Source organism: Episyrphus balteatus, chromosome 4 (assembly GCF_945859705.1).
Source record: "Episyrphus balteatus chromosome 4, idEpiBalt1.1, whole genome shotgun sequence".
Lineage (NCBI taxonomy): Eukaryota > Metazoa > Arthropoda > Insecta > Diptera > Syrphidae > Episyrphus > Episyrphus balteatus.
The window spans coordinates 81,509,434-81,570,381 of record NC_079137.1 but is presented as its reverse complement, the minus strand read 5'-3'; the positions used below and the strand labels follow the sequence as shown (position 1 = coordinate 81,570,381).

General features: G+C 32.8%; 6 protein-coding genes across 10 annotated transcripts in view; 4 read left to right on the top strand and 2 right to left on the bottom strand.

The window, feature by feature from the left end:
• Positions 1-216: 216 nt before the first annotated feature.
• LOC129917933 (interaptin) lies at positions 217-20,743 on the top strand. Of its 3 annotated transcripts, XM_055998173.1 has the most exons (6): positions 217-734; positions 5,684-6,149; positions 6,215-7,608; positions 10,726-11,406; positions 11,466-12,050; positions 12,116-12,401. In XM_055998173.1, exons 1-6 carry the CDS (start codon positions 725-727, stop codon positions 12,229-12,231), a joined length of 3,252 nt encoding a protein of 1,083 aa, XP_055854148.1. In that variant the 5' UTR covers positions 217-724; the 3' UTR covers positions 12,232-12,401. The 3 variants fall into 3 exon arrangements, with proteins under 3 accessions (XP_055854148.1, XP_055854147.1, XP_055854146.1); XM_055998172.1 differs by lacking the exons at positions 10,726-11,406; positions 11,466-12,050; positions 12,116-12,401 and adding an exon at positions 18,898-20,743 and having other exon boundaries at positions 221-498; positions 561-734; XM_055998171.1 differs by lacking the exons at positions 10,726-11,406; positions 11,466-12,050; positions 12,116-12,401 and adding an exon at positions 18,898-20,743 and having other exon boundaries at positions 221-734.
• Positions 20,744-24,241: 3,498 nt separating this feature from the next.
• LOC129919025 (probable proline--tRNA ligase, mitochondrial) lies at positions 24,242-28,399 on the top strand. The gene is made up of 8 exons (XM_055999829.1): positions 24,242-24,479; positions 24,561-24,738; positions 24,804-24,877; positions 24,933-25,013; positions 26,994-27,174; positions 27,228-27,412; positions 27,470-27,685; positions 28,023-28,399. The coding sequence occupies exons 1-8, from the start codon at positions 24,387-24,389 to the stop codon at positions 28,374-28,376; spliced, it is 1,362 nt and encodes a 453-aa protein (XP_055855804.1). The 5' UTR covers positions 24,242-24,386; the 3' UTR covers positions 28,377-28,399.
• Positions 28,318-30,118, bottom strand: LOC129919026 (pachytene checkpoint protein 2 homolog). Its single transcript, XM_055999830.1, has 7 exons — positions 29,975-30,118; positions 29,745-29,910; positions 29,605-29,676; positions 29,265-29,545; positions 29,140-29,203; positions 28,958-29,081; positions 28,318-28,889 (listed from the first exon to the last, which is right to left on the bottom strand). The coding sequence occupies exons 1-7, from the start codon at positions 30,034-30,036 to the stop codon at positions 28,414-28,416; spliced, it is 1,245 nt and encodes a 414-aa protein (XP_055855805.1). The 5' UTR covers positions 30,037-30,118; the 3' UTR covers positions 28,318-28,413.
• A 6,171-nt stretch (positions 30,119-36,289) lies between these two features.
• Positions 36,290-37,649, top strand: LOC129919599 (60S ribosomal protein L27a). Its single transcript, XM_056000539.1, has 5 exons — positions 36,290-36,332; positions 36,603-36,669; positions 36,732-36,982; positions 37,220-37,355; positions 37,556-37,649. The coding sequence occupies exons 1-4, from the start codon at positions 36,330-36,332 to the stop codon at positions 37,346-37,348; spliced, it is 450 nt and encodes a 149-aa protein (XP_055856514.1). The 5' UTR covers positions 36,290-36,329; the 3' UTR covers positions 37,349-37,355; positions 37,556-37,649.
• A 4,147-nt stretch (positions 37,650-41,796) lies between these two features.
• Positions 41,797-43,027, bottom strand: LOC129918730 (uncharacterized). Of its 3 annotated transcripts, none has more exons than XM_055999430.1 (4): positions 42,893-43,027; positions 42,551-42,840; positions 42,310-42,500; positions 41,797-42,255 (listed from the first exon to the last, which is right to left on the bottom strand). In XM_055999430.1, the coding sequence occupies exons 2-4, from the start codon at positions 42,695-42,697 to the stop codon at positions 41,850-41,852; spliced, it is 744 nt and encodes a 247-aa protein (XP_055855405.1). In that variant the 5' UTR covers positions 42,698-42,840; positions 42,893-43,027; the 3' UTR covers positions 41,797-41,849. The 3 variants fall into 3 exon arrangements, with proteins under 3 accessions (XP_055855405.1, XP_055855406.1, XP_055855404.1); XM_055999431.1 differs by having other exon boundaries at positions 42,551-42,818; positions 42,893-43,026; XM_055999429.1 differs by having other exon boundaries at positions 42,551-43,026.
• Positions 43,028-60,354: 17,327 nt separating this feature from the next.
• LOC129919450 (uncharacterized) overlaps positions 60,355-60,948 on the top strand; it is a 7,218-nt gene continuing 6,624 nt past the window's right edge. The window contains exon 1 of the mRNA XM_056000323.1: positions 60,355-60,948. This exon is cut by the window's right edge and continues 809 nt beyond it. The gene's annotated coding sequence lies outside the window, so the exon portion shown is untranslated.

The window sequence follows — 60,948 nt, the reverse complement described above, 5'->3', positions numbered from 1 at the left end:
ACAACAAAAAAAAGCAATAATTTACACGAAATGGTGGCGCTAGTAGTAACCTAGCGTTGTATGAAGAAAAAAAAGTAGTAACTCATTACCTCTCACTTTCAGATCATCTCCTTTTCTTATATAATTCCTGTTGCTAAAAGAGTCAAACACTAATCCGGAATAATATATCTGACTCTTTCTATCGTACGATACCAAGGCAACGAATGTGAGCTGTAAAATTTTCGCCGCCATACTGATTTCAACCCGAGACGAGTTCGGTTGTGTTTCGCGCGATATTTTCTGTGTGTCTCCTCAGCTCCCAGCTACATACTACTTTTTTTTTTCTTCTCTTTTTGTATGCGGTGTAGTGTATACGATATAAAGCCATTGCAACAAAGTAGTGTGAGTGTATTATAAGAAAAAAAAGTTGCACTCGTCGTTCTTCGTTGAAAAAGAAAAAAAAGAAAGAAAAGATGAAATTTTCTTTTGAGAAAAAACTAATAAATAAATTATTTTGATGTATGTTTTTCATTGCCATTGTGATTGATTAAAGTTAAATTAACTTTGAAAATAAATTTTAGTTTAAAAAGTGCCGAATTGATGTCAGCAAATTAAGGTCGAAGTGGTGCCGATTTGCCTACTAAAAACATATCTGCATACTTATCACTACACTTTTTGGCAGAAGTTTCTTTTTAATAAAAATTAATCTTATTTGAAGATTTTAATAATTTGAAAAGAAAGCATAATGAGCAAAGGTAAGCAATTTATAATAATATTGAAATAAAGCAAAAATATTCTCTTTTTTTTTTGAGACGAAAAATTAGTGGAATGAAAATTTTACATACAACAAAATTGAATAGATTTTTCCCACATGTGTGCGGTGTGTGACGGTGGTGGCCGTTTTTTCTGTTGAATATTTTCAGGCATAGATGGCGTTCGAGTTGGGTTTGTGTCTTGATTAATGATTGTGTGTTTGCTGGTTGTTATATTAACTGAAAAGCTTTTTTATGATGCGGTTCAAGTTGGGTCAGAACCAGTGCTGCCAATATTGTGTTGATCACTTGGCTCATTTTCAGGGTCACAGGTCACAGTCGTGTTTTATTGGGACTTGTTTAATCAGTTAACAATTGTTTGGCACAAGTCAGCACGTGTATGAAATACATAAAGCTTTATTAGGAGAATTTAAAAAAGCTTTTTAAAACCAGATATTAAAAAAAGCTTGTTTTAAAAAAGCTTTTTCTTTAGATTTTAAAATTCACAGAAAGCTTTGTTGTATTTGGATTAATATAGTCGTGTTTTGATGAGAATTATGAAAAGTAAAGTAAAAGCTTTTCAGGTGATCAACAACAATAGGTTTGTTCCAGACTTTTTGTGCACTAAATTATGATGTCTTTCAAATTATTGAGAGTTGGGAGAGAATATTCTCAGTAGGAAAACAAAGAAAGACTGCCAAAATGTCTTAAACAAGTTGAACACCATTATACAACACAATACATATTTTATGCTTAATTCGATAAACATTAACAGTTTTTCAATGCAAAAGCCACGTAAACGCGATTCAATTTAATTATTTATTTATTTGTTTGACATACATCAAGTTTTAATTTGACAGAACTCATATTTCTGCCGGAAGAAGTTCTTAGGACTAAATTTGTCAGGGTTGGGAAATTTCTTACTCTCTCGTGAGCGCTCTCTTCTACACAAATTTTTGAAGTTGGGAACTCTGACTCTGACAACAAATAACCAAATATGACTGAATTCGGAAGTTCCAACTTACAAACTTCGAGCCATCTTGAGAGTTTTTATTCTCAAATTGTGATTTTGCTTTTCTTCACTCAAAGTTGACAGTTTCAACTTTCGTTTCTCAACTCTCCAGTTGGTAAACTTTTGGTTTTTTCAACTTCCGAAAATCGTAGAAGTTGAGGGAGCAAACTAAGAGTTTTCTGTCAAATTCAAATATTTAACTCATTTTTTTGAATCTTCTGTCAAAAATTATTCTAGATTTGAATTGAATTGAATTTTTCGGTGTGAATAAAAATTAATTTAGAATAAAATGTTTCGCAAAAAGTATTATTGGGAAAAACATCCATCGTCTGCTTCCGGAAGCGAAAATGAAGAAGAAGAATTGTTAAGGATTGAAAGAAGACAATGTAAAAAGTGTGCGCGGGTGGAGCTTGAAAAATGGGACGAGCGTGATTTTAAAAACGCAAGTAAAGTAGGCCATGTTTTAAATTTCAGATCTCCAGTTGAGATTTAAAATAGTCATGAAAAACAAAGGTCAACTTGAGAGTTTGCGGCAAGTTGACAAAGAGTGAAGAAAATGGCTCTTGATAAGTTACGGGGGATAATTTTAGCTTACCTCTTTAGTTAAAAGTGAGTTTTACAAAAGCTCGAGAGTAATTGGTAATTAGCTTCGAATGGTTTTTTAAAAAATCTAGCTTTTTTTTTTAGACTCAGGAAGATAAATTGGAACTGAAAAATTAGATGGAAATGCATAATAAAAGAGCTTTATAGAGAAAAGCTTTACTTTTGATAGTATACATACAAATTTTTGACACATTTACCACTTAACCACGTTTACCAGGTTTACTAAGAGTTAACACCGTTTCTTGAATACCGCTAGTATTTTATTTTCCCTTTTATGCATATAAATCTTTATTCAATGTTCAAATTTGGGAAATTCTACTGCGGATAGCTCTAAAAAAAAACATCTAATAGCTGTGTTTTGGTGACAATTATGTATATAAAATAAAACAATTTTTTCTTGAAAACGGTCCGAAGCTAATCTAATTTTTAAGCACTTTTTGCGGATGGATGTTTCCTACTTTCAAATTGTTCCACATCACAACTCATTTTTGACTTCTGATCTTGTTAAAATTCAAATGACTGAACCTCAAAAGTCACGAAATCATGGAATGTTTAACAAAAGCTTTTAAAAAGCTTTCGAGTTTTTTTGCGCCTACAACACAATCAAAAAAGCCTTTTTTCTTTTTTTTTAAACCTGTTGTGAATTATGAAAAGTAAATTCAATCTGAAGTCTAATAGAGACTCGGCTAAATATGAAATCTAAAATAAAGGCTTTTCAGAAAATAAAACATATTCAGGTGGCACACTGTATCAAACTGTTAAACTATTTTAGGCTCCGAAAAAGGTTAGCAAAACGGCAGCACTAAAAATGAATGCATTTTTTCTTGCGAGATGTAATTTTGATGTGTCCATTAAACAAATCAGTAAACACCTGAATTAACGACGACAAATAATAAATTACCATATAAGAAAACACGAATCTACCTAGAATTAACTAAAAACCAAAAATTGCACAGGCACATTTTGTAGCGATTCTCTAAAAATTCCGGATTGACCAGTAGTAGTTGGAAATGAAATCCTTACACAAAAAAAAAATCTGTTAGCAAAAGAAAAATTAGAAGGAAGATCGGGTAAAACAATTTTGGGATCTTTACCATGAGATAATACCAAATTTAGCCCATGTAGACAAAAGATTGAAATTCGCAAAAGAACATATTGGTATTCTTATGGATCAAAGTTTGCATTATTCAAAGGTGTACCTAGTATGTTTGAAAATCTGTGTAAATTCCTTTCAAAAAAAAATAAAACAAGTATCGATTCTTCGGGAAAAAGCAGCGATTTTTTTTTTCATTGGAATTCGTTTAAGGAAAAAGTAGCGACTTCAAGTCGACTGCAGATCGTATTTTTGGTTGTTTGTAATTCGGCATTAAACTTTGTGTCGGAAGGAATTAATTGGGCATATTCATAGTCGTTTTTAGACCCCAGTTTATCTTTGACTGGGGTTTATCCAATGTTATTTGAATAGGATAAACGCCAGTCTTTCTTAGAAGCAGCTTAGTGAGTTTCTATGAATAAGGCCCAATGCAAACATTTTCTTTTGCGAATTTATTATCGGCAGTAAAGTAATGGTTTCAAAAACGTAATTAGGAAGCCAAGTTAAAAAAAAAAAATAAGTTGGAAATCTTGCGCTTACAGTTTTTATTGTAACGGTAAATATGTAGAACTAGCTAACATGGGCAGTTAAAAAAGATAAAAAGCTGTATTTGGTTTGCCAAATGATGCCATTAAAGTCACCTGGGATAACATTTAACCAGAACTGTTGAAATACTTGACGATTCCTTAGTCGTATTTCTGTCACCATACCTACTTTGGATAGTTTATTGATTAATCTCCTACACTTCTGAATTGCATGAGTAAGAATTATGAAAGCTAATAAAAGCTTTCCACAAAAAACTTTGTGCTGAGCAACACAACACAGAAAAAAACAAACTTTTCTTTAAAGAGCTGAAAATAATTTGCTTTGCAGATACATGGTTAACTCAGAAAGTGGATGATTTGCGTATATGCATGTTAAAACAAATTTTTGAGGCCTAGCTTGACCAATTTCTGGCCTCTGAAATAGGGATGACGGTTGTTAGTACAAAAAACTATTTGCCGTTTTTTTCGTTCGGTTAAACCGGCCAGCTTTAAATCGATTGTTGAAAAAAAAAACGATTTTCGGTTTTTTCTTCAGATTTGAAAACCAAAAACACAAAAAAAATAATCGGAAGATTGCAAAAAATGAAAAACTGCAATTCCTTAGAATTTTGTGAGTATGTAATATTTTCACACTATGACGTTTGGGTTAGGTATTTACGATTTTTTATTCTTCCGGTTTTAACGTTTTTTTTTGTTTCAGAAAAAAAAAAAATAAAAAAACCGGCTTGATTGCCAAATTAGATTCAAATTTGAGTCAAATCAACAAAAAAAAAATCAAAAACCGGTTTTTTAGCTCGGTGTAAAACTGGCCGGTTTAACCAAACGGAAATATAACGAGAAATCCAAAAACCGGGGGGTACATTCTATAAAAAACGAAAGACAGATACAGAACAAATTCTTTCGTTTTTCAAGTTGTATGAATCAAACCTTTCGCACACACGAAAACGTTTATCCGTTTTCGCCATACAGAATCTCACCCCGGTTATTGTACTATCAACCGCCATCCCTACATCCATCCCTGACTTCTGTAAAATTAACAGTAAAACTTGCGAATGTTATTCATGTCTAAGTTATTTATTCTTAAATTTTCACTGTAAATTATAGAGGTTTTATTCTTTTCCTCATAGATATAGCCTTTTATATTCCTCTTCCAAATAAATTTGTTTTTTAAACTAGCTCAACTAGTTCATCATCATATTAAAGCGAACTCCACGAACCTACAATTCTGAAAGCAGTGGCCACTTCTTTCATTTGATATTCAGAAAATCAATAGAATACTTTTAATTTCTCGCCCTGTGTTTTTTAAATAACAGAGTTTGGTTCCAAGTACCTACATATTTTGAAAATCGTTTTTAAAATTAATTTTCTTTCATATTCGAAAATGTTTTAGAAATAAAGTTTTTCAGGAATACGATTTATGCGCATTTGCAAAACGATTCATACATCAGGTAGACTTACTATTATACTGGAAAAAATGTAGATATGTAATCTTCATGAGATAAAAAAAAAACCTTGATGCTTTGTGTGTATGTGTGTGAATTCAGTTTTCGTGACAAAGGACTATTGCCTTACTCAATATACAAGAAAGCTTTACCAAAAAGCTTTCTGAAAACTTAACTTTTCATTTAAATATTTATTTTTTTGTTTTATGTTGTTAATAAATAATCTTTTATTTCTCATTTCTAAATTTTTTTTCTAGACGAACTTGATTTCGATCCCAGCATCCCTGAGGACGAACGAAGATTTTACCTAAAAGCTTATCCCAATGTTAATCATGTACGTGAGCGTAAAGTTCATTGTACAATATGCAAAATGCATATTGGCACTGCTCCATCCAACGAGAGTATTATTCGCATGCACCCAATTCTGCGAGTGACTCATTGTAAAAAATGTCATGAATTCTACAACAGTGGGGAGTTCAGCAAAGGCGAAGATGGCAGCGAATTGTATTGCCGTTGGTGTGGACAAGGTGGCGAAGTCTACTGCTGTTCAAATTGCCCATATGTATTCTGCAAGTCTTGTATTATCTCGAATTTATCGCGCGGAGTAGTAGCCGATATCGAACAAAATGAAAACTGGAGCTGTTTTAATTGTGCACCGAAAATGTTGTGGCCTCTTAGAGCACAACATTGGGCTTTAATTAAATTTATTGATAAGCAAAAGAAGTGAGTTTAGATTATATCAAATTTCCTTTTCTTCACAATATAAAGCTTTTCCAAATTCCTTTCAGGGCAATTCTGAGTTCTAACCTAACTGATTCAGAAATAAAGATTCAAATGACAAAAGACCGTAGCTTATGCTGTAAAATTAAAAAAGTCGGTGGCGGCTATGGAACAGATTCATCAGACTCAAGTGACATTTCACTGTCGCGTCTGAAAAAGAAGGCTGGCGATAAGCGAAGCCGAAAATCACTATCGAAAGAAGATCTCACTGGTGGAGCTTCTCCCGCGCAAGCTAAAAAATTAAAAAACAATGACAATGACGTTGTTTGCACTCCAGACGTTTTGAGCATGCTAGAACCGGAATGTACATTAACAGTGCCAGCAAAGTCTCCCGCAAACGCACAGCCTTCAACTCCGACTCCAAAAATAATGTCTATCCAGGCGGCTCCTCCAAAGAGACCCACTCCTACTCCCCCATTAATTTTACGAAATGTTCAGCAACCGCTTTTGCGACCCGCACCACCTACTCAAGTCTTGAAAAAAACTGTCGTTGGACCACGAATGCCTGCGGGTGGTCAAAGTTCAGATTTCACTACTCCGGTGTACCACACTATCAATGGCTACCGCATTGATTTGAATTCTGCGGCACAGCAAGAAACAGTACGATTGCCTAATGGCAAACTAATTCAAGTGAAACGACAAGGAACTGGACCCCAACAAGTGACAACTGTTCAAAATGCTCCAAATCAACATTCCACGCCAACCAGAGTAATTCATAACATAGCAACTCCATCTGTTTCACCCATTACAAGTGGTCCATCTCAACAAGTTGTACACTCGAGTGGCGGGCATATAATTCGCGCACAGTTGCAAGCTCCTCGTCCAGTTGTTATGCCAACTATGCAAAATAATAGCCTGGGTTCTCAATACCAACAGCAGCTACAACAACAACAACAGCAACAACAACCAACACAGCCTCATTACCAGCAAATAACAATACGCCAGCCACAAATAGCCACAATTCGTTATCAAGGCAATACAGCTCCGCAAATGTCAAATATGATTCCAAACGGAACTATGCAGATTTTGAATGGCACTCAAGTGACAACTACTGGTAGCGGACAACAATTGCCTTCTATTCGACCAGTACCAACTTTCATTAAGCAATTGTTCCCAAATACTCCATTGGGTCAATCGCGTACTCAATTGCAAAATCAAATATTTAATGCAATGGAAATTTGTCAACATTTAATGGGCAAATTGCAGACACTTACCAATTCGAATGCTTATAAGACAGCTAAAAGTATGACCGATGTAAAGGAATTGTATATTCACCTTTCATACTTGCTAACATATGCAATTGGAAGATTTAAGGGCTTGCAAGATAATTGTTTAGCTGATATGAGAGATCTTGGATTTACAAATGATGCGAATAGTTTGGAAAATGGTCAACTTGCTGCAGGTATGTTTAATATTAAAATATGTAAATCTATGTTTAAAGAATATATTTATTTACAATTAGATAAATGACTTGGCTATGGCAAAATATGTAAATAGGTTTTTTTAAATTCCCTATATTTGTTAAATGATCCAAAATCCTGAAAAAAACATATTCCCAATATATCTTTCCTTCAATAATGACGGTTGCACTGAAAATCTATTCCTTTAATCTGAACCTACGCAATAAAATTTATGTTCACTATACGTAAGGTTATAAACTAATGAGGTACAATGTCGTTATTGACAGTGCAATTGACTAGGCACACAGAGGTTCTAAGAAGCCCGGGTTCGGAACTAGCCTGTACCACAGTTTAAACGAAATTTATTCGAATGTAGTCCTATTGACTGAAACTGAAGTCGGCTTTCGCAGATGATTTCAAAGTAATACTTCTATTAAAACCAACTTATTGAGCTTTCTGTTGAGGTCTAGTCGCGGACCTGTGGTTAAAATTCACGTTTAATAAACGCATCATTCATATGTATTTTTTGTATCTAAGTCCTAACCTGGACAGTAATTGAACTTCTAACGCATTTGATGCTCTGTCCGATTCCATTCAAAGGCTTGTTTTATCCTCGCACTAAAATCGTCACTACGGGCGATTTCAATGTAAGCAATTGGATATTTTGTCCAGACAACACCTGAAAGAAGATATGCTAAAATCTTTGCTGAGTTAAATCAACTTACTTAGTTTGTTAACGAGTAAACTGGAATTTCGACCGTTGTTGGCTGAGTTAGAAACACTCTCAACTTGGTTTTTATTTTACATCTGACCCTGTAAAATTTATTGTGTGTTTGTTATAACCTCTAGTTAACTCAGATCACTGTGTGATAACTAAGATAACTGTTTGACAATTTGAGAAATCTAACAGAGCCGGTCTCAATGATTTGTTCAAGAACTTCAACTGGTCAATATGCTTCCTCGATAGTGACGTTGATTCCAGTACAAATATGATCAAAATATAATAATGTTGTACCTGGGCGAAACGCATTTTGAACTACAGGTCATAAAAACTTTATTAAATTGAATATTATTCATCAAGTCCACAAAACATAAACAATGAATTTATTTTCATTATTTTAGTTTTCTTTCTTATTACAAATATAATCCTTTCCGGAATGAGAAATTTTATCCCGAATAAGGTTAAAATTAAAACTATCATACCGAAAGAGAATGCATGGCCTGATTTGAGCTGTAAAGAGGCAAGTTTCCGATGTTACCTAGTCAACCATACTGAGGAAAAGCAAGCTAGAAAAGCCGGCAACGCCCATATTCGATGAACCAAATTTTTGCATGATCAAAAGAAAAATGTTTGCGGTCGGTCCCAATGCTCGTTTACAATGACACGCTCGGTTGAGAAAGCTTGCAAGGTATTTCGCTGCTAACTCTATACCGCCAACATGAATTAATGGGACGACTATTCTGTCGTACTCATACAGTAGCAAGAGTTCTCAAAGATCTTAACACAAATAAATCTGCTGGTCCGGATAGTATCCCCCTATCGTTCTGAAGAGGTGCTTTTCGACGCTGGCAAGTAGAAAACGAATTGATAGAAAACAGCATTTTTTCAGGCTCTCCCTTAAAAAAGCGAATCTTTTTTACCCTCAAACTACCCACCGATCGGACTTACATACTCCCTTCTTTCCAAAGTCATAGAAACGTTGCTTATTTTTTAACTCTCAGAATGAAATCTTCTTAATGACCGGGAGTACGGCTTTCGGAGCAACAGGTCCACTGATGATCTGGTAGTTAATCTCATCGAGCAGTGGAACAAATTTGATGTCTATCTCACGAGCAGTGGAACAAATCTACATACATCGTTTTAGTAAAAGTAAGATTATTCCACTTGATATTTCAAAGACATTTGATAGAGTTTGGCATCAAGAACTTTTTTGAAAAATGCGTGTTTTGGAGTCGATGAACCTCTTTTAAGTAGAATTAAAAATGACCTACAAGGCGTATTTTATGAATTCAAGTCTGAAACCCACAAAATAAATGCATAATCGTTTTAGAATCCAAACCCATGTCTTTTGGATGTATAATTCAACTGCAAAACATAATGAGCTCATTAAATTCCGATCTCGACAACATTGTTCAATGGGTAACCAAATATTTTTAGTCCGCTTAGAGTATACATATTAAAAAAAAAAACAATAAAGCTTAAGATTTCTGCCCCAAATGCTTGATAAAGGACATGCTAAAAAATCGAATTCCTCTTAAGCCAAGACTTTCCACCCATCAGGCATACTTTCCTTTGACTATATTTATATATAGATGAGATGAATATTTTCCAAATCCTCTCTAAAGTAATTGAAAAGAATCTTGAGCAGCGGGTTGAAAAAGTCTCTTCTCTGGGACTAACCTTACTCGTAGTACCTCTCTTATTAAACCTTTCCTTACTTCTTCTGTTAAATATGTTTAAGAATTATATTAAAACACCGCGAATCAAGCCTTATTATAAAGTTAACTATCCTTTATTTATCGTGGTTAATAGAATTTCAATATTATAAAATTAATATTGTATTTCGTATTTAAAGTAGTATAGAATAACGTGTGAATGTTCCTCACCTAGGCAATTAAGATATCATTCACATGGAACCTCGTACGTTAGTTTAATTAACAAAAAAAAATAATTTGAATATGAAGTACATTGTGTTAAAATAAAGAAAAAAAAAATAGTGTTAAAAATTAACAAAAAAAAGTGAAACAACTCTCCGAAGAAGCAGAAAAACCGCCAACCCCAGTAAGTACACTCAAAAAAATTGGAATTTTATGCTGAATTCGAAGGGAATGTTTCCATACGGTCCGCATCGTTTAGTCTAAAAGTATCTTTCATAATGGACCGACTGACCGTTTACTTAAAATTTGTTTAAATATTGTATTGTCTCAATTCCGCGCTATATTGGGACTTAAACTTTTCAAATGTCCAAACTGATGTTCCTTGGTCCACGTGAATGATACCTTATGCTAAATTGATGTTATCAGTAAAAAAAACTTCTTAGTAAGCACCCCGATTCCTCTCGAATTAAGCATAAACACAAATAAAATTATGGTATAAATGTATATTTCTTTTATTTTAGGAATGGACATGGTTCGCAATGGAATGATAACAGATTTCTCCCAAGTTGATTTGGAAAGTTTTCACTCTTTGATTGTACAAAATATGAATCTTATGAAAACTGCAGTAGCAGCAGATTCTTCAACAAATAGTGAAGTTGCAGAAACACCGGGTGTTAGTTCAAAAAAATTGACCCATTTAAATCATAATCGAATGATTCTTGCACAAAATGGTAATCCTGTTAGAACAGAATTAGACGCTACTTCTGAGGCTAATGATGACGATCCAGAATGCCTTTTAGTTGCATTAGATAATGAGCAAAGTCCTGAACAAATTATTCTCGAATCAGAAGATGAAGAAGAACCAGAAGAAGATTGCCTTTTGGTTGAATTAGCTGATAGAATATCTGACAAATATACACCGCCTGCATCACCAACCGTGGAAGAGAAATTCAATGAACAAGAAGAAGAAAAAGTTTTACATTCAGGACTTTTGACTCAATACGGAATTGGTGATGATGAAGAATACGAGAGTGACACGAAGAATGACTATAGGCTGTTAAGTGTCAATTTTACAAAAGAACAAGACTTGAGGCTAATTAAAATTTTAAAAGACTTCCCTCTGTTATGGTATCCGAAAAAAACAAACACTAAACAGCCTGTTATGAATGTATTATGGAAGAAAGTTAATAGACTTATGCCAAGTAAGAACAAAATATAGTTATATAAATTGTCTTTATTTTTGATTTTTAAATCTTTTCAGAGGGACTTAATAATCGTGAACGCTGGCGAACTATGAAAAAGAGTTATAAGAAAAGTCAGAATCTCTATCGATATGCAGATGAATTGGAATTCCTTAAAGATCTTAAAAGCTTACCTAAAAAGAACGTCCAAGCCAAAGACGTCAAAATATCAATAAAAGGCAAAAAGTTCAATATCAACAAAAGTGCTTTGGAAGCGATGAACACAAAAGCAGTCAAAGACATTAAAATATCAACAAAAGACAAAAAGTTCAACATCAATAAAAGTGCTTTGGAAGTGACAAAAGCACCTAAATTAGAAAAAAGTTCAAAAGTTAAGAGAGAAGAATACAGAAATGTAAAATCAAAATCCAGAAGCTTTATAGAAGATGTTAAACCACAAACAAAAGTTGAAACAAAATTAAACAAAACGACAGTTGATCCAAGGACAACAGATCCATTCCAAGATTATGATTTCATTGTTAAGTTGATTGAAGTTGTTGAGAAATATCCGACATTGTGGCATCCGCAATCGGACGCTGTTATAAGGCGATTGCCTCAACCAAAAGTTTGGGATGAAGTTTATAAAGAAATTAATAACCCCAAATGTAAGACAGACATTTTCTTTTTTCTATGATGGATATTGATAACATTTATTTTTTTTTTTTTTCAGATACTGTAAAAGATTTAAAATTAAAATGGAAAATATTGAGATGTTGCTTTTCCCGACATAATGTCTCTGCTGCTCCATTTAGAGATATGTTGCATTTCTTAAAGAAGAAAAAGTGAATGTTAATTTTTTTTATAGTTTACATACAGTTTACAAAAAAATGAATGTTAATTTTTTTTAATAGTTTTAAACTAAACATAAGGATTTTCATATAAATTATATTTCATTTTTTTTTTAATTTTTTAATTTTTTTATTTTTCGTTTTATAAAACATTACATTGAATGCATAAATATATATATATTTGAAGGACAAAAAACGTGTTTCTAACTAACAGCTTGTGTTGTTCTTATTACCGTCACATTTTTTTAGGTTAGTTATGTTTAAAAAAGAAAGTTCTAATCTATTATAAAAATATATTCAAGTCAATTGGAACTTTAATAAACTTCGAGATGACATTATTGTAATATTTGTAAGTCTTATGTATGTATTTGGAACTATGGGCCAAATCAACAACACAACAGTGCATTATATTTTTTCAGTTTATTCTAACTTTGCTAAGGAACATGTGGTTCAAAAATCTACTTTTACCCCATGGATTTTTTTATGTTCTTTTCAAAAAAATTGTATATCATGTATTAGCAAAATTTTAACTTTGCTGTATGAAGTCGACTTTTTTGATACCGATTGTAAAAAATCGGTCAGCAAAATTTCGACACAAAATGACTGATACAAAAGGCCGAGGTAGACTACTTAATATATTTTTTAGAAAATATAGATAGTTATATTAAATATATTAAATTGTGTAAAGTTTTTTTTTAACCAAATTATTCTGGTCGACTTTTTTGGAATCAATCATCTTTCGAAGTCAAAATATTAAGTTTAAATTTACTTCTCTGTCGATAGTAAACACCTATGAAAAACATTTACCATAACAATAGACGGGCGAGTTTTTTGTTGGTAAGGTTATCTTTATATGAGAAATTCCTGCTTGATCCTGTGTCCTATAACACTTACCTACTTATTAGTACCTACCTGAAAAAAAAAACAAATTTGTATTTCTTAATAAAACGTTGGAAAAAAATTTGTTTTCTTGCTTTTTTTTTTAACCAAATGCTCTCTTTTTGGTTCTCTTTTTACTTGCGATATAGGTACTATATATCAAGTTATGCATTCGTACAAAAAAAAAAGTTGAGATAACATTTTTCCATGACATTACGATGGTAGACAATGCCAAAAAAGTGGGTCCCGGAAGTCCGTCTGTCTGTCTGTCTGTCAGTCTGTCTGTCTGTCTGTCTGTCTGTATAAGAACCTACAGCCTAAACGGATGGACCGATTAATGTCAAACTTGGTATGTAGCGTTATTTGGCGACTCTCCAGAGGGGTTTTTGGAATTAATTTTTTTGGACCAAAAATAACGGTACTTGTCATATACCGATTTTAGTAAAATTGAAATATCTCGAAAACGGCTCCAACGATTTTGTTTAAAAAATTCAAATGTTAGTTTTGAGCTAAGGTCTATATTTCAATGAAAAAATTTTTTTTCGAAAATCATTATTAACGGTACCTGCCATAGAACCGTTTTTTTTAAATTCGAATATCTCCGAAACTTCTTATTCGATTTCAACGAAACTTTTTGTGAAGAAGCATTTATATAATTTAAATATAAACCAACAATAAAATTTTCAAAAAAATAATTTTTGGATTTTTAAAAAAATTTTGAAAATTTTTTTTTTTAAAATCAATTTTTCGAAAACGGGACATTGAAATTTTTTTAAATTTTGTTTTTAGATGTTGATTAGTGATTTCTACAAAATGGCATACCAATTTTATTTTCAAACTTTTTTTCCCAAAAATTATTTATAAAAAATGGTTTTTTTAAAAAACGGCTCTAACGATTTTGAAAATTTTTTTCCTAAAAATGCACGTTAATATATCAATCAAAACTGCATACTTTTTAAATTCGAATATCTCCGAAACTTCTTATTCGATTTCAACGAAACTTTTTGTGAAGAAGCATTTATATAATTTAAATATAAACCAACAATAAAATTTTCAAAAAAATAATTTTTGGATTTTTAAAAAAATTTTGAAAATTTTTTTTTTTAAAATCAATTTTTCGAAAACGGGACATTGAAATTTTTTTAAATTTTGTTTTTAGATGTTGATTAGTGATTTCTACAAAATGGCATACCAATTTTATTTTCAAACTTTTTTTCCCAAAAATTATTTATAAAAAATGGTTTTTTTAAAAAACGGCTCTAACGATTTTGAAAATTTTTTTCCTAAAAATGCACGTTAATATATCAATCAAAACTGCATACTTGTTTTGGAGGGCAATTCAATTTCAGATTTTATTTTATTTTTTTTTTAAACGAATTTTATTTTTTTTCTAAATTTCTATATAAAAAGTCTTAAAAATTTAAGCAACTTTAACTCCAAAAGCAAGTTCGTGCGACCCAGTCGTGCATTTTATTTATTCTTCGAAGTTCTCTTTTTTTAAATGTTCGAGAACAAAATGTTCTCTTTTCAAAAAGGTCCCAGATAGAAACCCTAGCCATTATGCCAAGAACTTTTGTATCTGTTATTGCGGCTGGAGTTGCAGATTAGATTCCTGGTCAAATTAATAGACCTAAGGTAGTTATCTGGACCCTTCATCCTCATTTTGTCAATCAATGTTGTAGATTATACGATCGAGCATTCTGAAGTGTCTACTTACGAGTATGACATGAAAATTTGTAGAATAATTTCTAAACACAACCATGTTTTTAAATTGGAAAAACTATCACAAAATCAATTTGAATGTTTTCACTTTTGTACTTTTTCACTTTTCAAGTCAATGAAGTTAAGGTGTCATTTGCGATATTGAGCAGAACATACATTTTAGTGGGATATATTAAATTAAGACTAAGATCGAGTTGTTGATCTTTTCATTTCATGGAACTTCACTATCATTAACGTTTTCCATTGTTCACGCTCTAGATTACGTTGCCTCCAGTGGCTTAAACAAAGAGCTCTGGCATCCGATATAACTTGTCCTTTGAAGCGAAGATCAACTTCTCTTTGACGTATCAAACCTGGGGACTGGGATTCAAAGACTTCTTTGGCAAGTGCGTTTTCTTCCATTTCAATAACGCTCAGGGGTTTCGTCGAAATACAAACACATTTTGCTACATTTCATGGAGCTCTTTATTGTATATTTAGCTCCATTTGCCCATTCGCAAATTGGTGCATTCGCACACGACCCAATATTTCTAGAAAGAAATAATTTGGAAGCGGGTCGCATATCTCATTACTGTATTTCAAAATTCTGTATAATGCTGTATGATACATGACTAAAATTCTGTATTTCAAAATACTGTAAATTCAAAATCATGTAACTGAAAGTACTGTATTAGTAAAATACTGTATTTTATAATGCTGTGGAAGTCGTTTTAAAAAATTGCCTTAATATTCGTAGAAGTTTTGAATGATCATATAATTTTATGGAGTTGGTGATTAATTAAAGCAATGAATGTAAAATGGATAAAAAAGACAAGCAGAAAAAGAAGATGAAGTGAAGTCTATAAGAAGAACATTTGAGTGTCCTATAGTCGGAGTAAAATTGACATGATACCTTGTCTTGAAAAAATTGTCTTTTTAAAATTCTGTAATTTAAAATGCTGTAAAAAGTCTGAAAAATCGTTTTGAAAATGTAAAAATTGCACATTTCAGCAGCATTTTAAAATACAGAATTTTGAAATGCCGTATTTTGACCAACCAGAATTTTGAAATGCAGAATTTTGAATTACAGTATTTTGGTGTATTTTTTGTACATACAGAATTTAAAATACAGTATTTTGAATACAGTATTCTGACCCGTACAGCATTTCGACGCCAACCCAATACATTTTCTATCGAAAGAATTCAACTTTTACTCGGACTTTACCATATTTTCTAGTTCTTTGTCCTTACGTTATTTTCAAATCTAGCTGTGGAACGTTGTCTGTAAGTAAGCTTTTTGGATAAGTATACTGAGATATATAATTTTTGAGTGACTTGAGTACGTTCGACCTTCAGGTGAGATAAGACATAAAAGGCCTGCAGTATTAAGCATCATTACTCTCAGTTCACCAGATCGTTTATAAATACCACTTTAACCCTCTAATGCCTCACCCCGCCTCAAGGCGGTCTTAATTAAACAAGTGCCAAAGGTAGCGGTTTCTTGTTTTTTCAATAATCTGTTAGGCTTTACCTCTAGATTACATATTGTTTTGTGCATTGCTTTTTATTGCAAGTTCTTTGCGCTTGTTGTTCGCGATTTACATTCAATTGAAATTAAAAAAGTGGTATTTTTTGTAAAATAAATATTTTTTTAAAAACCTCGTTTTTCAAATTAAAAAAAAAAATCTAATATTGGTAAATTTCTATTGGAAAAATTACGAGTAAGTAAATAAATTATTTTTTGTTGATTTGTGAAAAAAAGTGATGTGCTGTTTCGTTCTTTGTGTCGTTCATGAGTGTTTTTTTGGAGCCCGCCTAGAGGCGGCCTCAGGTAGTTAAGTGTAATTTTTTTCTTCTCCCCAGTACATACTGATTCCAAGTTTCTCATGTAGATATGTCGAGAAAATCTTTGAGGAATCTTTTTAAGACGAAGGATGATAAAGCTGACCTTGTTGAATATTTTTCGAGTAGTGAAGATACGGATGGTGAAGATTTTGATGAAGATGATAATTTTGATGATCCAGATTTTATGTGTTCGGAAGACGAGTTTTTGATTGACGATTGCTTACAAAACAATCTAAATTCAACTGAATTATTGATGGATCCTGAAGTTGCAAGTCTGAATTTTAGCTCTTTTGCATCGTTGCCTTCCACGTCTGCTGCTGCACTTGCTACATTGCAATCAAATTCCAGTAGTGTTGTATCTGATGGTGTTACTCCACGTTCCAGGAAACGAAAACGCAATTCAAATTGCTTCGAATTGGAACAGGAAGAAGATGGTCCAGATCCAGATATTTCTACAACTGGTCAATTTATTGGGCCCTTTAATTGCATGCGAAATGATGCTCAGGAGTTCCGGTCTATTATGTGGAAGAAGAAAAACTTGCAAGTGCATGTAAATGAAATCATTTTTCGGGGTGAAAAAGAGTTGCCAAATGACGTCAAAGCTCTGAAAACACCATTTGATTTTTTTCAATACTTCTTGACTGATGATTTCTATCAACACCTCGTTGACCAAATGAATTTATATGCTTGTCAACAGAAAATCGAAGCTCGGTTTGTTACTAACAAACAAGAGATTCGTCAGTTCATCGGCATCATGATGTTTATGTCTGTGTACCGATATCCAAATGTTCGTTCTTATTGGGGAAGACATTCATTCGAACCAATCCGAAATGCAATGACTCGAATGAGGTTCGAACAAATACGTCAGTTTCTCCATTTCAACGACAATTCTACCATGGTGCATAAGGGCCAGCCTGGATACGACAAATTACACCGAATAAGACCATTGATAAATCATTTCAATGAACGTTTTGGGTCTATTCCTATGTTACATCGGCTTTGTGTTGATGAACAAATGTGTGCAACAAAAATGGGAGGTAACCCTACACGTCAATATATGCCAGCCAAACCACATAAATGGGGAACTAAGCTGTTCGTTTTATGTGATAGTATGGGATTTTCGTATGCTTGCGAGATTTACTCAGGTGCAGGAGATAATGTGGTGCCTGTAAATGCACCAGATCTTGGAGCATCTTCAAATGTCGTCGTGCGCTTGTCAAAACATATTCCAGATGACGTAAATCATATTGTATATTTTGACAATTTTTACACGTCAATAGGGCTTCTTACATACCTAAGAAGTCGAGGAATTTATAGTTTGGGAACAGTTCGATCAAATCGAGTTCCAAATATAAAATTATCCACCGAAGCGGACCTGGCGAAGCGCAAAGTTGACATATGGGAGGTGTCGATCTAATGGATGGTCTTCTAGGTCGATATCACATTCGTATGAAAACAAGGAAATGGACAAATCGAATTTTTTTTCATCTATTGGATGTGGCGATGGTAAATGCTTATATCCTTTATCATAGGTCAAACAAGGAAGTCACCATTGAACTTCCAAATTTTCGATCAGAAGTAGCTGAGACTTTGTGCATAATTTCAACCGATTCCAAGAAACCTAGAGGCCGGCCAGTGTCATCACCAATACCACCACCTTCGAAATCAAAAAAGTCTTACTTTCCGACTTCAGAAGTTCGATATGATAATGTTGGCCACTGGTGCATATTTCAGGACCGCAATGGTAAGAAAACTTGCAAGCAACCGGGATGTAAATCGGAGACGCAAGCATATTGCACAAAATGTAAAATAAACCTCTGTAATTCTACCTCAAAGTCTTGCTTTATGACTTTTCATCAACGTTAGGTTTATTCTTGATTTTCTTTATTTTTCAGCATTTAAATAAAATATTTTGAATAACCCATTATGTTACACCTGTGTTATTTTTTTTTCATGATAAGACCTGAGCCCGCCTACAGGCGGTCTCCTTATTTTTACCTGTAAAAGGTGAATACTTTTATGTAATGAAAAACTGATTTCAGATTCGTGTTTATCACATGCATTTTAGTATATGCTGAATTTTTGAATCAAATACAAAAATAAGGCATTAGAGGGTTAACATGCCGCCATGACCTAGTCATTTTAGGCTACTTAATAATAGGAAACAATTAACAGTAGTTATGAATATAACAATAATACTTTGAAATTAACCATGAATGTTTATTTTTTCTTTTATTAGAAAAACAAGCCAGCGATGCTGAAGAAGATGAAATTACAATTGTCGAACCCAAAACAGATACAATCAATCTAGATTCTGATAATGAAGATGATCTACCATCGCCACCGCCTAAAAAGCCCAACGGAAACGGCCCAATGCAATCGGCTGTTAGAAATAATAATTCTCATATTGCGTCGCAACAACCTGCCAATCAGGTTAATCAGTCAAATATGAGCATGGCTGAACAACATGTCACTCCAACAACAACAACCAATGAAGATGATGAAATCACAGCTGAATATGATTTCTCAAAGGTTGCAAGTCTGCTAGCTGGTATGTTGGAAGTCGAACTTACCGAAGGCGGTACTGAGTGTGTCCAACAGCCGAAAAAACCACGCAAAAAGACCACACACAAACCGAATCCAACATTAGTTAAACAAAAGGAAATGCAAGAACGTGAACGTTTGGAAAACATCAAAAAGAATTGTATCAAATTGAAGATGGAAGTTGAAATTCCATTGAATAGAGTGGAGGAGATCTATCAGTATGCCAAGCCGATGTTGGAAGAACTTAAACTGGAAAAATTGAAAGCGGAAGAAATGGAAGTTTCGAAAAAAGAAAACGAAATGAAGAAGAAGGAACTCGAAGAATTGGGAGATGAGAAAATAGAAGGGGAATCAACAAAAGCAAATGATATTACTCCAGAAACTTGTTCAGAAAAGGAAAACGAGACAGATGATAAGGATGAATCTGAGGAAGTGGTTGTTGTGCTTGTTGAAGAGTCCGATAACCCAAAGGAAGATGAAGAAGCCGAAAAAGCAACACCAACAGAGGCAGACAAAGGCGAAGGGGATGTGTCTGTTGAGCTAATCGATCAGGACGAAACTCCAGAAAGTGATCGAGATGCAGTTGAGGAGGAGGAGGATTCAGTGCACCCAGTTGAGTCGGCTAAGGTAGATGAAAAGAGTAAAGAAGAAGAAGAAGATGTCGATAAATCAAAGGAAGATGAAGAAGTAAATGAAATCGAGGATGAAGAGAAAGAAAAAGAGAAAGAAGAAGAGAAAGATGAAGAGATGGATGAAGATAAAGAGGAAGATGAAAGTGTAGAAAAAGAGGAAGATGAAGAAAAGGAGGAAGATAAAGAGAAAGAGGATGAAGAAATAATTGAAAACGAAGATGAAGATAAAACAAAAGAAGATGAAGAAGAAAATGAGAACGAAGATGAAGTTATTCACATGAAAGAACCCCAGTTATTCGCCGATGATATCGACGACGAAGAACTGGAACTTTCAATAAATAACGAACTAAATAAGAGCTCCGAACTGCCATTAAACACAACCGAAGGTGACCCAATGGATATTGACATTGATCCACCTAAAATCGATGACAGTGATAAAGATATGATGGAAGTACTTCAAGTCTCACAAAACGAAGATGACAAAGAAGTCGATGAAAAAAATCTCGATACAAGTAGTCTCTCGCACAATTACAAAGAAATTCTTGGACGGACAGAAGTCGTTTGAAAAAAAAAATAGTATACAGAGAAAACGTTTAAAATTAAATTATAATAAATAAAAAAAAATTATACATACTTAAGTAATTATTTTTCATAAAATTATTTATTATTTTTAAAAAAGCATACATTTATTATGTTTGTTTTGTTTTTTTTTTTAAATATATTAAATTTTATTTTTAAATTTTGATTAGTTAAGAAACGGATAGGTTTCCGTTTATTCTAGAATGTTAATTATTTTAAATCTAATATCTATTGTGTAAATAGGAAAAAAAACATAATCGTTAAATAAATCTTCAGTTATTTTTGTATATTAAATATAGGTTAGTGATGATCTTAAAAAGAACTAAATTTGCAGCATTAATTATATGAAATGCCTGAGAAAAAAAAAAAATAATAAAATAAATGTGCAAACAAAAAAATAGAAATGTTTTAAATTGTTTTTGTTTTAAAAAAAAATTTCTATTGAATATAAATGAGGTTTCCACGTTGGAAACGAAAAAAAAAATGATGCTCAAAATGCGAATTTATCAAATACTTTTTTTTCTAATAATTGCTTTTGATAAAAAAAATACAATAAATGCTTAACTAAATTGGCCACTTTTTGCTAAAGTTAAAAGGTTAAAATATATATTGGATAGTTTTTCATTCTGGAAAAAAAAGACAAAATAAGTTTGAAAATTTTTCACTTTTGTACTTTAACCCCTTACCGCATGATTTTTTTTTTTTTTAATACTACGTTTCCACCTACCCTAAATCCGAGATTTAGCTAAATAGATTTAGCAAAAATCTCGAGATTTATTCTAAATCTCGGATTGAAAGTAGGTGAAAATCTTAGATTTAGGGTAGCTGAACCCAAATCTGAGATTTAGCGAAGTAGATTTAAAATAAATCGCGAGATTTATTCTAAATCTACTTAGCTAAATCTCGGATTTAGCGTAGGTGGAAACATAGTATAAATAAAAAGACACGTGTTTCAGGAATTTTCAATTTTTTGAGTTAAAGCCTGGTACGCTGCTCGCGCTAAATTTTAGCTCCCATACAAATTATCGAAAAATTTTAGCCGAGCTTAAATCTATCCCATACAAATTAGACTTGTATGGGAATTTTATCTTGGCTAAAATTTAGCGCGAGCAGCGTACCAGAGTTAAAGTCGGAAAATTTTGGGTTTTCCGGTTTGGATCATATTTGGCACATTGAGGTACAAAAAATGAGGTTTCCACGTTGGAAACGAAAAAAAAATGATGCTCAAAATGCGAATTTATCAGAAACGGTTTCTAGTTTAAAAATACTTCTTTTTCTAATAATTGCTTTGGATAAAAAAAATACAATAAATGCTTAACTAAATTGGCCACTTTTTGCTAAAGTTAAAAGGTTAAAATATATTGGATAGTTTTTCATTCTGAAAAAAAAGACAAAATAAGTTTGAAAATTTTTCACTTTTGTACTTTAAAGGCGAATCAACACAACATAACACGGTTCATATAATCATATGACAACTCATCATGGGCAGTCCATCATGAAACAGGTAATCACAAGTTTCCATTGGATCAAATTTATTTTTAGTTCACTGTATTTGAATGCCTTTTTGTAGTAAGGGAAATTTTCTGACGGTTTTTATTTTTCTTAAAAAATATTTTTTTTTTTTTTTGAAATGTTCCCTATGATGAGCTGTCTTTTGATGGGTCATGATTAAGGTTGGGCACTTTAGTTCATTTGAGTGATCGATCACTTTAGTTCAAATCACACTAATGAACTAGTTCTGAACTAGTTCATTTTAGTTAAATTTATTTTAATCACTCCGGTTTTGTTAGAATTAAAAACAAAACTGGTATGTACAAACTGTATCCAAATTTATGTAAAATTGACGCATTCTACATAATAAAACAAATACAACCTAAAAATAACAGATATGTACATATTTTATTTTCTATAAAAATTCTTAATTTCGTTCATATACTTGTCGAGCTTTCTGGTTCCTGACAAAAGTCTAGAAGAAGTACGTTTTGCTTTCATTAAATGGAAATCATAGTAATGCAAGGACCAAAAAGCTACTTGTTTTTTGTTCTTGCTTCGAAATAAGAGTTTCTGCACCCCTTCTTTAAACGTCTTTTGGGTTAAAATGGGCGCTGTCGTCGTATAAGACAAGGAGACAAGGACCAAATTTGAAAATTCCCTATTCAGATGGGACTTCCTTTCACCCAAAAAATATATTAAAAAAATGATAATGTAAGGTGAGCGCAAGCTGTTTCGTAATGTCATATTACGACTACTTTAGGTTGCTGTTTAGTTTGTTGAAACAAATCTTTTTCGCTATTCGCGAACTAAATTGAACTAGGTAAGTGAACTAAGTTCTGTAGTTCACCAAGATGAACTAGTTCATTGAACTAGTTCGTTCGCGAACTACACAAGCCTAGTAATGATTATGTCCTATGATTAGCTGTGACGTGGTTAGTTGAGTTCAAAGCCTTTTAAGGGTGAGTAGTTAAGGTTTCAGTCTTATAGTGAATTTCACCCATTTCACTCGCACTCGCTCGTATCATTCGTTTTCGTTTAGCCTTCATAAGCAGCCCTCTCGATGTATCCGTTCCGAAGAAGTGCCTAAACGATAGTCCTTTCCGATCGGAACCTAGATTTGGTTCCAGGTATCCACTTCGGAATAGAATCAAAGTGAATCTTATTTATTTGATACATGTGTGATATGTCTAACGGAACGAATTCCTCTACAGATGTATTCATTCAAATCAAAATTTAAAAAAATGGTTCGAACATGTTTATTTGGATCTTTGGTTTTTTTTTTTACCGCTGTCTATCTCTTCAACTTGCCCTGGGTTCGAACCCCAAAGACAGCCCAATACTTTTTTTCAAAAATTATTTAAACTTGCGAGCAAAAAGAAAGTATTGGGCTGTATTGGTATTCGAACCCTGAACCTCTGGTACAAAAGACAAGTTCAACGGAGATCTCACAGCTGAAACGGACCAAGTAAAATAAAAAAAAAATCCAAGTCTAGTGCCAAAATTTGCGCAAAGTTTGACTCTACTAAGGTCTGTCATTAGTTTGATCCAAAAGTGTATCAATTCAAATTGTCATTTGTTCGAAAAAAATATTCACCATAAGATTCAACGGTAGCGTATTTTCTTTAAGTCTTTAGATCTGCAAATTCACTTTTTGTGACTTGGTTCACTTCAGCTCCATATGTAAATCTGTCTCAAGTTGGACTTAGCGTGAAGAGGAAATTGCAATCTATACCACACTGTTAACATACTTAGGCTATAATCGAAAACTGCCGTGATATCGGAAACTGTAACCACTTACATCTGTACATACTTCCTCGAACGTTGAGAAACATATTGAATCGAAATAAAATTCATACACGGCTGTTCTAATATTCGTTCGAATTTGAAAGCGGAAACGAAAATTGAATCCCTACGAATTGAAAACGGTTGTTCGTATTCCCATATTCGTTTTTTTGTTGGATATTATTCTTTTTCGGTAGCAATTTGCTACTTGGATTTAAATTAAAAATTTCGGATTATAAGTCCGTTCGTTTTTCGAAAAACCTTTGAATTCGAAAAATGTGTTCGAAAACGGAATCCGAGCAGTTCAAATTTGAAAACGGGAGAAAACAGAATTCGAACGGAAATCAATGCAGCCGTGATAGAAACAAAAATGAATTTCGTTCCAATTCCAAATGTTTCTCACCAATTTTTCACAACGTGAGAATAGCATAAATGATTCTGCATTTATACATTAACCTACGATTACGTTATGTTAACGTTACATTACCTCAGCGAACATACAACATCCCTGTTCATCAACCTGAAGTTTAAAAAGGTAGCTGTCACTGTCAAACCGTGTGAGTGTTGAGTGAGCCTTTTTCGGCTCTCATACAAAATTTCCAAATGACAAATTTTAAATTCCTCTTAAATAACAATTAAAAAATTCTAATATAATTTACCAAGATCTCTCATCACGCAACATACGATTCAATTCAAAATGAATCGTACAAGCAAACTGTTTTGGCCTGTTATAGTGACACCCAAAGATGCAGTTGTGAAATCCACAGAAATCACATCACGCAGTCAAAAAGTAACCCCAAACCAATTTTGTTTATATTTTTTTTTTATTATGCAATAGATTAAAATTCACTTTCTTTTGTTTTGTTTTAAGTTAATGTTAGAATTGGGTCTAATTAAATCATCAAACAATGGAACATTTCAAATACTGCCATTGGCACAAAAAGCATTAGATAAATGCATTGCTTTGGTTAACAAACACATGACTGCCATTGATGCTCAGAAAATCTCATTGCCAGTGTTGACTTCTAGTGGTTTATGGAAGAAAACAGGTAAAGTTCTTTTAGTTATTATTGAGATGTCGGTAGTTGTTGTAACTGTCTGATTTGTAATTCAGGTCGACTTGACCAGGGAGTCGGTGAATTCTATCTCGTCAAAGACAGACATGGCAAAGAGCACTTACTAAGTCCGGTAATTTTATTAATTTTCTATCTAAGAAGCCTCACTGATTACATTACATTCCCAGACTCACGAAGAAGCTGTAACTTCAATGCTTGCCAGTGCAGCTCCAATCTCCTACAAACAGTTACCACTTCGTTTGTATCAGGTATCATAGATCTTATCATCTTTCTGTCGTGACCTCAATTGAAGAGCGTTTTTTCAAAACTCAACAAATGTTTTTTTCAAGTTTTCCAGGATAAGGTTTTTTGTTTCCCATTTGAATCGATAGGATCAACTTTTATTTTCAGATAGATTTGGAACAATTTATCCTTATTTTGAACATGAAAACACCGCGTTTTTTCAAGATGAAACAAATCCGAAAGTACACTTTTTTCTACCTAACGTTTATAACCTTTTATGTATTAAGCTGCCCATAGACAAGACACTTGTGTACAGACTTGTGCGCACATTTGTGTGTACACCGCACCACAGACGGCACACCGATCATGACACCGACACAAAAAAATCAAAAAGTATTGAGTGCGTTCACGTACGCATAGATACCCTATCCAAGATACCTTAGTATCCAATGGGCACGTTTAAACAGCTATCGGATAGGCTATCTGGGATAACCGTATCTGGAATATCTCTTTGAACGAAAAGCTATTCAGATAGCTTGCCAAATTTGCTACAAAAATGAAAATATTGAAAAGAGGAAATTTTTTCTTTTGAGCAAATTCCTGTTATTGTTGCATAGTACTTGCACAATCGATTTAACTTTAATTCTTGCAAATTTATTTTATTTTCAAGCTGAATAATCGCGAAATCAAAATAAAAAATAGCCAAATATTTATCAGCTGATCACTCGAATACCTGAGGTATACCAAACATTCTCGGATACCTTCAGATTATTTTTTGACAGAAAATTGTTCGTTTCTTTGCTATTTTTTAATACTGTTTACAACAACAAAAAGTTATCCGATAGCTTTATGTTAACTGTTTGAACGTGCCCAATACGTTTGTGAACACGAATCAGCTGTTCATTAAATCTCCCATAAGATACACGAGAATCCAGAAATTTTTAGGATACCTTTGGATTTTTTTGCTTGTCAACACATGTTTATAATCAGCTGAGATTTTATATGGGATTACAACAACACAAAGGTATCCGGATACCCTTAGATCGGTACGTGAACGCACCCATTGATTTTATCGCTCCGGTGTGCACACAAGTGTGGTGTGTATGGGCCGCCTAATGTATGTAATAATGCATAACTAAAACCAATCAACCAATGTAAAAACTACAATAATCACACTGGTTAAGAAAATTAAACTTTTTTTTTGTTACCGAAACAAAAATATACTTTTCTGAAGGTTTTCGGTGTGCTGAACTCGAATCCAAAGTCAAAAGAAATTAATCAGCTCCCGTTTTTGAAATATAACCGTTAGAAAATGCAGTACTTCGGACCTAATTCTTTTATATAAGGAAAATTATTTGAGCAGATTTAGTTACGGTTTTTATAAGAACTATTTTCAACCTTTCAAAACCTGTTTAAATATTTCCGATATATTTTTAACTGCCCGAGATATCCTCAGTTGTTTGGCATTTTATACCTACCATAGAAATTTTATAACGCCATTATCTCCTTTATTATTTATATGAAGCCAAACCCACTTACTTCATTTTAAGATATCTCGAACAATAAAAAAGATATTGAAAAGATTTAAACATGTATTCAAAGATGGAAAACATCTTATAGAAATCTTATAGAAAACATCTTATAGAAACCGTTACTGATTTGTTTTATCTTACTTCGGATTCGAGTTCAGCACACCGAAAACCTTTAGAAAAGTATATTTTTGTTTTGGCAACAAAACCCTTGTATACCAGTGTAATATTTGATACAGGCAAATTTTATAGAGTTTGGCAAAACCTGCAAATTTATTTAGTCTTGCAAATCCTCGTAGCATTTTGTTGAGTATGCAAAACCTCCACATTTTGTATTGGTTTTGTTGAGTTTTGAAAAAACGATTTTCGTAAATATTTTTTTAAATAAAAACTATTAGCTTTTATATTTTTTTTATTTCGTCATCTTGTGCGCCTGGTCATGCCCAAAATTTTCATACCAATATCTCACTTTTACAGATTGGTCCTAAATTTCGTGATGAATTGAAAACTCGCTTTGGACTTTTACGTGCCAAAGAGTTCATCATGAAAGATTTATACACATTCGATAGAAATCTTGAAGAAGCTCAAAAAACCTACGAAGAAGTCAGTGAAGCTTATTTGTCTTTCTTCAAGAAATTGGATGTTCCTTTTGTGAAAGGTACAAAAAATTATTGAACTTTTTGAGTCGTTTGAGACCTTTTTGTAATTTAGTTGTCGCCAGTACTGGAATCATGGGTGGAAGTGTGTCACATGAATATCATTTTGTTTCCCGAACTGGCGAGGATCGAATTTTTCAATGCGAAGCTTGTACTTATTCATCAAATGAAGAGGCTTCTGGTGAGATCAGAAAATGCCCAAAATGTCAATCATCAATTGAAGAAACACGAGGAATAGAGGTTGGAAGAAAAGATTTTTCAAATGACTCCCGAATTAATATAATGTTCTCTTTTTAGATTGGACATACATTCCTACTGCAAGACAAATATTCAAAGCCTCTTGGAGCGACTTTCTTGCAGGCAAATGGAAAGCCTCAAAATCTATCCATGGGTTGCTATGGCATCGGTATAAGTAGACTTTTGGCGGCATCTCTAGAAGTCAAGTCCACCGAGAACGAGCTGAGGTGGCCAAAACTTTTGGCACCATTTGATGTTTGCATAATCTCAGCCAAGGTATGGAGATAAATTATATAAAAAGGATCATTAACCCTCTTTAAAAATACTGTTGCGAGCAATTAGAGTTAAGGAGGTGTCGAAAAGGCGGTTGGGTAGGAAATAGGATTAGGTTGGAAATTGGAAAAGGGACTGTTAGATGAGGTTAGATATGTTTAGTTACAGACCCGCGACGTGCTTGCTATGCGCCCCACATCCTTGCAACTTAACATTCCATCCTTCCCTATCCAAAAGCTTCCTTTCCCCTTTGTCCAACTTAATCCAATTTCCTACCCATTCACCTTACCGACACATCTCCTTCGCTTCTCTTGCATCGCAACAACCCTTTCATTCGCAGGAAGGAAGTAAAGAGCAAAATGCATCATACAGCTACGAGGAGGAATTGTTTAACAAACTGACCAAGATTTGTGATCAAGATGATATTATCCTCGATGACAGGAGGCATCTGACAATCGGCAAACGCTTAATGGAATCAAAGAGAATGGGTTACCCCGTCATTGTTGTGATAGGCTCGAAGATTCTACAATCGCCTCCTCTAGTCGAGCTCTATATCGATGGTCAAGGAAGAGACGTTGAACTCAATGAAGTCCTACGAGAGGTTAATGCCTATGTTATGAGCAAAACCCAGTTAATGAATGAAGAAAATAGTGGGGATTCTAATTTTAATCGTATTCTATCTTATAAACAATAAACAAAAATTATAAGAAACATGCATTTAGTCTATAAGTCTAGTTATTATTAGGTTTCCCTTCCAAAAGTCTTTGATCTGTTAAATGTTTATCCAAGGCTGATTGCATGGCTTGAACAAAACATTCCAAATCAATTGGAAGGATGGCACTGCCCATAAACATGGCGTGTGCTAAAAATGGAAGTTTTCTCAAAGTACGTCCACTTACTCCGACACTCGATTTAGCCAATTTAAGTATACAAACATCAGCACCGTCTTGGAATTGTTGGATTGGTTTTTCGTGAATCATTCCGACTCGCATAAGCTCGCGTAACATGGAAACGTAAATTTGATAGATTGCTCTAACCGATGGAAGGCCAATGTGTTGTTTGATATCAGCACGATCGAGAAAGGCCAAATCGATATTGGAAGCTAGATTGGAAGTGGCTAGGATAAGGACATTCGGAGATTCTTTAATGCTATCGAGTTGAGTGAGGAGAGCATTCACAACTCGCATTGCGTCTTTGGGTTCCTGACCTAAGTTTTGAATAGAAATAAAGAAAATGTGAGATTATTAGGTTTAACCTGGCACACTTGAAACAAACCTGACATGGATTCTCTTGCGTAGGCTATTGATTCTACTTCGTCGATTAGAACGCAAACTAATGACTTTGGCTGTGCGATGATTTCTCTGACTTTTGTAAAGAGTTTCATCACAAGTTTGCCACTCTGAAAATAAATGACAATTTTACAAATGCCTAGATGCTATAAAAAAAGTTTACTTTACCTCTGAAAACCATTTGGAAAACAGGCTGTGGCTATTGATCTCTATCAGATGAGTAAATTTGTATCTAAAATTTATCTTTTTTCATTAAAAAAAGGATATCAATTTTATTTGGAAACTATACTTACGTGGACATGAGACGTATTGAAAGTTTTTGTGCAATAGCTTTACACAGACTTGTCTTTCCTGTCCCAGGAGGTCCATGTAACAAGACAATCCTGTTGCAAGAGATGACATTTTGGTTGACATTGTGAGCTGAAAAAACTAACGAAGATTCAGCGAATTTTAAAAGATTTTCTTTAAGATTGTCTTCGTAGATGAGATTCTCCCAAAGGCCATCGAATGAATGGGATGGTAAGAGCCAATGATTAGAGGCGGGAACTTCTTCGCCGCCTTCTTCTTGATTATCCTAGAAAAAAGGACAAATGAAAATATCTAAAAAAGTAAGAGGATTTTTGTTAAATTTACTTGAAACATTTCAACTTCGACATTTCGTGTATGAGGTCGATAGATGTGATAGACAATTGGAGGAGGATTGATCTATGAAAGAAAAGGGAACACCTTTTTAGTTGAGTACTTTTATCATTTTTTTTTGATAAATATTTTACCGTGGAAAAGGAATTTCCATCGATTGATATACTTTTAACATGCATTTGTATGTTTGGTCCATGTTGTTCATTCACGATTATTTCACTTTCGCTTAAATAGTTTTTGTTATTTTCAAAAAAACAATTCAATTCACTTTTTAACTGATTTTCAATTGTTTCTATTCGACTGAAATTATAATTGTTAAGAGTTATTTTATATAAATTAGGAGTTGAATGAAGGATAAACTTACGTATTTCCAGGTTTTAGTTTAATTTCTACATGAAGAACATTGTGAGTGTTGGAAATATTCATTTTTATGTGGAAAATTATGGTTTTTTTTTGTAAAAAATTAAATCAAATCTATAAATTAAAATCAAATGAATGACGTTTTTTGTTTTCTTGTGGTTGTCAACACTGGAATGTCAAAAATATGAAAAACAAATTATTTTTTACTGAATGTTGCCGATGAATGTGTTCAGTAAATCGTGTTTGATCAGTGATTTAAATCTGGGGTGGAACTACGACATACGTACATTAACGTATTTAAGGCTTGGCCACACCGGAGGGTACGCGGTAGCGGTACGGGTAGCGGTAACGATATTTGTATGAAAAAAATTCAACATCTGAACGTTGATATGTCAGTTTGGAATTTTTTTCATACAAGTACCGTTACCTCTACCCGTACCGCTACCGCATACCCTCCGGTGTGGCCAAGCCTTTATGCTTTATGTCTCTATCATTTTCTTCTGATTAAATAAAGAGAGCAATAGTCAAAACGTTAACGAACGTATGCCGTAGTTCAACCCCTGTTTCCACTGAACTCTGGTTAAAGCCCGTACCCAAAAATTACTACCATTCTGTAAACGAAAATTTTTGTTATGTTTTTCATTGCACAATACCCAGTTTGGCCAAGGAAACTCGTATTACCTGTGCTAAAATATTCTGAGAGTTTGAATCATTTGTCAATCACATTTTTAATTGTCCAGGCCTTAAAGGCTTGGCCACACCGAAGGGTACATGCGGTAGCGGTACGGGTACTTGTATGAAGGCTTGGCCACACCGAAGGGTACCTACGGTAGCGGTACGGGTAATTGTATGAAAAAAATTCCACATCTGAACGTTGATGTGTCAGTTTTGAATTTTTTTCATACAAGTACCCGTACCGCTACCGCATGTACCCTTCGGTGTGGCCAAGCCTTGAAAAAAATTCCAAACTGACACATCAACGTTCAGATGTGGAATTTTTTTCATACAATTACCCGTACCGCTACCGCATATGTACCCTTCGGTGTGGCCAAGCCTTGATTGTTCGAAAAAACTTTCCACACCTGAATGTTGATGTTCCGTTTATGAATTAATAATTACCCGTGTCGCTGCCGCATACCCGAGAAACAATTTTGGTTCTATAAAGCTTTACAGATGCAATTGTTGCTTCTGTAAAGCATTATAGAAGCAAAATTGTTAGTAGGGTACCTTTCCTTTGTGGTTAATTCTTAAAGTACACACACATAGTACACAGCTAAAAGAAGCAAAAAATGTTCTCAAGTCGACAGAGAAAATGCTAAGTCAAAATATAAAAATACAAATCATATTAAATTCAAGGAAAAAACATCAAAAAATAAGTTTTATACTATGTTTCCACCTACGCTAAATCCGAGATTTAGCTAAGTAGATTTATACTATGTTTCCACCTACGCTAAATCCGAGATTTAGCTAAGTAGATTTAGAATAAATCTCGAGATTTATTTTAAATCTACTTCGCTTTATCTCAGATTTGGGTTGAGATACCCTAAATCTAGGATGTTTACCTACTTTCAATCCGAGGTTTAGAATGAAACTCGAGATTTATGCTAAATCTACTTAGCTAAATCCCGGATTTAGCGTAGGTGGAAACGTAGTATTAGATTAAATCTCGAGATTTATTTTTAATCTACTTCGCTAAATCTTAGATTTGGGTTCAGCTACCCTAAATCTAAGATTGTCGCCTACTTTCAATCCGAGATTCAGAATAAAACTCGAGATTTGTGCTAAATCTACTTAGCTAAATCTCGGATTTAGGATAGGTGGAAACGTAGTATTAAAATAAAAAAAAAAATAAATTCAAAATGAAAATGAAAAATCCTCAAAACAAAACAAGTCAAGTAAAATAATACAAAGTCAGTAAAGGCTTGGCCACACCGGGGGGTATGCGGTAGCGGTACGGGTAGCGGTAACGATATTTGTATGAAAAAAATTCCACATCTGAACGTTGATATGTCAGTTTGAAATTTTGCTCATACAAGTACCGTTACCTCTACCCATACCGCTACCGCATACCCTCCGGTGTGGCCAAGCCTTAACATGAGTGAAAACCAGCGATGCCAACTGAGGCATAATTATGCCTTTTAGGCATAATTTTATTAGCTAAGGCATTGAGGCTTATTTTTTGCCAAAAGGCATAATTTTTTCCTTTCTACTCTTGATTTATATTTTAAAACTTTCTTATAATTTTTTAAATATTTTGATAAAAAGACTAAAAACTTATATTTTCTATATCTTTTAAATAAAGGTTGTTCGAAATTTTATATACAGAATTTGTTTTGGTAGTGTTTAATTTTTCGAAGAATTTTGTTCACACTAATCACTTTTACTAGAAAAGAATATAATTTTGTTGCTGTAAAAAGATCTAAAACGCTTGCAAACAGGCTAATATTTTTTATTGGTGAAAAAAATTGGCCGCTAATTTCTTCCAATTATATGAAGCAACGTCTTGAAATATTCCTTTCGAAGAAAAACAGTTTCCGTTACGTGACAAATAAGTTGCCTTTTCAATCGTCCGTCAGTTAGACTATCAGAAGAATAAATTTTAATATAAAAAATTTTATTCCTAGGAATAATCTCTATCTGAGGTTTATCTGACTATTGAAAAATTGGCCCTTAATGTATAAATTGATTAACAGGCCTATTCTGGGCAATTTCACTGATGCCTCACAAGTCACAATAACCTCATAACTCGAGTTGAACTCGATTTTGTGACTTTTTCGTATTCTGGCGAAAACCTCACAGTCACAAGAACCTCATAAGGTGAGATGAGTTTTGTTTTGTGATGTTTTTCGTATTCTGGCGTACCCTCACAACTCGTGAGCCTCATAAAAATTGTTAAAATTGTGATCTCCTTCAGAGCAGGTCACAACTCACAAATTACTAGAGTTTTGACATTTTTTACTTCCATAAAATGTTTTGAGAACAATTAAAATTTTTTTTTTTAATTTGTGATTCAACAAAAATAGAGTTAGACCTTGTTTTAAAACAATTGTTGCATCTTATTGCAGAGCAAAAATCTTAATCAATAAGCAATTCCAAGAAGACTTACCCAAAGGAATGTGTCCCAAACGTCTGCCATTGGATTTTGGTTGCATCTGGAGATAGTTTCTAAGAAGTCATCGATGAATATTTGCGACATGGCTTGCGTGCGTTGGCGTTGCACTGGCTGTCGTGTCAAATCATTGCATCATTGCAACATACACAAATTGTGATTCCATCAATCACAAAAATAGCCGCAGGTGGCTCTTGACCAGACAAAGTTTTTGGTATGCATTATTTCACGTCAGATTCAATTGCTGGAAATCATCACATCCACGAATTTCAAAGAACACAGGAGCACCTACTGATATTAGACAACTTGATTTTGTGAATACAAAATATTCAAAATCGTAGGCTTCTTCAAGAGTTTGTTGATCCAAAGGATTTCAACAAAATGAGCATTTGGATTTGGATTGACTCAGTTCGGATCTTTATGCTGCTTATATTCAAAACTAATGTTGATTTAACATGTACCTTTGTTTTCGGTAATTGTGGTTATCGCTTTACTATACCTTTGAGTTGTTCTGGTGGATTTGAAACTGCCTTGTCGACATCCTAGCGCTGATAGATCTTCAGCGCGCTCCCATACCGATGAAAGTTTCGATGGATTACCAGCGATTGGGGTACTCGAGATTGTCCGACTCTTGTCTATTGGTTTGTTGGCAGCAGCAGTTTTCTTCCTCTTCTTCTTTTCTATTTCTGCTGCTGCTTTTTCCTTGGACTTCTTTAGTTCGGCCAATCTTGATAGTTTGATCAGCAGCGACTGCTTTCGCTGCATTACTATATGCGCTCATAAGCATGTGTAGGTTTGGTAGAATGTGATGAGCTTGGTTCATTGTTGGTGGAATATTAGTCTGTGGGGCTGCCATTCGCACTGCCTCCATATCACGAATAGTGTGTGTTTTGCCCACACACTTTCACACTTTATAGTTGGTGATATCATCTTTGTTCGGGAAGACGACAAATACTCTCCGGAATATACAACTGAAAATAGAAACACATTCATTGAACTCCAAAGAAAAATAACATTAGTTTATGGGTACATACCTTTGCATATGGAGAACTCATGATTTCGTGGATAATTTGGGGTTCAAGATCAAGAAAAAATAGGAATCCCACAAATACAGTTCATTGATCTGAGCTCAGTTTTTAAGTTGAATATATTACGGAAGATGTTTTTTTTCTCCATGTAATGTAACTTGTTTGATTAAATGAATTCATCAATTTGTTTTGTTTTGGATAAACGCTGAGTAAGAGCATCCTTATCAGCAACCAGAGGATCGTTTTGACTTCTGTATAGTAGATTGAAAAGTACAGACTTCTTTCGGTCGATAAGTGGCTTCTTTCATTTACCCTTTAAATTTTATTTGATTAACAAATTTGATTTCATTATGAAATATATTTTCTTACCATTTTTTAATTGTTTTTACTTTTATATCGATGCATCCAAAATATGTGCAGATAAATTTTTTTTATTGAACTTGTTTTGACAAATCAGCTGGCTGTCATAAAAAGAAACTCACCTCTTCGTGTGGTGAATTTGTTGTGAGGTTTCTTATGAGGTTTTTCGCAGAATACGAAATTGTGAGAACCTCATAAGAAACCTCACAAAAAAAACCTCACAAAAAATTGTGACTTGTGACCCTCATAACTCCAGAATAGCCCTGTAAATAAACATTTCGTTTTGTGTACTTGTGTACTTTTTGTATATAATTTTTAAGCATAAACTAAGAAATTTAAATTGAGGCATAATGGGTATTCACGATCCGATGCAACTGGTCTAGTATCATTGCAAAAGTGCAAAAGTGTAAAATCTTACAACACTACAACAACAATAGGGGTATTCACGATCCGATGCAACTGGTCTTGTATCATTGCAAAAGTGCAATAGTGTAAAATCTTGCAACACTACAACAACAAAATATATGGATTGAAATTTTACAATGGTCTTGCACTTTTGCTATACCCTAACCCTATTGCAAAATAAAAATACAATGGTGTAAAATTTTTTTGACAGATGGCAGCTTGCCGTCGCGTGTCGCCCATGATGAACAGTTTATCTTTTTTATTCTTATTCTTTTTTATTTTGTTTCTTTCGATGCAATTTGTGAAAATAAATTAACCCGAACACAACAAAGAATGAAATTATAAAAAAATTGAAAAAAAAGAAGAAGCATCGGTGGAAAGACAACTCCGTAAAAAAAAAGAGTGAAGCTGATATAATTCATATTATGGATTCCATTCAATATTTACTATAGATAAGAAGAGGTGCGTTCACGATCTATTGTAAAAAAAATAAAATTTTACACTTTTACTAGACCTGTTGCACCAGATCGTGAATACCCCTAATATGTATGGATTAAAATTTTACAATGGTCTTGCACTTTTGCTATACCCTAACCCTATTGCAAAATAAAAATACAATGGAGTAAAATTATTTTTGACAGATTGCAGCTCACCGTCGCGTCGCGTCGCGTCGCCCATGATAAACAGTTTGTCTTTTTTATTCTGTTTATAATGGTTGTCGCTACTCATGTCCCGTAATTTAGTTTCTTTTGATGTAAAATAATTAGTGAAAATTAATTAACCCGAACAAAACAAAGAATTAAATTATAAAATATGGAAAAAAGAAGAAACAACGGTAGAGGAAAAAAAAAAACATCATTCATGCTTCAATATTTACTATAGATAAGAAGAGGGGCGTTCACGATCTATTGTAAAAAAAATAAAATTTTACATTTTTACTAGGCCTGTTGCACCAGATCGTGAATACCCCTATAATTTATTTGAAAAGGCATAATTTTTTTTCAAGTGAGGCATAATTTTGACTGAACGGGTTGGCAACGCTGGTGAAAACTCTACAATTTTTCTCTAGAAACTTTAAAGGCTTGGCCACACCGGACGGTATGCGGTAGCGGTACGGGTAGAGGTAACGGTACTTGTATGAAAAAAATTCCAAACTGACATATCAACGTTCAGATGTGGAATTTTTTTCATACAAATATCGTTACCGCTACCCGTACCTCTACCGCATACCCTCCGGTGTGGCCAAGCCTTAAAAATGTATACTTTTCCGCTTTTTTCCCAAAAAAGTATCTAATGTTGCTATACCCTTATAATACTTTCGCTGAACTATTTCATTTCTACCTACCGATCACAACGCCTCTATCTATTCAAGTTAAAAACTCCACAAATCAAAACTTCACATTTTCTTGTCAACCCCAGCCAACTTCAACTAAATCTTTCTTTTAAAAAACTGCAAAATGGTGAGTGGATGTCGCTGCGCTAATACCTAATTTAAATCTTCAATTTTCAAAGACATCGTGTAAGAATTTAATAAGTTTATTCATTTTTTCATTAATTTGTTCAATTCTCTTTACAATGATTATATTATTATTGTGAATTTCAATTCTAATAAGCCTCAATTCGAGATGTCTTTGAGAATCATATTTTTGAAACTATAGAATGTCAACACTCATTCTAGTGAAATGTGTTTTATGTGAATTAATTGGGTTGTTTAATTTAATTATTTGCAGTCGAACCAGAAAAGGAAGAAGACCAGGAAGCTCCGTGGTCATGTCAGTCATGGACATGGTCGTATCGGTAAGATCTTTTTAAATCCTTGTCAAAGGTTGTTCCTTTAAATATCCTTCAATATATTTTAGGTAAGCACCGTAAGCATCCTGGAGGTCGCGGTAACGCTGGTGGTATGCACCATCACCGCATCAACTTCGACAAATACCATCCCGGTTACTTCGGTAAAGTTGGTATGAGGAACTTCCATTTGAGAAGACAGCACAAATTCTGCCCATCAATCAATTTGGACAAATTGTGGTCTCTCGTTGGTGCCGATAAATTCGCTGAACTCGAAAAGGAGAAGAGCGAAAAGGCACCAGTCATTGATTTGGTTCAATTTGTAAGTTTTTTTTTCATTCTTTTTAAATGAGTTCAATTATTTCGAAATCTCGACGAGAAAATAACTGTTTTAAAATGAAGATTACCCTAAGGCGTCGGGCGGACAGAATGCGACCGTACAATTGCTATCCCCGTGTAGAGAACAGCCTTTCAGATTAAACAGTTTTCTCTCAAGATTTACCCCTTTTCATTTTGTTAAGCAAGAATGCCTCCTTTAACTTTGTCTTCGTTTTTGTAGGGTTTCTACAAATTGTTGGGACGCGGACATTTGCCTAAGCGCCCAATCATTGTCAGAGCCAAATACTTCTCAAAGAAGGCTGAAGATAAGATTAAGAAGGCTGGCGGAGCTTGCTTGTTGCGTGCTTAATTTTAAGGTGAGTTTTGGTTACATTGTTTTTTTGATTTTGTTTTAATTTGGAAGCAGACGTTGATGTTTCAAATAGCACGTCAGACTTCTGCTGAGTGAATCTAGTCTACCATAACTGAACTGAGTCTTTTACATCTTAAAAAATATTTTATTAATGTCTTGGAATTGCAAGTTAACTTATGCATTTTGTTTTCTTTTGTTTTTAAGGTCTTTCCATGCGAGGAGGGGCAGGTACATTGAACATCAAAAATGTACTAAAAACTGTGTACAATTTTTTAATAAAATTACGTAAGAAAAAGAAGTTTATTTGTTGTTTTTAATTTTTTAATGAGAAAGAATTGGAAAATAGAAGAGTCGTCAACTCCAAAAGATTTTAGGTTTCTTTTAGAGAAGGAAAAATTGATATAACTGAGAACACTTGTAATATCAAACGCTTCCCGCCAATTTAATGGAAGCGCCAAAAAAAACTTGTATTATTATTATTATACTTGTATTATTACATTGAATTGTAATTTTATATTATTATATTAAATGAATGATGAAATACAAATTTGTTTTAGCAATTTTATCAACAATCACTCAAGCAAACATGCAAACCGACATTGTCTAGAATTAGGCTTAGAACTCTAGACTCATCGCCTACTATACAATGTCGAGAAAGGCTCGATTAGTATTCGAAGTTTTATCTACGTCACAAGTTCTGATGTTAGTTCAGGCTGCCAAAGAAAAGTTAGAAGGGCTTCTTCGGGCTTCTTCATTAAAGAAGTCATACTGCAGCAGTACTGCAAAATAGGACTGATAATATTAGCTACATTGTTAATTTAGGACTCATTTTTCGAAATGAGCACAAATAGTTTTCAAAAGTCTGGCACATTTTTAAGAGACAGTACTTGGCTGGTTAAATGGTTGTATTTTGCTGTACTGCTGCAGAGTACTACTTTTATGAAATCGACAAGGCGACTTGACTATCGGCATTGATTATATAGCCCGTGTTTTAGAATTTAGTATTCAATTTCAAAGATTCATTTATTTCAGGCTGTCATTACATTTACCAGTCAGTTCGACTGGTAACTTTAAAAAATTTAAAATTGAACAAAAAATTTAACACATTTGAACAAGAAGAAAATAGATTCTTATGCCTTATTAAATATTTCTTTATTAAATAAATGTTATCTTCTTCAAAGAAGATTAGATAAAATCGAAACAAGACCTATAGCCAGCTTAGAAGATAACATTTAAGAAGAAAATATAAAATTAGATTTTTCAATATTTACCTTATTCAGGTGAATATTGAAGTTATTTCAAAGTTTTCGCGCAAGAAAAGTACTTAAAAACGTTTAAGTCATTGTAGAGTTGACAAAACTTATTCTTGAGCAACTTGTTGGTATTTCTTTTACTGTTTTTACTTTCGGCTGACATTAAACACAAACGTTTTACTTAAGTAATTATTATATTAATAACCACCATTATTTCAGTAGCTTGCAGTTTGTCGCCTTAGAGACAAAAGAATTTTTTTTTATTAAATAAAAAGTAACACAAAAATTTTAGAATCAGAAAAAGAATTAAAATTTGAGCCAAAATACTTTTTGATGCCTATTTAGGGCAGTGAATTTTGAAAAAAAAAAATATGGACATTTTTATCAATATATGTACCTATGTATTTTCATATATTTAAGTTGACATAGAATAATTATAATTTAATCTATTATAAAATAACATTTGCATCGATTTTTTGAATGATATTTCTATATTTATGACAGTTTAAACACAAAGTGATCAAAACCAAACAACTGCGTTACTTTACCGCAAATTTCAGTTTTATTTGTAAAATCATATTATTAAGCTCTCTGATATTCCTATTTGAAACTATAGGAACAACGTAAGTCTCCTATGAAGTTAAATCACAGAAAATTTTAATTTAATATTCTTAATAGTTTATTTCAATGTGTTACCAAAAATCAGCTTTAAGACTTTAAATTTTCTAAAAACATCACTGCGTTACCAAGATAAACCACAATGTTCAATCCAAATTTGGGTTTCAAACTTGTAAATGTTAATGTTAATTTTATAACTCAATATAGTTTTTCAACTAATTTGTACTTTTACTTCAAGAAAAATGAAATTTAACCAAAGGAACAACTCTTTAGGCACTAAATAGTATTTTGGCCCATTTGCGGATAGTTTGCTTAGTTAAGTCTTAAAAACTTTTTTCTTAAAAATTATATTACATTGTACGGTTCAGTTGAATAATTTGCGTTTAAATTTTCATAATTAAAGCTTAGCACTATTTTATAAGATTTATTATCTTAATGTGGTGAAAGCAGTCTTTAAATAAATAAAAACTAAATATTAAATTAAACAAGTCTGCATTCTATTTATATTTAAATGAAAAAGTTTAAATACGGTCATTATTTTGAATTAAAAGTGGTATAATGAAAAACAGGTAGGGGTAATTCCATGAAAAAGTGGACACGAATTTTGAACAAATTATGCAGTTTTTTTTACTTTTTGTAATAGCAAATTATTATTTACAAACGGTAACTCTTTATGCAAGTTGCAAGAAAAGATTATTTGTTGTATTCCCTTATGGATAGAAATTAAATTCAGGGAGTATAAATAATCTTTAAGCATTTTTAAAGCATAAGCTGCCAACTACAGAAGAATTTCACATGGAGATGACGGAAAAACAAGCCCACATAAAATTAGATGAATCTAATAGTGACGATGACAATATCCCCTCGTGATTGCTAAAATAAATTAACATTTAAGCAAACTTCGTTACACAATATTCGATTTAAAAAAAACTTGATTGAAAATGCATCTTTTCTTTACTTTTGGAACCACAAATCGCAGGTAACATGAGTTACCAAAATAATGTAGCGTGAGTTACCTAAATATTTTAAAATTTTTCCTCGAAATATTAAACAAATGTTTGGTTTTCTCACTAATATTAAAAGCTTGTAATTTTTTATGTATGGAATCTTCATTAAAAACAAATCAAGATTCTTAATTTCGCAGAAAAAGTTCATACTGTCGGACTCTTAAAAATCGTGTCCGATTTTTGTAACGTGAGTTACCATCATACTTTTATTTGTCCCAAGCAAATGCTAAAAATTAAGAAAAATTTTGTTGTTAATTATGAAAGTAATAGTTATGCTCCATTCATGGATAGTAATTTCGTATCAATTTATATTAAAATTAACAAAAAAAAATTATTTATGTATTGGAAATTTTTGTGAATGTAACGTGAGTTGCCATGGAATTGCCCGTAGGCATTCTGTCTTACCTTTGATAAACAAACCACATAGTTTTAATAAAGTATGTAATTGTTTTTGAAAATACCAATTTGTTTTTATTTTTCTTATTTTATGAGAATTGGTCAAAAAATAATTGTGTTAAAACAAAACACACTGATTGAATGACGAGGGTTATACAATTTTCTTACAAGAAAAAAAAATTCAATGCAGATTTCTGATTCACATAACACCCAATTCAATTCAATTCTCACTCAGTTTATCAAATAATTATAAACATTGAATATCTCTAGGATATATCGCCCCTGTCTCATAGCAAAAAGGTTGTTTTATGGATATGAGTTTTCATGTTAATTTGGTATATTTGAAAAAAGATCTTGGCACTACCCATTTTGATGGTATCATAACAATTTAAGAAACCGCTCTGGTTTCCGATTTCAAATCTAGGAAATTTGTATTGAAAATTCAGCTGCGAAAACAGCTTTTGGAAACAGATTCCACCATTTAGATTTTGTTTTGGGTGGCCGTCTTTAAATACCCTCAAAAAGGGTTTTATACCGTTTAATCAGACTTAAACCCAGGAAAGAGCAGGACTCTTCAAATTTTGACAAACCACCATACAATACAAACGGTTAGAAAACGGTAAGAAAAATGGTCAACAAACCCAAACTCAAAACAATTAGCTAAGCAAAAAAAAAATATTCTTAAACAACAAAACAATGTTCCGCATACGCCCCAGTGATCGTTGAAGTTTTAACTTTGAAAATTCATCCTCATTGCTTTAAACAAAAAATTATTTGGACTAATCTGTAATTTTTATACATAAATGTATAAAATTACGAAGTCATCATTGTCATCAATCTCCCGTTGGGTATTCCATCTCAGACTCCTATTCGAGAACTTCTGCTCCTAAAATCAAAATATTAAACTTTTCGTCTATGTTGACCACTAAAAATATTTAACTTTTGATGAATAATAATAATGTTTGCGTCCAAAATAATGTTTGTCAGTAATTTTGTTAATTAAATTTTAATATTCAAATTCTAACATTGTAGCGCATGTGTTTTTTTTCTAGGGGAAAACAAGTTGATGAGGTTTGTAATGAGATGCTTTTTAGTTGATTAATGTAAATTCGCTATCGAAAACTTTTTTCATCAGCTAAAGGGATCACACCGAAAGTTGACAAATGCATGGTTTATAAAATTCATTTCTAAAACAGCAATTTTTTTAATTTAATTCTTATTTTTTCATAAACCAAAAGAAGACAAATAATTTTCTTTACGCAGCTTAAATATTAAATCCTTGGTTGGCATATGCTGTACTGCAGCTTTTGTACAATTGTGTTCATGGTAAAAATTACAATAACGCACTAAGGTATACATGTTTAATTCGTTTTTCTTTCGATATCTAACCACAACTTTTGTGTTGCACTTTTTTAAATCGTTCCATTCTTCTTCCATGCAAGGTCGACATAAATCTTGATTTGTTGCCTTCTTATGCCAATAATCTCCAATTGGTGTTTGTTCACATTTCGAACAGTAAGCCATATTGAAGGGAGCACAGGAAATTTTCACCAGTGGAACTGTTATTCGGTCATGACCAAATGATGTACAGACCTTGACCTGACGTTTGAAAGTATTATAAGTCCCTGGTCTGTAAAGGATGTAAAATTATGAGGAATTACTTCTTTTTTAATTATTTACATACGCTGGGGTTAAAAATCTGGGATGAGACTTAAGCTTTTCACCAATTCCGAATGGTCTTGCTGACGATTTCCAATTCTTCGGGTTCTCTATGTCATAGGTTCCAACTGGTGGTGCAATGTCTTCAGTTTTCTTGAAATCCTTGTCTCTTGGAGTTTTACTGGCTATCAGAGTATACCCTGTTTTGTTGGGAAACTTTTTTTTTTTAAATTAGAAAATTCTTAATAAAAAAGACTACAATCTACCTTCTTAATCCAATCAAAATTATGATAATATTCAAATGGCCCAGGATAGTCCAATGGCTTTGGATTTAATGATAACAAACGATTTCTTGCAATTCGAGAACCAAAACACAGTTTTCCGTTAGCATTTTTTTCCAGATTTTTCTTCATTATTTCATCTACCAAACTTAGCTCTAGGTCAACAATATTCTAACTGAACCATAGAAAATACCAAAATCTTATATCCAAATATTTTCTTCCAATTCCAATCAATCAATTCTATTTAAATATTCTATTTTGCGGATAGGATATATCTATGACACAAAATACAAAATCAATATTCAAATTTATTCAAGATTTATTTACTTTTGGTTCCTTGTTTTCCCATTATACACGCAGGTTATTTCAAAACCTACCTTCACGCAATGTGAATTAGGAAGGATTTTTTCAAAAGAAGGCATTTAAAATCAATTTCTATGGAAGATTTATTATAGTGCGGTATAAGAATTCTAGACTCCTAATTTTATTTTGGAAATTTATAACAAGTAAAGTACCAGGAAACTTGTGAATTAAGCGTTTTCAAGGGTAAAAGTACGTTATCAAAGGGAAAAGTCGAATCCAGTAAAGCAGCAAAGTAGGTAGTAGGTATATGGTTCTAAGAGAGAATCCATGTAGTAGAAACGTTATTTTGATTTTGTAAGTTCTCGTAAACGACTAGCGCGTTTTTAATGACATTTTTAAGAGTAAGTGAAGTTAAGGTCTTTACATTTAAATAGTTCAAAAACAGAGCTTTGAATAAAGTAGTTTGATTAAAACAAAAACCAGTTGGTTTTTGAAAAATATTAGTTCCCCGGAAATGTTCTAGAACAGAAAATTACATATACAACACTTGACTTAGGTTCAACATTGACGGTAAAAGTCTATAAAAAAGGCTAAAAACCATTTTTTGGAAAATCATTATTTCAGGTACACCCCATGCCAAAATAATGGAGTTGGGAAATTTGGGTTGTAGTCAAAATCCTGAAAATCGAAATCCCAAAAATTATATAAATATTGCAAAAAAAATAAAAGCGAATGTACTAGATTTCTTAGATCACTACCTACAATGGAAAGCGACAAATAGTGCTTGGTATTGTTCGGCAATGTTTTCGAACAAGGACAACACTGCGAAGAAAATCGGATCGTTTTAACCATCCAACTAAACATTTTGCGTCTATAACACATTAAAGATTTTATATAGTACAGGTAATATAATCAATCATATAGCACATGTTTTTAAGGTATTTTTTGATGCTGAATGTAATGACATAAAAATAAAGTCAATACGATTGCTCTAAGAAAAGTTATTGACGATTAAAATCAAGGGTGCTTGTTTTTTGACTTCAAAAGGTAAAATATAACCGAAACCGATGTGAAAAACATGCTACACTGACGAAATTCTGGATGAAGGTTTTAAATAACACAGGTACAAAGGATTCATAAAGTTCTTAAAAATATTTTTGGCGAAAGGGTGTTTTTTAGATGGGTTGAGTTGTGTATTAGAGAGGTGTCATAACAGGTGACTTACATTTTGTTAATTTTTTAAACTTGGTGAAAAAGTTATGTCTGTTATAAGAACTAGTATGAATTGCGTTAAATAGTTAACACCGTGTAAAATGTTTGACACTATTGAGGTGAATAAAAAATTTTCAGCTGTTAAAAATTTATTGGCCTCTGGGACCTGGTTAAATTTGAGTTAAATTTTTTTGCAGATGGTTTTGTTTAGATTTTTTTTTTTGTATTAAAAAGGAGCTTTATGGCAGAATAGAGGCAGAGAAAAGTATTAAACAATAAGCCAATACAGCTGAAATTTTTTTGTTCACCTCAATAATGTCAAAAATTTTACACGGTGTTAACTATTTAACGCAGTTCACACACGGCCTAAGTAGTCTATAAAAATATTTTAGGTTAAAGGGTGTTTTTTTTTTTGGAAATACCAAAAATCTGCTACAAGTCCGATATCAATCAATGGAATAAAAGCTACGTTTTCGAAATTTATATAAAATGTTGTCTATCCCATGGGAATAAAATTAGTCCCAACATTTTTTCATGTGAAAGGGTGTTTTGTTTAGGTGTACCTAGAAAAAATGTGGGTATATTGGAAAAAGTAAGTAATAATTGTGGTAATCTATTGAAATTCAGCGTTTATGTCAATTTTGAGATAAAAAACAAGAATCTAAAGTGTCTATAAAAATATCATGGTTAAAAGGGTGTTTTTTTTAGTAAAAACAAAAATGATGGCCATCCTAATGAAATTTGGTGGAAACGTTGAATTTGGTATAGAAAGCAAGAATAAAGAGTTTTCATAAAAAAAATTTAGGTGAAAGGGTGTTTTTTTTTCGAAGAGACAGTAAAATCTGTAATTGGTCCCAAAAAGCCAATAATTCCTGTAAAACTTCTAAGAACTTAAGTATAAACGTTCAATTTGTCATCAACACCAAAAGTAAAATGAATCATTGGCTTTTTGGGACCAATTACACATTTTACTGTTTCTTCGAAAAAAAAACACCTTTTCACCTAAATTTGTTTTCTCTGTTTTTATTTTAATTTCCTAATTAGCTCAGGGAAATTAGTCAAAATATGGGCATGAAATCGCATTTTTCGCGGGACAAAATTTTTTTCATGGAATGTGTTCGGGTGGTTGTCCTTATCATAAAAGTCAATTTGTTGGGAAAATTGGAGGTTGGGAACAGCCGCCATCTTGGAAAAGAGATTGGTATCGTTTTTATTGAATAGCTCCATTGTTATTCATTTTAACAGAAAATGACAAAGGTAGGACTTATTAACAATAAAATTATCTAAACAATGATATACAAAAAAATTCCGTGAGTTGATTAAATAAAATTTTATAGTTGGTCAAAGTGCGGGTTTGTATCGCAAGGTTGGGACAAAATGACATTTTTTCCCAATGATGGTTACAATAACGATTGTGGGCTCATTTTATAGGTGATTATAAGTACTACAATTCATTCTTGAAGAATTATCCAAACAAATCAAAAGTTCGTCAGATATATGAAAAAATGTCATTTTGTCCCAACCTTGCGATACAAACCCGCACTTTGACCAACTATAAAATTTTATTTAATCAACTCACGGAATCATATATCATTTTTTAGATAATTTTATTGTTAATAAGTCTTAGCTTTGTCATTTTTTGTTAAAATGAATAACAATGGAGCTATTCAATAAAAACGATACCAATCTCTTTTCCAAGATGGCGGCTGTTCCCAATCTCCAATTTTCCCAACAAATTGACTTTTATGATAAGGATAACCACCCGAACACATTCCATGAAAGAAATTTTGTCCCGCGAAAAATGCGATTTAAATTACTAATTTCCCTGGGCTAAATGAAGATAGTAAATATTAATATAAGTATGTGTCTGTATCTGTACGTGATGAGAAAACGGTCTGTACGTGCTCGTTAAATGTACTTAAGGTCTTACGAGTACTTAGAAAGAATTTGAGGATAAAAGCGAGATATTCATACGAAACGAGTATTCAGAGAATTTTACTCATCCCTCAGTAAAAGTGAGGAATTATCGAGTTTTAAGAAACAAATTAAACAACCATATCCTAATCCTAAGTGCTTTGAAAAAATAACGTGTTGCGGATAGGTGTTTTACTAATTGTCATTATAAATTGCGTCAAAATTTGTTGGTTAAGCTAATAAAAGTCTTCATTTCTAAGACCTTGAATCATTTTCTAAAATAATTTTCTACCTAAAAACACAAAAGCTTAAAAGTGCAATTTTTCACAATGTTGTTAGACATGGCCCGCAAATGAATTGTTGCTATAAACTTTTACCTTACCAAAAAAACCTCTACCTATTTCATAAAATTTTGATGCAGACCTTTTGCCTTTATAATAACCGTTATTTCAAACAATGTATAGTTGTTAAAATAGATAGGTATACCTAACCTACCGCTCTTTTAACTTAAAATTGGTGTAATTCATTTCAAAAAAGAACAAAAGGATCTTAGTACCTTTACACCTCTCTCTGTTTGTGTCTTATATAATAGCCAACCTCTGCCAAATAAACATAAAACCAAAAAAGAAGAGAATACAAAAAAATAGGTTCAAAGGGTGGCCCAACCTGCCTCCACCCGCGCACCATCATGAAAGTAATTAAAGACAAGGAACAAACAACCTTACCACCTCATTTCATAATAATTAAAAAGGACAAAACTTCTCCGGCCAAAGTAGTAGTGTCGTTATAAAAGGGACACTTTCTCTCTGTACTTTGTTCCCTTCATTTTTTTTTTAAGTTGGGGTCCCCGGCCCCCATTAAAACACCCCATATCGCCATCATCAGTAAATCTAAATTATGATGCTTCTGCTTTTCTATATTAAACCACCCACGCCTAAGTCACACAATTAAAAAGTTGTTGTTTTTTTTTTGTGCTAGGTTTGGGGTGTGTCCAAAGTGTTTTTTTTGTTGATTTTTTTTTTACAAAATCGGTTCAGTTGATTGTTTTGTTTTTTTTGTTTTTGTTCGTTTCAGTTTCAGTTCCACTTCCAGTTCGATGAAGAAATTAACAGCGCTTCAGGTGATGTCTCGTTTACACCACGGACCAGTGGTTGGATAAAAGGATATACACGCTTTGTGTGTGCATCTGTAGTACCTATCTCTGTATGTTTTATACCAGAATCGGAACTGAAAATCCGTGTTCATGTCTGCTTCAACATCACCACAAGGACATAGCGCTAACGAACTTGAAAACACCGTAAATGGTTCATTAAAGCGATAAACGTACCAAACTCGCCCGATACATACATAGATACACCCCAAACCCCATATAGAAACCAACTAAACATCTCCCCTAAAGGATCTAGTTAGAGTAAAGGAAGATAGGTACCTCCACCTTTGCAACAACTTTTATAAACCTGAGGAGGATTTTATTTTGTATATGGGAAAAGTCTCACCTGGAATCGCACTCATAGCTACATAGCATTTAGAAGAGGGTGTAAGTGTATGGACAGCATTTTCCTTGACTTTAATTATGGCATATTGACTTAGTAAACAGGTTCCGTACAATTAGGGAAAAATTAAGCAAGGGTCATTCGTAGTCGTTATAACAGATAAAGGACTTGTTTTTCAGTTACGAAACGACTTACCTCTACATACAAACATACACTTTTACGTTGGATATTCGATTAGAAAGTTGATTGCAGAGTTTTTATTTTTTTAAGAGGAAGTTAACTCAAGCTTAGCTCGCATCTCGTTATTATTGCGGAAACGCCTGTAAGGTTTAATGCTTGTTTTTCAGTCTAAACAAAAGGGAAAGTCTCAAAATTGTTAGAGAAAAACTTGAAAGGGCAAGTTATGATTCTCTTTATAAAAGGAAAAAAGTTTTTATTAATGCGTACAAGTTTGACCAACCTTTACGATTTTGTATCATTGATCACATTTTCTAAAAGATAAACACCACACCAAAGATTTATATGGAACGATATAAGTTGGGTGAGCTGGGGTGCATTTGACAGCGGGCACATTTGACTCTGCGTTTTTCGGTATGGTCGTGCTTTTAATAAAAAAAAAAGTATTGTGAATCAATATTTTGATAGCACTGTAGGTACTTAAAGTTTAGTAAATGTAAGCCAGCTTTTTGAATAAATAGTATTAGTTATTGAAAAAAAAAGAATAACACTTATATGAAGCTCCTTCAGGGAACTTTTGACTTTTGCAATGGGGGTACAGCTTTACGTTGATTTTGGGGAATTATATATTAAATAAATTATTTAGAAATATATCGACATCGATTAATTTTGATTTAGATATAAATGGACGGATTTTTTGAAATAATTTATGTTTTTTTGTTCTTGTTTTTAAGAAAATGAATTTATTGATTTTTTTTTTCGTTACCTATAGGTACATAATGTATTGTTTAGTAAATTGTTTGAAACCAAAACATTTTTTTCTATTTAAAAACAGACGAGCTAGATCCGTTAATAGTTTTAAAAATATAAAGCACACGATGTGGGGTTTAATCCACAGTTGTGAAATGAACTCAAATGTGACCCGGTCCTGGGGCACTTTTCACAAAATGACTATTTTTAGAAAACATTCCTTTTTTAATGCTGATATCTTGTAAAGCAAAAACTTTACTGTAAGTAATAATCTTGAATAGTCAATAAATCAAATACATAACAAAACATTGGAATATGTACATTAACAGTTTTCGAAAATACAGACCTTTAAAAACGAAATGTCCAATGTACCACATTCTCCCCGATTTTTGGTATTTAAAGGTATTTTAGTTAATTTCCTTACAAAGTAACCAAATACAAAATTTTATTTATATTTTGTTTTTTTTTTTTTTTTTGTATTTGTTTATAATTCACATTATTGCAGATTGTACACTGGGGCGTATACGTGCTTTTTTGTATTTATTTATTGTTTTTTTTTTTTTTTTTACTGCATGGTTAAACGTTTATGAAAATCATATTGACCGCAACTGTTTTCAAAATGCTAATTTGTTGTTGTTTTACCGGAATGCATAGGCCTGTTAATTGTGAGCTCATATCTGTAAACAAAACTGTTTTTCGAGACTTTGATCAAAAGATATCGGATTCGGAGTAGGTATAAGGAAAAGAAAGACAAAAAATATTTGGTTGAAAATATCTCAGAAAATAGACCTCCAAGAAATTTTAAGTTTTCAGTTCTGAATAGAGATAAAAGAGACCTTTCTTTTGATGTCTCACTCGATGGATTTGGAGGAAATTTTTAAAAATGGATTTTTTTTTGACAGGGGTTAACCTTGATTTTTTCTAAAAAATCTCAAAAAAATTGATTTGCAATTTTTTTACCGGAACGCATAGGCGTGTTCACTGTTAGCTCATATCTGTCAAAAAAACTGTTTTTCGAGACTTTGATCAAAAGACATCTGCTTCGGATTATTAGGAAAAGAAAGATAAAACATTTTTGGTTTAAAATATCTCAGGAACTAGACCTCCAAGAAACTTTTAGTTTTCAGTTCTGAATGGAGCTTAAAGAGACGCCTCTGTAGAGTTAAGAAAAATTATATGAGACATTTATTGTCCTTTTAATAACCTTTTTCTGTGTGTTCAAAAAAATTAAGATAAAAACATTTAACCCTATTCAAGTCGTTCAACCAAACCAAAAATCATGATCTCTTCAAATAAAAAAATCATACAGGAAACGTTGTCCAAGCGGAAGTAAATAAAAATGAAAACAGTCATTTCTGTCGTTCTTATCAAAACATTATACAAAAAAAAAAATGTTTTTATTTCCTAATGACGGACAGGATATATGTACTAACTAAGGGTATTTTTTGTCATACTTTTTGTTTTGTTTCTTTTCAACATAGACAACACCGGGGGAGCTAAAAAAAACCCAATTGCTTATCCTCAAAAAAAAGAGAAAAGAACCATAACATCGAGTGTTCGTAGAATCCCTAATTTGTTTATCCGTTATTTGCTTGAAGTGCTACAATTTTTCCACTCAGGTAAATTGTATATGAGTACCTATGTATATTATGTTTTGTATATGTGTATATCCTTTAACAAGGTGATAGGGTGTTAAGTTGTTGACGTAACAATGTGCGGGATACTCGATTGATATTTCAACTCAAACTTTTACCAAAAAATTGCTGGTTCAGTTATTTTTTTTTTATATTCTTCTCCCTGTGTGTCTTGACACGACAACGCATAATTTGCGAGTATATTGTATACAGGTGTGTGTATATGTAATACGTCTATACTTTTTGTATAGAACTTTTGCCAGGACATTGTGGGTTTTTTTCCAAACGATTTTATCTGATCAATACGGGACAAGGCAATTCGATAAGAACACGTGTCGTGTGTATAGTACAGCGTTTAATTTACATACACACGCGTACCTATACTCAATTTATCCAGAAAATGAAAAAAATAAAAGGACGAAATATATTATTTTCCTCAGGGTGTGCTTTTAATGATTCCATAGAAGAACAGAACAAAAAAAAAAAAAAAATTGAAGCGCTTGGAGTTCTATATGGGAGCTTTGAAAAGGTACAAGCATACCTTAACAAAACCAAGTAAAGGTAGATATATACCAAAAAAAAGTCGTCAGGATTCTCATTAAAACCAATTCAATTTACTGTATGGAAATATTATTTCACTGGAACTAATTTATGTTCATGAGGGTGACTAGTTACTACTATGTTTTGGTTATCTTAATTTGAAAGCATTTTTACATTTTTTGTGACGAAATTCCAGAGATTACCAACCTACTTTGTAAGCAAGTACCTAGGTAAACAAAACTTTTAACATTGGAGTCAAAAAAGTGATGTAATCCAATTTTACATAGATTTATTTATTATGGAATTTTTTTTTTGGGAATTTTTCCTGTTTTACCTTTAGTTTCATATTTCACTCTTGAGTCATAATTCATAAATCTCTACATTTAAGGGGAAATGGCATTTTGGGTGGACTGGTAACAAATACGTCAACATACATGACGGAAGAATTTTAAGGTGAAAGTTGCTAAAAAAAAGTAAAAAACTCAAATTGACAAAAGATTTTTCATTGCTTGAAGCTTGATATTCAACCTTAAAGGCCGAACTATAATAGAGTTTCTAGAATCCTCCTTGAAAGGGGAGGAAGGGGCGAATGTGGATATTGACATTTTCAGTGCACCGGTATTACACTGTCATAAAAATGGTCGCAAAATTACTGCTCATATAAATCATATTAATATAAATCCTCCCAAAACATTTTTGTATTTGTCAATCACATTTGTATGCCACTTTTGAAATCCATTTTTTGTCTTATAAATATGACAATGTAATATTTACTGTATTAAATTGTCTTAAACTATCAACGTATAAATCATCAAACGTTGAAATGGCGCTGCGTACGGTTTGGTAAGACAATTATAATGCTGTTATCATTACGTCTTTTCGGGAACGCTTGTTTTTTTTTTTGAAATAAGATCGATATTATAATTTGTTTGACGACAATGTGAAAAAAATCGAGGCTCATACAATATAATCTCAAAATTAATTACTATTATTAGGGGAGAGTGGGGCACATTTGAACACTTTTTGCTTTCGCCACTGTTTGAACGAAATATGTTCGTTCTCTTGATCTGTAAAGTTTTACTAACATTAAACAGTAACATTGAACTTCGATTTCAAAGAACATTATTGGTTAGTTAAACAAATTATTTATATTGAATTTTGATGTTTTAAAAATATAGGCTCTTATGTTCAAAAGTGCCCCATGTATAGGGCAGTTTTGAACATGGAAGGGGCACTTTTGAACAGCAGTATTAGTTTCGTTGTAATGAATAAATAATACTTAAATTTTTATTAGTTTTTTAATAAGAATATACAAAAACTCCAAATTGATTATTATACCATATTCAATTAACCAACAAATAATAAAAACTCAGAAAAAATAACATTAAAATTTAAACTATAGTTATCAGTTTATCACATTTATAAGTTCAAAAGAAAAACAAAAACCAAGAAAAATTCATTTAAAATATATCTTAGAAAAATTGTATTCATACCATTTATGCTTCTCAGAGTAAAATAGATTTATTTTCATTATATATTTCTAGACATTAAATCCAAATGTTAACAAAGCGGATGTTCTTCATGTACCAGGAGCATAAATTGGTGTAGGTAGCTTGACTTTAATTTCTATAACGCTTAAGCTGTATATAATCGAGTTCTCATCGAGAACAGTCTAGCAGAACTTGAAGAATTCAGGCATTTTTTTAAATCTTCAATTATGTTGTACATATTCCCATTAATTTTTCCCACAAATGCAAGTTTCATTATTTTTTTTTATAAGAACATTACGATTTATTAAATAAAACACATTCAAGTGTCCTTAAAATGTCTGATACAAACTACTAGGGCGGTTTTGAACATGTTCAAAAGTGCCCCACCATACTTGTTCAAAACTGCCCCAACTGTGTCAACGACATAAAATGTTGAATAAATATTTAACATTAATATATTCATTCAAAAATTCACCGTCAATTAGTTTAAAATTCATTAACCATCAACAAAAATTGTATTGCGTTTTGAAATCACGTACCAATTTTTTTTAAACTCTTACAACTAAAAAACGGAAATAATGCAAAACCACTATAAAAATCACCTTCCACCTATAAATCTGAAAGTCAGCCGAGATAACGATGGAAAGTCATTGACATTTATGGATATCGTGTTGACGGGTTCAAATAATATCTCAATACTTCTAAAAAAGATTGATATACTATTTTATATGCAGTGTTCAAATGTGCCCCGTGTTCAAAACTGCCCCACTCTCCCCAATTATTTTTACTTTTTTGTTTTGCTTCTTTTGAATTTAAATTTAAACGAATTAAATGGGTTGGGGTCAAAATTCTACCGGGATCAAAATTCTTTTGTCAAAATTTTGCTTTCAAAATTCTGCTTTTTAAAATTCTATTTTCAATATTCTGATTTTCATAATTCTGTTTCACAAAATTCTGCAAAAAATTAAAAAATGGTTTGGAAAATGTTACAAAGCGCGCACTTTTTAACATTTTCCAGACCATTTTTTAATTTTTTTTTCAAAATTTTGTAAAATCATCATCTCGCAAAATTTGCTGCTTATTTCAGATTACTTATTTACAAGTCAATTTTTGTAATACCTATTAATTTTTTTTTTGATAAATCAATAAATTATTCGTAAAAAATATTATGAAAAGGTCTTTAATGATAAATATCTTAGAAAAATAATAATTGAAATTTTTTAGGAAAGTATCAAACCTAAATTACATTAATGAGGTGTGTTTTTCTTTAGTAAACGCATATGCTAAGAAAAACAAAAAAAAAACAGAATTAGCAGAATGTTTATGTTGAATCGGGCTTTTTTGGTCACTTCCTTCTATATGCAAATAAAAATCTTTATTTCATACTTTTTCACTAAGTTTTGTAGTCGAATTTTTTTCGTCAAAAAAATGCTGGCAGAATTATGAAAAGCAGCAGAATATAAAAAAAGCAGAATTTTGAAAACCAGAATTTTGAAGTCAGAATTTTGACCCGCTCCTCATTAAATTTTAGATAAAATATAAAACAATAATAACAATAAAAACTTCATTTCCGGACACTCTAGGTAATAGTAATTTTGTACATTTTTTAAATCTGAAATCTATTCAAATAATTCTTGAATAAAAATCCTTATTCAAAAAGTTCTAATTTTGTTTGTATGGGGCTTTGTGATAAGAAGAAGATATATGGACAAGAAGTACTTGTTTTGAATATGCGTGCCTTTTTGTCGCAATCGCTGCATCGGGCTAAATTTAAAAATTGCCAAAATTTCAATCGTCTAAGTGCATTTCCTTAAGGGGGGAAATCCCTCTGGACGACACCTTTTTCAATATTTTTTTATGAAAAACTGAAAGCACTTATTGAAATTTGGAAAAAGACAAGATATTACTGACATTATTAAGTATTAAAAAAATTTTTTTTGAAATGAAAAAATAACAAAATGGCGGCTCTGGAGCCTTTCAAAGTTGACGCCTCTAGTTCACGCCGTGCAATGCACAGGTCCAGGAAATCATCTTAAATCAAAAAGGAAATTTTTTTCCGTTAGATGATATTAGTACGCATTGCATGAACCTAAATTTATTTTTTTTAATGAAAAATAAAAATTAGAAATCAAAAAAACGAAAAAAAAACATGTTTTTTTTACAAAGAAGTAGTTAAAAAAAATATTTACTGTACAAATTTTATTCAACTTTTTCATGTTGTGGCCAATAAGTTAAGGAGTAATTTGCTTCAAATTTCAAGTCGATAGCTTCATTAGTTTTTGAGTTACATTGCACGGCGCGGAAAAAAACTAGTTTCGAAAAAAATGCGTTTAAAGTTTTCGTTTTCGTACTATGGTAGGTTCGGAGCGCATTGGTTTCGGGACTATCTAGGCACTTTTGAGGCTTCATTTAAGGCTAAGACCACTGAAAATAGTTTCTTCGGTTGATAAATAAATTTATTACGCAAAAAAAAAATAATGCAAACATAAAAAATTCCAGAGGGATTTCCCCCCTTAAAGATTTCCATATTGGCTTTAATCTAACCGAAAACTTTGGTAAGTTATTCATATTTGCGATTTGAAAGTACATTCGAATTGCATTCCATAGATCCCACTTTATTTTTCATTCTTGAGAGATTAAAGTTATACCAGTAAGTTGATTAATTTTGTGTTATGTTAAGTTTTTATTGCATGACTTATATGGCAAGGAGCTATTTCTTCAGACTTACTTTTTACGGTATTTGTACTTGATGAATCTAGGTTACCTTTGAATTATTAAGTTGTGCCACGTGACAGGAATGTTTACACTTCTCTGACAGAGTCACAATTTTTTGTGTACAAAATTCACAAATTATTGGAGAAAATTGGGGATGAAATGTCCTTATTTTCTCAAATCATCGTTCAATGTGAAAACCCTTTCAATTTCTCAAAGTAACTACATAAAATATGCAAACCCATATCCGATAGCTATGTTGATTATCTTTTTCATCTATCAATCTCTCCAATATAATCACTATGCTATAAGATTTTATATGTTCCCATCCCATCATTTGCAACAAATCACAGTTTTGTGATGTTCTTATCCACCAACACGTGTTATTATTTTAACCAACTCAAAAGTTTCATCCTAGAACATACATAGTTTCAGATAATATACCTAATTCCCAGCTGCTGATACAAAAATATCCCAAATGAACCAGAAAAAAATAGCAATATACCCAAGACATTGTTATATCAAGGAAAAGGATTAATTAGGAGCAATTTAAAATCCGTTCATGCCTTGATGCTCATCAAAAAATCAGGATAGCCACCTAGAAAAAAAAAAAAAACAGAAAACGAAAAGATGAATCTTCAACGCAGAATATCATCAATAGAAGAGCAGCTCCTCTCTGGACCAATCTGACCAATCAATCGGTCTCTCGAGAGTGGATTAGCCAAAGCCATCAACAAAACCACCCACATACTCATCCAAGTTATATCATATGCTGCATTGTACGAATCGAGGATTATATCCTCTGCATGCATCTATTTATAGCTTCTCTCGAGTCCGCAGTAGGGTTTTTTCCTTCAAGATGGAACAAATCCATTAAACACAAAAAAAAAAAAAAAAAATGAGGCGCCCTTTGGTGGCCCATAACAAAACCCGAGAACTCCATTTGTGAACGACATGACGAGATGGTTGGATACCGATCGGGTATGCATGTCACGTTTAATGGCACCAACAAAATGAGAGAAAAAAAAAAACAACTTCTGACATCCACCGCTCAGTCCAGCCAGACCATGGACCAGAATATAGTTTCCCGGATTTGGTAACATATACGATACCCTTCGAAGATATGGCAATGGGCGATACCAACCATTGATCTCTTCGTCTCGGATTTGAATTTCCTCTGGTTTTCAACATACACACATACAAACAGGAGAAGGAATACATATCATTGCAATCATTGAGAATTCTGATGATATCCTCTCGAATTCGTCCATTCGATTTGGGGGTCGGTATACAACATTCTCGTATAAACGGGCAGCGGGTTCTTCATGCGAAAACGGACTTCTTCGACGAAATATCGACATTCGACACACAAAGGTCGAATCCGCAAATGACACAATGGACCGAGTTGTGTTGTGTTGTGTGTATCCTCTTTGGCATACGTTTTAGGATGTTGTATATGCGATATGGGGATTGATATGGTGGAACCGGAACGACCAACCAACCGACCAACGCACAAGTCATTCAAGTGAATGAAATTCGCCTAGAATAATCAATGAGCGCGTAGATGCATGTAGTTGTAACAGGACCAGGACGAATATTTGATATGAGATACAGCATGGTTGTGTGTTATAAAGGAAAGACGATGAAAATTGAGAGGACCTACATTTATATGGAGGTCTATCTTCTTAGATTTCCGTACGATACTCTTGTGTCAAATTTAAATTTGACGAACGTGGTTATGTCAGTGGTCACGCAAAAACACTTGAGATATTCAATAACTTTTGTGTATAGAATCCATGAGTCCTAATGGTGACATATTTGCATTTATATCAATACACTAGGAGAGTTCATCATACATTGGACAAAAAAAAGATTAAGAGCTTATAAAATATCGAGGAGTGCTATAAACCAAAAATGACAATTTTTATGATGCAAATCTAATTAATTTTTCTGAAGGCACTAGGAAACTAATATCGTAAAATAAGTAATAAGCTTTTACTAAATAGAACGAACTTATAAACAAAAGTTGAGAATAAAATGTCTTCTTTTTAATCACATTCGCATTCCAGTTTTCCAGTTTCATATATCTTGTTTAGGTTGAAATACCACCAAATGTAACAAATGGTAAAACCAACTACGAAGGCTTTAAGGAAGATATCGAGGATAACATTAAATTAAAGGTAGGTATAACTTCAAACGCCTCTTGAACTTGAAGTAACCGTAGATAATTTTTCGTGCATGTTGTTCTAAAAGCCTCAGGGAACAGTAGGTACCCTTTAAGTCTTTTACCAAAGAGAAATGTAAAGCTATAAGGACGCTAAAGAGATAAAAGATGTAGGGGAAGTGGGGGGCAATAAAGCCTATGGGGGCAAGACCGTTTTTGTACTATGTTGTATGAAAAAAAAAATTAAAATTAGCAACACTTGCAAAATAAAATATGTGCCTTTTGGTATGATCCATCAAGTCTGTAAGTTTTAGCAAAGCTCAGTTGACACGCCAAAGAGTTGCGGTAAATTTTGTGATTTTTCATCAAATTGTTATCGTTCATGTGAAAAGTCAGTTGTATTTTTAACACTGAAAAAATTACAATTTTTAACTTTTCCTTTTTTATAATAGTAAAAAAAGAACCATAAAAATGAATTTAAAAAAAAAGTTATCCAGAGCATAAGATATGATATGACCGCCCATGGACGAAATGAAAACCTCTGGTAGCTTAAAAAAAGTGAGAAAAGAAGTTCGTCGTTATATCTTCCAAAAAGCTAAGCGATAATACTGTAAGTGATGATTCTGAGGAAGATTACTTTGAAGACTGTATTTGTACCGTATACCTGCAACTGTTTTCTAGTTTAGATTGGATTAAATGTGTACCAAGAGGTACCACAAAGCTTGTGCTGGAGTCAGAACTAATGAAAATATAGCATAATTATGTTATTACTGCAAATATACCTACTGCATTTAAAATAAAAGAAACGGTCTTTTTACCAACAAAATTTGATAGGGCGGTCTTACCCCCATGTGGCGACAAGACTGTTTTTTTTGTTAGAGGTTTTTTCAAAACTTATTATCTTTTTTTCATTATTTTTTATTTTTTTTTATAATAATGAGAGTTGCTACACTAAACAATTAACTAAGGCACAATTTATTCACACTCCATTTAATTTAAAGGCACCATTAAAATTAAGAAATCTGTCAAATCGCATGAAATTTTTTAGAATTTCCCGTTTTGAATGGCGACTTTAAATTTAATGGAGGTTGAATAGATTGGACCTTATAATGAATAAAGACTTTATTTGAATTAAAAGTTGTTTTTTTTATTGGACAATCAAACTCTAAAGGGGCGGTCTTGTCTCCACTTCCCCTACTTAAAGTAGAGCGAAAAGTGCACCAGAAATATTTCAGCAAACTCGTGCTATTAGGGCCAGTTGTTCAAATTTTAACCCGTGTTTCAGCAACTTTTGTTTTCTGAAATCGACGGAAAAGCAAAGGTTTAGCACTGGTTCAAGGTTCATACATGTTAAAAAAGTCAAAAACATGCTTAATTCAAAGTTGAACCATCAAAAACAGGCTTGAATCAAAATTGAACCATAGCTGCTACAGTGGCGTATCCAGAAAAAAATTTGGAGGGGGCTGGAAAATTTTTCAAAAATTTTGTATAGGGTACCTAAATGTAGGAACATTTCTTCTCTTTTTTTTATTCGTCTCCGTACTACTGTCGCTTCCTTTCACAAGCAAAGTAGTGTTTTTTCAAAGTTCTTGTATCTCAATCATTTTACACAAATAGCAAGGTGTTGAGTAATCTTAAAAAAAAAACACTTTATATCGTTTGAACTTTATCATGTGCTGAATTCAAAACTGTTTACGTATTTATTCCTATCACGTCTTGTTTTTGAGCTATAGGTACTCATTACTATTTTCCGCAATTCGACCGAAAGTGAATTGAAATCACTTTTCAATTTCACGTGAAATGGATCTTCGATCGATTCCGACTACTTCGTAAATGCTTCGAACTGTCAAAACTGAAGTATCATCCATTTTTATTTTGTTTCTAAAGTGAAATTACTGCTGCTTTGAGCATGGATGCAATTTTATTTACAATTTTAATGAAAAAAAGTAGAATTTAAAAAAAAAATAAGAAGACACATTTTTCGGGACATATCAAATATGTATGTAAGTGAAATGCAGAACATAGGCGATATTATTGCAATTTGTAAATACTCAAATAAAAATTAATTAGGTAAAGTATAAAGCGAATGAGGTGCAAACACAGAGGTAGTGAATAATTATGATATAAATAAATTAACAACAAATTTTGTCCAAAGATTGCAGATTCATTGAAAAAGGCACCAAATTCACTTACAGAAACAAAGTGAACTGATTTCGATCAGAAAATCCAAAATGAGTGAAAAAATGCAGAACATTTAATTTCACTATCGGCAAGTGAATGCGCAAAAAGTGAAATGCAGAACTTGAAAGCCAGAAAAGCTAATTTTCAGAAGCGCAAATTGGAATTTCCTTAAAGAAACCATTAGTTATGTTGACCACTAAGATTTTAAGATACCAAAAATTTCTATTATCTTTGAGAAAAATATTATTTTGAAAAAAAGTAAATATACTGAAGACGATAAAATACGGTGTTTAGAGTTTACATAAGAAGTTTTACAAAATTTAACGGTGATGTAATTCGACGCCAAAATACCGAAAAAAAAAGATTGAAGAATTCCGAATTGGAATAAAATCCTAAAAAAAAAGTATCCCAACCCTCAACGTCAGCTAAGGCCCTTACTCAAACAAACACAAACAGCCCTTTCAGAATTTGGAGGGGGCTCAAACATCTGAGCTGCCTCTAAATCTCTAAGATTTACGAACAAGTTTCAGTTAATCATGTACATTATGAAGAAATCAGCTAAATAATAACATTGTTCTCAATACGCCACTGAGCTGCTAGTCCGCCGAAATCGGAAAGTTGAATTCATGAGCCAAGGCTGCCACATTTGTTCAACTGGCCTTTACTGTATGTAGGTACCTATAATTATTCAGTTACTTAAGCTACCAATTTACGACCAATGTAAATGTTCAACGCGTTGATTCTCTGAAAAATGACGTCAAAATCTGTGCAGGCCCTGCGCTCAGGCCACATGAACTTAAATTCTGAATTTTTACAGAATTCAAGTTCAGGTGGCCTGTATTGAAGGCCAACTTGAACGAAAATACTGTCAAGGCGTTCAGACACACATTTGGGTTTTGGCGTTAACACAGCTTTGTCAGATTTTGTTGACTTATCTCATTAAGATCTAATTGAGTTGTCGAAGTTATGGGGGAATAGGGAATTTAGCTAGGTATAACCATTTAACTTTAAAGGACATTTTCCAGGCCATGACTTTGAAAATCGATTGAAATCGATTGAAAACAAATCTTAATTTATAGCTTCTCAACACGTCGAAAAGCATACTAACATGCATATCAATATTAATTTATTATTATCTTAGCTGACATCATCATCTAAACCGCTGCCATTTGCTACTTCCCCTTTTACTTCTCGCTCTTTCTCTCTATCAACTTTTCAATGGGTGTTGCATGCACTCTTAATTTTTTTGCTGAGTAAACAAAAAAATCAGTGACAAAATAAAATTATACACTGACACCACCGCGTCAACTTCAAGTTATTGAAAAAAAATAAAAAAAAATAAAATAAAATTATTAACAATACATATTAGTGCGGCGTCACCTTTTTATCTACCAACAGGCCATAACGATATATACCTCTACTAAGGGAGCTCGGTGCGCTGCAGTGTGCTACGGTGCCACTGCTGCTGTTGTTGCCGTTGCTGCTCCCATATGACCACACCATTCCACAAACAACTTCACACGTCACCCTAATGCAAAGCTAAGCATTTGAAATCGGAACCAACAACAAAAACAACAACAACAACCATCAACAAGCCGTGTACGAGCTAATAGCTAATTGCGTCGCATACAATATCTTGCTGCTAATTCCATGCGCCCATCATCGTCAGCAACTTAGTGCGCTCAAAGCGTGTATAGTACAGTGGTGTTGTTGCCACACAATGTTGCGGCGGCTGTGTCAGTTGTTATAACCCTCTGCCCGCTAATGCCACCGCCCGCCGACACGGCGACTGCGACCGCATCGCGCGGTACAA

Bases quoted from the DNA above. Each gene is read 5' to 3' on its own strand.
- LOC129917933 (XM_055998172.1), top strand. The intron at 6,150-6,214 runs GTGAGTTTAGAT...AATTCCTTTCAG, and splicing joins TTTATTGATAAGCAAAAGAA to GGCAATTCTGAGTTCTAACC. The intron at 7,609-18,897 runs GTATGTTTAATA...TTCTTTTATTAG, and splicing joins AAATGGTCAACTTGCTGCAG to AAAAACAAGCCAGCGATGCT.
- LOC129919025 (XM_055999829.1), top strand. From the start codon at position 24,387: ATGAATCGTACAAGCAAACTGTTTTGGCCTGTTATAGTGACACCCAAA. The intron at 25,014-26,993 runs GTATCATAGATC...TCACTTTTACAG, and splicing joins TACCACTTCGTTTGTATCAG to ATTGGTCCTAAATTTCGTGA. The intron at 27,413-27,469 runs GTTGGAAGAAAA...TTCTCTTTTTAG, and splicing joins AAGAAACACGAGGAATAGAG to ATTGGACATACATTCCTACT.
- LOC129919026 (XM_055999830.1), bottom strand. From the start codon at position 30,036: ATGAATATTTCCAACACTCACAATGTTCTTCATGTAGAAATTAAACTA. The intron at 29,677-29,744 runs GTAAAATATTTA...TTTCTTTCATAG, and splicing joins ATGGAAATTCCTTTTCCACG to ATCAATCCTCCTCCAATTGT. The intron at 29,082-29,139 runs GTAAAGTAAACT...ATTTATTTTCAG, and splicing joins TTTCCAAATGGTTTTCAGAG to AGTGGCAAACTTGTGATGAA.
- LOC129919599 (XM_056000539.1), top strand. The intron at 36,670-36,731 runs GTAAGATCTTTT...AATATATTTTAG, and splicing joins TCATGGACATGGTCGTATCG to GTAAGCACCGTAAGCATCCT. The intron at 36,983-37,219 runs GTAAGTTTTTTT...TCGTTTTTGTAG, and splicing joins TCATTGATTTGGTTCAATTT to GGTTTCTACAAATTGTTGGG.
- LOC129918730 (XM_055999430.1), bottom strand. From the start codon at position 42,697: ATGAAGAAAAATCTGGAAAAAAATGCTAACGGAAAACTGTGTTTTGGT. The intron at 42,501-42,550 runs GTAGATTGTAGT...AAAAAAAAAAAG, and splicing joins ATTTTGATTGGATTAAGAAG to TTTCCCAACAAAACAGGGTA. The intron at 42,256-42,309 runs GTATGTAAATAA...CATCCTTTACAG, and splicing joins CCCAGATTTTTAACCCCAGC to ACCAGGGACTTATAATACTT.